At 44.7% G+C, this 72089-nt stretch overlaps 1 protein-coding gene across 1 annotated transcript; it reads right to left on the bottom strand.

The window, feature by feature from the left end:
- Window positions 1–18858: 18858 nt before the first annotated feature.
- LOC123167404 (myosin-binding protein 7-like) lies at window positions 18859–24045 on the bottom strand. The gene is made up of 3 exons (XM_044585244.1): window positions 22701–24045; window positions 19209–19255; window positions 18859–19088 (listed from the first exon to the last, which is right to left on the bottom strand). The coding sequence occupies exons 1-3, from the start codon at window positions 23985–23987 to the stop codon at window positions 18983–18985; spliced, it is 1440 nt and encodes a 479-aa protein (XP_044441179.1). The 5' UTR covers window positions 23988–24045; the 3' UTR covers window positions 18859–18982.
- Between the last annotated feature and the right edge of the window lie 48044 nt (window positions 24046–72089).

Genomic DNA, 72089 nt, shown 5'->3' with positions numbered 1-72089 from the left:
TTTGCTCAGGAGGTGTAGGTGTTCTCGTGTTACTCTTACGAACCACAGTTGAAGCTTTAGCATGATCCTTTATTCTAACAGGGAAAGGTGGTTTCTCAATATAAGCGGTAGGAACAATAGGATCAACATTACAAGTAATAGTCTTTTCTTCAACTTTGATAGGTGCAACTACTTTTACTTCAATGGGAGGATTATATTTAAACCACTTCTCCTTAGGGAGATCAACATGAGTAGCAAAGGATTCACAGAAAGAAGCTACTATCTCAGAGTCAAGTCCATACTTAGTGCTAAATTCACGGAAAACATCGGTATCCATAAAAGATTTAACACAATAAAACTTAGGTGTTATACCTGACTCCTTACCTTCGTCGAGATCCCAATCTTCAGAGTTGCGTTTAATTATTTCTAATATATCCCATTTGAATTCAATAGTCTTCATCATAAAAGAGCCAGTACAAGAAGTATCGAGCATGGAACGATTATTGAGAGAAAGCCGAGCATAAATTTTTTGAATAATAATTTCTCTTGAGAGCTCATGATTGGGGCATGAATATAATTGACTGAAGCCTCCCCCAAGCTTGAGCGATGCTTTCTCCTTCGCGAGGCCAAAAATTATATATATAATTACGATCACGATGAACAAGATGCATAGGATAAAACTTCTGATGAAATGCCAATTTCAATCGGTTGTAGTTCCATGATCCCATATCATCACATAGCCTAAACCATGTCAATACCTTTCCCTTGAAAGATAAAGGGAAGACCTTATTCTTGATAACATCCCCGGGCATACCCGCAAGCTTAAATAATCCACAAACTTCATCCACATAGATTAGGTGCAAATCGGGATGTAATGTTCCATCTCCTGTAAAAGGATTAGCTAGCAGTTTCTCTATCATACCCAAAGGAATTCTAAAGTAAATATTTTCAGTAGGTTCAGTAGGTTGAGGAGCAACTCTTTGCTCTACTGGTCGGGGTGAAGATACCCCGAACAAGCCCCTCAAAGGATTATGTTCCATAGTAACAAGTGACAGTAAATTTCAGCACACTATATAAAATTTTCCTTACCAAATTCCACCTACCAAAGGCGCTTCACTCCCCGGCAATGGCACCAGAAAAGAGTCTTGATGACCCACAAGTATACGGGATCTATCATAGTCCTTTCGATAAGTAAGACTATCGAACCCAACGAGGAGCAGAAGGAAATGACAAGCGGTTTTCGGTAAGATATTCTCTGCAAGCACTGAAATTATCGGTAACAGATAGTTTTGTGATAAGGTAATTTGTAACGAGTAACAAGTAATGATAGTAAATAAGGTGCAGCAAGACGGCCCAATCCTTTTTGGAGCAAAGGATAAGCCTGGACAAACTCTTATATGAAGGAAAACGCTCCCGAGGACACATGGGAATTATCGTCAAGCTAGTTTTCATCACGCTCATATGATTCGCGTTCGTTACATTGATAATTTGATATGTGGGTGGACCGGTGCTTGGGTACTTCCCTTTCTTGGACAAGAATCCCACTTATAATTAACCCCTATTGCAAGCATCCGCAACTACAAAAGAAGTATTAAGGTAAACCTAACCATAGCATGAAACATATGGATCCAAATCAGCCCCTTACAAAGCAACTCATAAACTAGGGTTTAAGCTTCTGTCACTCTAGCAACCCATCATCTACTTATTACTTCCCAATGCCTTCCTCTAGGCCCAAACAATGGTGAAGTGTCATGTAGTTGACGTTCACATAACACCACTAGAGGAAAGACAACATACATCTCATCAAAATATCGAACGAATACCAAATTCACATGACTACTTATAACAAGACTTCTCCCATGTCCTCAGGAACAAACGTAACTACTCACAAATCATATTCATGTTCATAATCAGAGGGATATTAATATGCATAAAGGATCTGAACATATGATCTTCCACCAAATAAACCAACTAGCATCAATACAAGGAGTAATCAACACTACTAGCAACCCACAGGTACCAATCTGAGATTTTGAGACAAAGATTGGATACAAGAGATGAACTAGGGTTTTAGAGGAGATGGTGCTGGTGAAGATGTTGATGGAGATTGACCCCCTCCTGCTGAGAGGATCGGTGGTGATGATGATGGCGATGATTTCCCCCTCCTGGAGGGATGTTTCCCCGGCAGAACAGCTCCGCCGGACCCCTAGATTGGTACCGCCAAGGTTCTGCCTCGTGGCGGTGGTGTTTCGTCCCGAAGGCTTCCTCCTGATTTTTTCCATGGTAAAAGGCTTCATATAGCAGAAGATGGGAACCGGAGGCCTGCCAGGGGGCCCACGAGGCAGGGGGCGCGCCCAGGGGGGTAGGGCGCGCCCCCACCCTCGTGGATGGTGGGTGGCCCCCCTCTGGTTAATTCTTTTGCCAATATTTTTTATTAATTCCAAAAACTGCCTCCGTGAAGTTTCAGGACTTTTGGAGCTGTGTAGAATAGGTCTCTAATATTTGCTCCTTTTCTAGCCTAGAATTCCAGCTGCCGGCATTCTCCCTCTTCATGTAAACCTTGTAAAATAAGAGAGAATAGGCATAAGCATTGTGACATGACGTATAATAACAGCCCGTAATGCAATAAATATTGATATAAAAGCATGATGCAAAATGGACGTATCACATACTCAGGGAGAACACTTATACCTTGAAATTTAGTGAGGGATCAACTTATAATGCTACCGCCGTACTAAGAAAAATAAGATGCATAGAAGATAAACATCACATGCAATCAAAATATGTGACATGATATGGCCATCATCATCTTGTGCCTTTGATCTTCATCTACAAAGCACTGTCATGATCTCCATCGTCACCGGCTTGACACCTTGATCTCCATCGTAGCGTCGTTGTCGTCTCGCCAACTATTGCTTCTACGACTATCGCTACCGCTTAGTGATAAAGTAAAGCAATTACATGGCGATTCCATTTCATACAATAAAGCGACAACCATAAGGCTCCTGCCAGTTACCGATAACTTTTACAAAACATGATCAACTCATACAACAATTTATATCTCATCACGTCTTGACCATATCACATCACAACATGCCCTGCAAAAACAAGTTAGATGTCCTCTACTTTGTTGTTACAAGTTTAACGTGGCTGCTACGGGCTTCTAGCAAGAACGATTCTTACCTACGCATCAAAACCACAATGATTTTTCGTCAAGTGTGCTGTTTTAACCTTCAACAAGGACCGGCCGTAGTCAAACTCGATTCAACTAAAGTTGGAGAAATAGACACCCACCAGCCACCTGTGTGCAAAGCACGTCGGTAGAACCGGTCTCATGAACGTGGTCATGTAATGTTGGTCCGGGCCGCTTCATCCAACAATACCGCTGAATCAAAGTAAGACGTTGGTGGTAAGCAGTATGACTATTATCGCCCACAACTCTTTGTGTTCTACTCGTGCATATCATCTACACATAGACCTGGCTCGGATGCCACTGTTGGGGAACGTAGTATTTCAAAAAAAAAATCCTACGTTCACGCAAGATCTATCTAGGAGAAGCATAGCAACGAGTGGGGAGAGTGTGTCCACGTACCCTCGTAGACCGAAATTGGAAGTGTTAAGTAACGCGGTTGATGTAGTCGAACGTTTGCCAGCAGACGGCATAGCATGCCACGTGGCAGCTACCTGGGCTGGCCTATTTGGGCACTTTGTCGTCAGCTGGCAGACGACAAAGATGAAAAGGTCTTTGCCGTCTGCTGGCGGACGACAAAGCACGCCGTTAACCCACTAACGGACGTAAGCTGCCACGTGTGCCATCTGCTGGCGGACGGCAAAGACCTTTGCATCTTTGCCGTCTGCCAGCAGACGGCAACGTGCCCTTTGTAGTAGCTTATTCAGCCGGACCTGTTGCCGTCTGCTGGCTGATGGCAAAGTGCCTGATTCCTGTAGTGACAGACAACTATTTGGTTCGAAGGGGCATAATATATGAAGAGAATATGCAATAGATGAGCTCTAAAAATGCTTAAAATATAGAGCCATCAAGATAGTACATGCCTTTCCCCCAGAGGACCCTGGGTATCGAACCTACGTGAGGGATAACTAATTGAGAGATGATTCTTGCAAGCTTCTGTTGTCGTAAAGAGTTCTAGTTTCCCAGACCGAATAGCGTACTTTGGTGACGAAACAATATTAGGAAAATAGAACAGGGCTTAAGGTCTTAACTTGCAGTCGTACACTTGCACTTGGGATTTCATCTAAATATTTAACATGGTCCTTGTAGACACCGCTACTTATGTGTTGCCGACGTGTATGCAAGGGGGACGCGTCCTAATAACCTCAAGGCCGGTCATCAACCTGCACCGCGAATCTATTGTCCAACCAACACCCTTACCGTCGCGTGGGGTTAGCTCGGTTATGACGGATTTCTCCGAACCAATGCATTAGACATTTAATAACTGCACCTCACGTCTCCTCGAGAAACTGATTTTCAGCTATTATACTCATCCTTACTATAATCGTCCTTCAGCATAGCCTTTCACTCATCCCTGTGAAGGAAATGTGCCCTAGAGGCAATAATAAAGTTGTTATTTATATTTCCTTACATCATGATAACTGTTTATTATTCATGCTAGAATTGTATTAACCGGAAACTTAGTACATGTGTGAATACATAGACAAAACAGAGTGTCCCTAGTATGCCTCTACTTGACTAGCTCGTTAATCAAAGATGGTTATGTTTCCTGACCATAGACATGTGTTGTCATTTGATGAACGAGATCACATCATTAGAGAATGATGTGATGGACAAGACCCATCCGTTAGCTTAGCATAATGATCATTTAGTTTTATTGCTATTGCTTTCATCATGACTTATACATGTTCCTCTGACTATGAGATTATGCAACTCCCGAATACCGGAGGAACACTTAGTGTGCTATCAAATGTAGCGACCTGACCTCAAACAGTTCGATCTCTGTGCATCAGTGTCATCCCTGGATCGGTAATTCTGACACGCATAGTACTTGAGGATTTATAACAGAGTAGCAATCACACACTTATTACATCGAATGTCTCAAAAGAGAACTTATTACAATAAATATGGCTTAAGGCCATCTAAAATCGATAACAGCGGAAGGCTTGGAAGATAAAATGAGTCCATCAACTCCAACGGCATCACTGAGTGAAAGACTACGACCTATGGCTCCTTAGTCGTCGTCTGAAAAGTCTACAACATGAACGTTGCATCCCGAAATGGGTCAGCACATGGAATATGCTGGCAATGTAACACATAAAGTAATGAACAGAATAAATGCTAGCACTACATGCATATTTGGCTAGTGGTAAGCTCTATGGTTGCAGTTTTGCGAAAAGCCAATTTTTCCCTACACCAAAGGAACAAATTTTATTTAACTATCATGGTGGTTGAAACATCATTCAGAAGGTTCCTCCAACTCAATCCCAATTAAAGTAATCATTAACAACCCAACAAGTTAATTTAGAGTGATGAGATCAAATCAATAATTCAAGTACCAGATACTCAAGTTGTCCATAACCGGGACACGGCTAACCATGAATAGTTTATACACTCTGCAGAGGTTTGCGCACTTTTCCCCACAAGACTCGATCTCCTCCGTTGGATTTCTCGCACTGCATGGTGTTTGAGAAACGTATGACCGAGACACAGTCTTTCAAAAGCATTAACTCTAAACCCGGGTAGACAGTACCAACCTACATCCCCTACATCTGCTAGCCTACCACTGGAAGAGGTCATGCAACATTCTCAACTATGCCAGAGCCCATAATGGCTTGTGGCTGCACACGTAAGTTTCTAGCATGAATAATCTTATGATCCCTTTGAGCCTGGGTGGCGGACCGTAGGATGATCACACGGGTACTCCGGGATATCCTAGGACAACACTGGATTCTCCAGGTGCCCACAAGCAATCCACCCTGATGTGTATTAAAGTAGCCACCTTAAGTTGAACCAGTAATTAACAAACTCACATCGGTCATGGATACACTCAAACCCAATCCACGTCTACGAGCATAGCATGGCAATAAGCATAACGTAGAAGTAACTCCTAAGGGTTTGATGATAAAATGGGTAATAGGTTCTACCTCATCATCTACTTCCCAAAACCCACAAGTTAATCAGATCCTAATCATGCGATTGTTTGAGGATTGATCTAATGCAATAAAACTGGGTAGTAAAGAGATATGATCAAAGTGTTACTTGCCATGCTGATGATCCGCGAAACCTAGAGACTCGTAGTAGCACGCTTCGCACTCCGGGTACTCTATCGCAAACAAACAAGCATACAATAAGCACTCAACTAGAAGAACGGGTAAAACTCAAATAAAAGATCTAACCAGAAAGTTCAACTTAAGAACTCCGATTTGCAAAAAGAATCAAATCAAACGAAGCAACAAAACTCAAACTGCGAAAGAAACAAGATCCGTTTACTAATCTGGACTTAAGACAAATTTTACAGTAGCAAAATCTTGTTCAAGTTGGTTAAACAGAGAGAGGGCTTCGAAATGAAGATCTAGGCGCTTGAATCGCCTGATTCCGATAAATGAGCGAAAAGATAAATTAAAACGAAAATCAGGGCAGAAATCGCGATCGAAAATAATCGCGGAAAACCCTGGAAAAAGAAAAACTGACGAACAGGCTAATGAACGAACGTTCGTTGTCTGCGGTTAATGGGTGAAAACCGTTTGTTAAAACGAACGTACGAACGGGCGTTCGCTAAATAACTAAATCGGGAAAAACCGATCTAAAAAAACGCATCTGGGTTTTCGTATAAAATCCGAACTGTTTTTTTTAAACCGGCGGCTACCTCGGCGTTCGTGACGACGACGGCGGCGGCGGGAACTCCGGTGGGCGGGGCGGCTCGGCGGTGGGGCGGCAAGGCGGCGGCGTGGCTTGGCGGGCTCCGGCGGCGGCGCTCGCGGGCGACGGCAGCGGCAGCAGCTGGCGGCGGCGCGGGTTAGGGTTAGGGTTTGGGCGCGGGTGGGCTGCGGCGGTGGGATGGGCTGCAGGGGGGTCGCGCGTGCGGCTTATAAGGCCGGTCGGGCGAGTCCTAGTCGGGCACGACCCGGTTAGGTCGGTTGACTTTTTTTTTATAAATAAATCCGCGCAGAAAAAATAGAAAAAAATACTAAACGGATTCCAGAAATCCTAAAATAAATTTTCTCCGTCCTCTAAAAATATAGCGGAGAAGGTGAACATTTATTTGGGCCTCTAATGCAATTTTGAAAAACGCATATTTTTCCTAATTCAAATAAAATAGCGATAAAAACTCCGAATAAAATTCTTATTTGATTTTAATATTAAATCTCCAATATTTCTTTATTTTGGGGAAGTCATTTTATCCCCTCTCTTTTATTTTCATAAAAGAAATATTCGAAGAGAAAAATAATTAAAATCAAACAATCCTCTTTTTCAAAATTTGAGAAAACTCAAATATGAAAATAACGAAATCCCCAACTCTCTCCGTGGGTCCTTGAGTTGCGTAGAATTTCTAGGATCAAGCCAAAATGCAATAAAATATGATATGCAATGATGATCTAATGTATAACATTCCAAATTGAAAATTTGGGATGTTACGAACCTACGCCCCTTAAGATGAATCTCGCCCTCGAGATTCAGGTTGGCTAGAAAATAGGTGTGGGTGATCCTTCCGTAGGTCTTCCTCTCGTTCCCAGGTGGCTTCATCCTCGGTATGGTGGCTCCACTGAACTTTGCAGAACTTGATAACCTTACTGCGTGTGACTCGGCTGGCAAACTCAAGAATCTTGACTGGTTTCTCCTCGTAGGTCAAATCGGTATCCAACTGAATCGCTTCCAGTGGCACTGTATCTCTCAGAGGAATATCAGCCATCTCTGCGTGGCACTTCTTCAACTGAGAAACGTGGAACGCATCGTGAACTCCTGACAATCCTTCGGGCAATTCCAACTTGTAAGCAACTTCTCCCATACGTTCCAAAACCTTGTATGGTCCCACAAAACGTGGTGCTAACTTTCCTTTAACTCCAAAACGCTTCACTCCTCGAAGTGGTGATACACGAAGATACACTCTGTCTCCGACTTCGTAAACTGTCTCCTTGCGTTTAGAATCCGCATAGCTCTTCTGCCTGGACTGGGCTACCTTGAGTCTATCGCGTATCAGCTTAACCTTCTCTTCAGACTCTTTAATCAAATCTGGTCCAAACAACTGACGGTCTCCAACTTCATCCCACAACAATGGTGTCCTGCACCTCCTTCCGTACAATACTTCGAAAGGGGCCATCTTCAAACTGGCTTGATAGCTGTTGTTGTAAGAGAACTCTGCATAAGGCAAATTGTCGTCCCAACTAGATCCATAGTCTAGCACATAAGCTCTCAACATGTCCTCCAGAATCTGATTGACTCTCTCAGTCTGTCCATCTGTCTGCGGGTGAAAGGCTGTACTGAACTCTAGCCTGGTTCCCAAAGTCTCATGCAACTGATTCCAAAACTTTGAGGTAAACTGGGTTCCTCTATCTGATACAATGGTCCTCGGAACTCCATGTAGACATACGATCCTAGTCATGTATATCTTTGCCAACTTAGCACTGGTGTAAGTGGTCTTCACTGGGATGAAATGAGTTACCTTCGTCAAACGATCGACTACAACCCATATCGGGTCATAGCCTGAACAAGTCCTGGGCAATCCCGTGATAAAGTCCATGCCTAGTTTATCCCACTTCCATTCGGGTATCGGCAATGGCTGTAACAATCCCGCTGGCTTCTGATGTTCTGCCTTCACTCTCTGACATACATCACAAACTGCTACATACTCCGCAATATCCTTCTTCATTCCGGTCCACCAGAAGCTATCCTTCAAATCCAGATACATCTTGGTATTTCCTGGGTGGATCTAATACGGCGAATCATGGGACCTTGCAGAATCAACTTCCTGATCTCCGGATCATTTGGCACATATACGCGGTCCTCAAACCATAGGGTGTCGTGCTCATCCTCACGAAATCCCTTAGCTTTTCCTTTGCTCATCCTCTCTTTTATCTCGACAATCTCCTTGTCCGTCTTCTGAGCTTCCCTGATCTTATCCATCAAAGTAGACTGAATCTCCAATGCTGCTACATAACCTCTCGGAACTATTTCCAAACATAGTTCACGAAGATCCTCTGCTAACTCCTTGGGTAACTCTCCGGTCATGAGTGTATTGACATGACTCTTGCGGCTCAACGCATCGGCTACTACGTTAGCCTTTCCGGGATGATAATGCAACTTCATATCATAATCCTTAATGAGCTCTAACCATCTCCTCTGCCTGAGATTCAACTCCTTCTGCGTGAAGATATACTTCAAACTCTTGTGATCCGTGTACACCTCACAATGGTTTCCGATGAGAAAATGTCTCCATGTCTTCAACGCATGCACTACGGCTGCTAACTCCAAATCATGGGTAGCATAATTCAACTCATGGGGTTTAAGCTATCGTGAGGCATATGAAACAACTCTTCCCTCCTGCATAAGCACTGCTCCAAGTCCTCGACGAGAAGCGTCGCAATACACCTGGTAATCCTTGCATTGGTCTGGAAGAATCAACACTGGAGCTGTAACCAAGCGTTTCTTCAACTCCTGAAAACTGGCCTCACATTCCTCAGTCCATTTGAACTTGGTGTCCTTCTTCAACAACTCCGTCATGGGCTTTGCAATCTTCGAGAAATTCTCAATGAACCTCCGGTAGTATCCTGCGAGTCCAAGAAAACTTCGGATCTCTCCAACTGACGTGGGTGCTTCGCAATTTGTCACAGTGACAACCTGGGTAGGGTCTACTACTATTCCTTCTCCGGATATAACATGTCCGAGGAATCCAACTTCCTTCAACCAAAACTCACACTTGCTGAACTTGGCATATAACTGGTGTTCTCTGAGCTTACCAAGTACCAGACGCAAGTTCTCTTTATGCTCCTCTTCATTCTTCGAGTAGACTAGAATATCATCAATGAACACCACGACGAACTTATCCAAAAACTCCATAAACACCTTGTTCATCATGTTCATAAAATAGGCAGGTGCGTTAGTCAGACCAAATGACATAACGGTATACTCATATAGCCCGTACCTTCTGGTAAAAGCTGTCTTAGGTATATCCTGCTCTCGAATCTTCAGCTGGTGGTACCCTGATCGCAGATCGATCTTGGAAAACACCTTAGCTCCTTGCAGCTGGTCAAACAAATCATTGATCATCGGCAGTGGGTACTTGTTCTTGATCGTCACCTCATTCAACCCTCGATAATCAACAACCATCCTCAACGATCCATCCTTCTTCTCCACTAGAAGCACTGGTGATCCCCAAGGTGACGAGCTTGGGCGAATATAGCCTTTATCCAGTAACTCCTTAATCTGCTTCTTAATTTCCTCTAAATCCGTAGCGGGCATCCTGTACGGTCTCTTAGATATTGGCCCTGTGCCTGGCAAAAGCTCGATCAAAAACTCAATGTCTGTATCCGGTGGCATGCCTGGCAACTCTTCTGGAAATAAATCCGAGAAATCCTTCACCACTGGTACTTCCTCCTGTACAACTCCTGATAAGGAATTCACTTGAGTCCTATTCGGCACATGCCGGGATACATACTTGATTCTTCTTCCTTCTGGGGTGGTAAGAAAAATTGACTTACTGGCGCAGTCAATGTTCCCTCAATACTTCGATAACCAATCCATGCCTAATATCACATCCAGTCCTTGTGACTCCAATACTATTAGGTCTGAGGGAAACAGGTAATTACCAATCCTTAATGGTAACCAATCACACCATAGGCTAGCCATATACTCTGCTCCTGGGGAGGTTACTAACATGGGTGATCTAAGGGCTTGGGTTGGCAGTTTAAACTTATCCACAAATCCCCTTGATATGTATGAATGCGATGCACCAGTATGAAAAAGAACGATTGCAGTAAATGACTTAATCAAAAACTTACCTATTACTGCATCGGGTTGCGCTTCAACCTCCTCCACGCTAACGTGGTTCACTTGTCCCCTGTTGAAAGGGTTGGGCTTCTTCCCAGAGCTTCCATTGCCATTCCCATTCTTTGCTTCAGAACACTCCGTGGCATAATGTCCATTCTTCCCGCACTTCAAAACAAGTAATGTGACTTAGATCCTTCTTGGCGGGGGTTGCTGGGTTGGTACGGTTCTGGCCGTTGCTTCCTCCATTACCATACCCGTTCTTGGGGCCACTATGGTTGTGCGACATCCCTCCATTGTGATTGTGACCTCCATGGTTATGTTGAAGGGGTCCTCCCGAGTTCGGGGTAAAACGGGGTATCTGTTGAGCTCCAGAATTATACTTCCCTTGTCCATACTTCCTCTTGTGGTTGTCAATCTGCTGTTGCTTCCCTTCAATCATGCGAGCTCTATCTACCAACTCCTGGTAGTTATTGAAAGTTGCCACCATCAACTGCATGCTCAGCTCATCATTCAGTCCTTCTAGAAACTTCTCATGTTTAGCTGCATCCGTAGCGGCATCATCTGGGGCATAACGTGCTAGCTTACTAAAGTCGTCCACATACTGGCCAACGGTGCGTCCTCCTTGGCGTAAGTTGCGAAACTCGCGCTTCTTCATGGCCATAGCTCCTGTTGATACATGGGAAGTGCGAAAAGGCTGCTGAAACTGGTCCCATGTGACAGTGTCGATGGTGCGTCCTCCTTGGCGTAAGTTGCGAAACTCGCGCTTCTTCATGGCCATAGCTCCTGCTGATACATGGGCAGTGCGAAAAGCCTGCTAAAACTGGTCCCATGTGACAGTGTCGATGGGGTAAGTGGCTGTTAAATTCTCCCACCACGATGCTGCGGGTCCATCAAGCTGATGTGCGGCAAAACGCACTCTCTCCGCATCTGTGCATCCTGCAGTGGTCAACTCCCTTCCAATCTTGTGGAGCCAATCATCTGCAACTATCGGCTCGGTGCTACTGGAGAACACCGGCGGATTCAGCCTTAGAAAACGGGCTAAGTGATCAATAGGTGGTGGTGGTGGTGGTTGGTTGTTGTTGTTGTTGTTGTTCCCCTGATTCTGATTCTGGACTAGTATCTGCATCAATGCATTCTGCTACTGGTTCAACTGAGTGAGCTCCGGCGGGAAAGCAAATCCATTGTCGCATCTCGGAGGCATCTGCTGGGTTTAGAAAAGGTGAGAAAACATAATAGAATGAGGTCTAGGGGAAAAAACACTACCCATATGCACATGAGACAAACACAATCATATCACTTCAATCAATTCAAACAAGGGCATACAATCGGTCTAACTATCGTTACAAAAGTGCTCGGACTATACTATATACATGGGGGAATTTCTACTACTGATATGGTGGTCGACTAGAAAAATTGATCGGTGGAAGACTCCATAATATCTGCTCCAGCTTCATCAACAAAGTCATCATCGCTATCGTCGGGGTCCGAGTCGGTGTCGTCGATGATGATGTAGTTCTCCAGGCAAGTGGAATCGTCGTCTTCTCCTCCTGGCGCGGGGTCTCCCATGAAAACTCTTAGCTTCCTTGTGAGGTCGTCTTTCTTCTCCACGAGTATCGTCATTTCCTCCTCGTATCCATCGAGTGTAGACTTGAGTTCTTCCTCCAGCTCCGTGATCCTAGTCATTGTCTTCTTCAGATCTATCATGCCTGCGCACATCTAGTTCTCCTGGCGACGAATGTGCTGATTTAACTCCTGGATGAAAGCTGCAATGGACCTGTCCTTCCTGGTGCTGATCACCTCCCATTGCTCATCTCGGCGCCCACAAATCTGGTAGATAGTATCCTTGAGATCCTTGTGGTAAACTTCTCAAATGCGTCCCATGGTGATGTGGGCTGCCATGCTCTTGCCTAGACTCCAGGTTGGTGCATCAAAGGAAAAACTCTATGGGTTCAGTGACTGGCGTGAAGGTCCTTCCTGGAACTTGAACTTGAATCATCCAGCGCTCCTCTTCTGGTAAAGTGGCATTGTAAGTCCCGGTGAAGCTTGGTATTCCGATGTTCAGGTATCTAGGAACTTCCTTCAAGTGTCGTCCAAAAGGTGTATCTTCATCCGGTTGAGTGAATTTGTTCCTTGCATCTGCCATCCTATAGAGTAGAAAATGGAGAGGAGTCAGAAATGAGAAGAGAGTAGTGATCTAGAGTTTTAGCTTAGTGGTCTTGTCCTACAGTCAGCGTGTGCTCTGATACCATCTTGTAGCGACCAGACCTCAAACAGTCTGATCTCTGTGCATCAGTGTCATCCCTGGATCGGTAATGCTGACACACACAGTACTTGAGGATTTATAACAGAGTAGCAATCACACACTTATTACATCGAATGTCTCATAAGAGAACTTATTACACTAAATATGGCTTAAGGCCATCTAAAATCGATAACAGCGGAAGGCTTCGAAGATAAAATGAGTCCATCAACTCCAACGACATCACTGAGTGAAAGACTACGACCTATGGCTCCTTACTCGTCGTCTGAAAAGTCTGCAACATGAACGTTGCAGCCCGAAACGGGTCAACACATGGAATATGCTGGCAATGTAACACATAGAGTAATGAACAGAATAAATGCTATCACTACATGCATATTTGGCTGGTGGTAAGCTTTATGGTTACAGTTTTGCGAAAAGCCAATTTTTCCCTACACCAAAGGAATAAATTTTATTTAACTGTCATGGTGGTTGAAACATCATTGAGAAGGTTCCTCCAACTCAATCCCAATTAAAGTAATCATTAACAACCCGACAAGTTAATTTAGAGTGATGAGATCAAATCAATAATTCAAGTACCAGATACTCAAGTTGTCCATAACCGGGGACACGGCTAACCATGATTAGTTTATACACTCTGCAGAGGTTTGCGCACTTTTCCCCACAAGACTCGATCTCCTCCGTTGGATTTCTCGCACTGCATGGTGTTTGAGAAACGGATGACCGAGACACAGTCTTTCAAAAGCATTAACTCTAAACCCGGGTAGACAGTACCAACCTACATCCCCTACATCTGCTAGCCTACCACTGGAAGAGGTCATGCAACATACTCAACTATGCCAGAGCCCATAATGGCTTGTGGCTGCACACGTAAGTTTCTAGCATGAATAATCTTATGATCCCTTTGAGCCTGGGTGGCGGACCGTAGGATGATCACACGGGTACTCCGGGATATCCTAGGACAACACTGGATTCTCCAAGTGCCCACAAGCAATCCACCCAGATGTGTATTAAAGTAGCCACCTTAAGTTGAACCAGTAATTAACAAACTCACATCGGTCATGGATACACTCAAACCCAATCCACGTCTACGAGCATAGCATGGCAATAAGCATAACGTAGAAGTAACTCCTAAGGGTTTGATAATAAAACGGGTAATAGGTTCTACCTCATCATCTACTTCCCAAAACCCACAAGTTAATCAGATCCTAATCATGCAATTGTTTGAGGATTGATCTAATGCAATAAAACTGGGTAGTAAAGAGATATGATCAAAGTGTTACTTGCCATGCTGATGGTCCGCGAAACCTAGAGACTCGTAGTAGCACGCTTCGCACTCCGGGTACTCTATCGCAAACAAACAAGCATACAATAAGCACTCAACTAGAAGAACGGGTAAAACTCAAATAAAAGATCTAACCAGAAAGTTCAACTTAAGAACTCCGATTTGCAAAAAGAATCAAATCAAACGAAGCAACAAAACTCAAACTGCAAAAGAAACAAGATCCGTTTACTAATCTGGACTTAAGACAAATTTTACAGTAGCAAAATCTTGTTCAAGTTGGTTAAACAGAAAGAGGGCTTCGAAATGAAGATCTAGGCGCTTAAATCGCCTGATTCCGATAAACGAGCGAAAAGATAAACTAAAGCGAAAATCAGGTCAGAAATTGCGATCGAAAATAATCGCGGAAAACCCTGGAAAAAGAAAAACTGACGAACAGGCTAACGAACGAACGTTTGCTGTCTGCGGTTAACGGGTGAAAACCATTCGTTAAAACGAACGTACGAACGGGCGTTCGCTAAATAACTAAACCGGAAAAAAACCGATCAAAAAAACGCATCTGGATTTTCGTATAAAAACCTAACGGTTTTTTTAAACCGGCGGCTACCTCGGCGTTCGTGACGATGGCGGCCGCGGCGGGAACTTTGGCGGCGGGGCGGCAACTCCGGCGGGCAGGGCGGCTCGGCAGGCTCCGGGGGCGGCGGCGGCGCGGGTTAGATTTAGGGTTTGGGCGTGGGTGGGCGGCGGCTGCGGGACGGGCTCCAGGGGGGTCGCGGGTGCGGCTTATAAGGCCGGTCTGGCGAGTCCTAGTCGGGCACGGCCCGGTTAGGTCGGTTGATTTTTTTATATAGATAAATCCGCACAGAAAAACAAAGAAAAGAAATACTAAACGGAGTCCAAAAATCCTAAAAGAAATTTGCCCCGTCCTCTAAAAATATAGCGGACAAGGTGAACTTTTATTTGGGCATCTAATGCAATTTTGAAAAACGCATATTTTTCCTAATTCAAATAAAATAGCGATAAAAACTCCGAATAAAATTCTTATTTGATTCTAGTATTAAATCTCTAATATTTCTTTATTTTGGGGAAGTCATTTTATCCCCTCTCTTTTATTTTCATAAAAGAAATATTCGAAAAGAAAAATAATTAAAATCAAACGATCCTCTTTTTCAAAATTTGAGAAAACTCAAATATGAAAATAACGAAATCCCAAATCTCTCCGTGGGTCCTTGAGTTGCGTAGAATTTCTAGGATCAAGCCAAAATGCAATAAAATATGATATGCAATGATGATCTTATGTATAACATTCCAAATTGAAAATTTGGGATGTTACATCAAACATCACAACGTAACTGGGTGATTATAAAGATGGTCTACAGGTGTCTCCGATGGCGTTGGTTGAGTTGGCATAGATCGAGATTAGGATTTGTCACTCCGATTGTCGGAGAGGTATCTCTGGGCCCTCTCGGTAATGCACATCACAATAAGCCTTGCAAGCAATGTGACTAATGAGTTAGTTGCGGGATGATGCATTACGGAACGAGTAAAGAGACTTGCCGGTAACGAGACTGAACTAGGTATGGTGATACTGACGATCGAATCTCGGGCAAGTAACATACCGATGACAAAGGGAACAACGTATGTTGTTATGCGGTTTGACCGATAAAGATCTTCGTAGAATTTGTAGGAACCAACATGAGCATCCAGGTTCCGCTATTGGATATTGACCGGAGATGTGTCTCGGTCATGTCTACATAGTTCTCGAACCCATAGGGTCCGCACGCTTAACGTTTGATGACGATTGGTATTATGAGTTTATGTGATTTGATGCACCGAAGGTTGTTCGGAGTCTCGGATGAGATCACGGACATGACGAGGAAAGATTCATATATTGGAAGGCTACATTCGGACACCGGAATGGTTCGGGTCGCTTCGGATATGTTTCAGAGTACCGGGGGTTACCGGAACCCCTCGGGAAGTTATTGGGCCTCATGGGCCTAGTGGTGGAAGAGAGGAGGCAGGCCAAGGTGTGGCGCGTGCCCCCCCTAGCCCAAATCGAATTGGACTAGGGCTAGGGGGGTCGGCCCCCCTTTCCTTCTCTTCTTCCTCTCCTTCCTTCTTCTCCTACTTGGACTAGGAAAGGGGGAAACCTACTCCTACTAGGAGTAGGAATCCCCCCCTTGGGCGCGCCCCTTGGGGCCGGCCCTCCTCCTCCTCCCCTCCTTTATATACGGGGGAGGGGGCACCCCATAGACACACAAGTTGATCTTTAGCCGTGTGCGGTGCCCCCCTCCACAGTTTTACACCTCGGTCATATCGTTGTAGTGCTTAGGCAAAGCCCTGCACCGGTAACTTCATCATCACCGTCACCACGCCGTCGTGCTAACAGAACTCTCCCTCGGCCTTAGCTGGATCTAGAGTTCGAGGGACGTCACCGAGCTGAACGTGTGCAGATCACGGAGGTGCCGTGCGTTCGGTACTTGATCGGTTGGATTGCGAAGATGTTTGACTACATCAACCACGTTACTTAAAGCTTCCGCTTTCGGTCTACGAGGGTACGTGGACGCACTCTCCCCGCTTGTTGATATGCTTCTCCTAGATAGATCTTGCGTGATCGTAGGAATTTTTTTGAAATACTACGTTCCCCAACACCCTGCACTTTACCTCCTCCTTGACCGATCCTTGGGATCTCGGGGTACCCGTGGGGGCTTAGAACAAGAAAGGGGCAAGATAAAAATCCACTACAACACATATACATATGTTTGGCCTTAAAGTCAATACCAACAATCCCGTGCACAAGTACATGGGGTTGCAAGGCTATGCCTCAGCCCATAGCCTGAGTGGACTACTCACACCTCGTAGATGAATCACAGAAGAAAGGCATTGTAGATTGAATTTGAAGATGAAAATGATTGATAATAGTCTTACAATGTCACCGTATATGATGTATCTCAATTACAAGTCATGGCTATGGCTGGGGAATGATTGCTATGAAGATGGGAATGGCAGCAGCTATGGATATGGATGATTGTTTATGGTTTCATGGCATTCTGTTGCGAATGGGCGGCTCTCTGTTGTGAATGGGGAATCAATCCTTTTATGAAGTTGGCTTGCGTTGATGTCACAAAGGAAGCACCAGGTGGTACGACCGGGCGCGCTCGTACCTGGCGCCCCCTTCTCTCTTGGTTGCGTCTATGTTTTCTCGGTTTTTTTACGCCTACCTTCATATTCCATATATGCTTCGATTCCATCTTAAATGGCCCATTCCCATGGGAAACAAAATTAAACAAAGGGATTCACAATCATTTTCTTTTATTAGTCACTAGTAATAGTGCCGGAGTGTTTATCTCAAAAACCAGGACTATTCGGTTTAAACAATGGTGGAAATGAGTGTAAAAATACACTCATCAAGTTTCACCGGCAGTGTCCTTTATCTCAAATCCTCGATGGTCAGGACTCATGATCGACACATCAAAGGTTCCACAACCAAATTCAAATATGAGCATGTTCTTCACGCCGGTGTTGGTCGCCTTCTTATCGAGTTCATATGCGCTGGTAAAATTGATTTGTTTGTCTGGAGAATTTGGGAGGACTATCGGATGTTGTAGAAATATTTTTTCAGAAAAGTACAAGTAATACGATTTGGTAGTCGACCTTCGTATTCTCCATGTTTTTGGTTAAGATCTCATTAATCTAAACTTTTTCTTTCTACATTTCAGATTGTAGAGGAGCGCGGGAAAAGATTTGCCAAAGATGAGCGAGGAGGGGTGTCGAATGGAACTAAACGAGGAACTTCTGGATTTAGTAAATGAGGTCCTTCGACCTTGACCCCTAAACCATAGGATGGAGTGAATGTAGATATGAAAGGCATCCGAAATGATTGATACGATATAAAGGAAATCTGAAAGCTTCTGGTTCTCGACATGAGCTACATTTTTCTCTCTCAAAACATCTTCTAGCTTATATCCACATACATGTGTTGGAGTAGGAAAATTAATTTGGTTGAGACATCCTTGTTAGAAACAACAATTAATCTTTTTGTACAATATGTGGTATTTGTTGCATTTTACGAATGATATGCATCTCTGCGGTGGTCCAGTTAAGTGCCTAAAAGAAAATAAAATGAACCAATAGTTGCACACATTGCTAACTTGGAAACTATGATTGTTCCTATATGGTGAAGCGCCTTAGCTCTTGTCCATTCTTAACAAACACCATGTACATTACTCAACTAGCGGCATACTGTGTACTACGCAATTTGTTTTGTACCGAAGGTATAAGGCCATAAAACATCAGTATAACATATGAAGAATCGTCACCGCAACAAAAACAACAACGCTTTAAAAAAATTGAAACAACGAGAAAAATTGATGGCTTCCATTTGTAAGCTACATTATCAGACAAGATCAGCGAAAGAGCACGCCAAGAATTGGGGGACAACAATGCGAAAGCCACCTTGTTTTTCACAAACAAATCAGTCGTATATACTCAAGATTAATGGCATCTAAATCCTTTTGGGAGGTTTATGATGCCCGTTGCCTGCAGCTTTTGAGGACTTGTCGAGCAGCAACATCAACCCGACATTGTTACCGCATTGGCCAATAGGGTACCTAAAATGACATTGATGAAAGCACGAAGGTAATTAATTTTCATTTTGCGGGGAACACCAAAGCTAAATCAAGATGCCAAATATGCAATGACCGTAACAAGGTAACAAGGGTTTCACCCACTTGATACGGGAAGATTTCCTTCGCCACGAGACGATAGATGCGACCCACTGCATGGAGATCAAAAGCAAGGTAATTATGAGAGCGGCTATTTTGCACCCAGACTCAATTACTCCCGATTGTGAACAATAAATTCAAAAAAAAGTAAAACAATAAAATAAATATGAAACGTTTATGCATCCAAGATGCTCATGCATGGAAGGTTCGTGCAAATTTTCATGGTGTGGTTGGACATCTGAGGGCTCGTGCGAAAAAATGGGTGTGTGTGAAACTTTGAAAAAGAACACTATTCGAGGCTGATTTTTTGTATGAGCTCGTCAAATGTCCAAACACAATGAAAATGCACGCACCTTGCGCACATGGGCATCTTGGATGCCTAAAAATTCTAGCTGTTTTATTTTTCTTTACTATTTTTTGAATTTACCATTCACCAAGTGCAGATGAACATGGGCACCATTTTGAATTATCGGGTAATTATGTTTTATTTGCAAAAAAAGCCTTTGACAAAAGGGCTGCTATACTTCTCAAAGCAGCCATGTTTAACCATAGGCTATGGTAGAATGGAGAGCCAATCTAGAACAAGTATCCTTCAAATGGGATACATTGATTCCAGCTTATAGCAAACCTTGTATTCTTAACTTCTTAGAACTATCGGGGGCATTTGGTGAGCATTGGAGCCTTAAGCGGGCAATCCAATGCTAAATTTTCTATTTACTACTACCCATGTTAAGACTAGTTCTCATTCGATACATTACTGGGAAAGATGGAGAGGTTGGTAATGTAATAGATCAAAGTCACAAAGAAAACATAGCTATAGCCAGAGCAATAATGGAACTAAACTTGTGAAATTACAAAAAATACGTAAGCTATGAATAAAAAAATCCATAGATAAAACAAGTGGCATCAATTTATGCAGATGTATTCCAATAGGAGTTAATTTAAATCACTGAGCCAATATAAATGCACGCCCTAATTCTAGTAATATTGAAGATGTACTTTTATCTCTGGGTCTAAAAAAGAGACAACAAAACAGACACGGATTTTTGGAAGATGGTTCCACACATATGAATAGTAAAATCAGAAAAATATACTGGAAAAATCAATAAACTATGAATATTTTTATCAGATACATGGTAGAGTGTTCTACTCGCGTATGAAGTTTCACGAAGAAATGCCATTCTTGGTATTCTTGGAAAAAAATTAAAAAAATGAGAGCAATAAAAAGACAATGTTTGAAGTAATTTCGAGATCCAATTATGTTTTCTTCCGTAAGAATACCATGGGTGTATTTCTTGGCAAAACCTAACATGTCAGTGGACTAGTCGACCTAGTTTGATACCCATTTTCTAAAAAAACTATTTGATTTTTTATGTTTTCTATAATGGGTGCCCATGCACCCTTGTTCACCTTTGTATTCTCCAGAACAAAATAGGTAAACGAACAAGCAACGTGGATGCAAGGTCAAAGTAGCAATGTCCTCACGTTGTAAAAAAATAATGACAGATTAATGCTGATCAAATATGGATACACATGTAAAACATAACTTAATTACTGCCATCAAGCTTCAACATGGTTCATAAACTATGAAACCGAACGTTGCCAATCCAACCTTAGCAATGGGCTATCAAAAAAATAAAGTAGCTTGGCAATTCTCAGGGAATACAAACCTTCAAATCTAGGGTGCAACTTGCATCGAATTCCAAATAATATAAAAATATTAATGGATGATCGTATTACTTGTCACGCACTTCATTCATAAAAACAACATAAAGTTGCAGATCCGCCATGATCTCCGCTGCCTCCTACAAGGATGATTAGGGTGGTGACATATTTCCCCTCCCTTCATTAGCGAGGCCGGGTATTCTTGGCCCCTTTGTCCACCTCTCCCCCAACAGGAGGGGGTGGGGACCCCTGACTTCAACTTTGACATGTAGGTAGGGTCACATCGAGGGCAGGGACAACACCACCTCAAATAAATTGTCTCTACTTCTCGTCCAATTTGCTAGTGCTCTAATCGACAACAAGAGGAGCCACATTCATCTCGTCCATCTCTATACCGTGGTGGCATATGACATACCATCCAGGTGGCGATGTTGTTCTTCTCCAACTGTGTTGCACGAAAACGATATGGTCGGGATTTAGCGACATGGGGAAGGTTCCGGGCCAACAAGCCAAAAATTCTCGGCTCCGTCATGTGCAGTGGGCTGGTTCATCGGCTGAAAAGCAGCATTCACTACAAAAGGTTCTCTTATAGATCTTGTTGTGGCAATGATTCTCCTACTTATCTGGTCGTGCCATGGCGGCACCATAGTCCTATGGTGGATGACGATTTGACAGTGTACAAGGTTCTCCAAGAGAGAAATTTATATTTTCTTCTTCTTCCAGAGTCCTTTATGCGAAATATTAATATATACACATGTCTCCCACTGTTGTGGTATCGCCGGGAGAGTGATCGTGTGTGTTTTGTGTAACCCTTGTTGTTTAATGAAACACATGGCTACTATTCTAAAAAGGTAAAATGGCATTAACTCCTAAAAGGCTAAAACATGATGAATCCATGGCACTTAACCATACTTCATTTACACAAATGATTGTTCCTCAGAAGTAATATTAGATCCTCACGGTATTGTATTATAAGGGTATCATGCAGCGCCACCTATGAAAAAAAAATGATGTGTACTATACTAGGCTATAATAGTATGCAATGACAAGATAGTATACTACTAAAATGGTATGATGCGCTATGAGTTTATGATACTACTCGCTCTGAAGGTTTTGCCCTTCTCGGGTATAGATGTGCGAGCATTAAGTATTTCACAACCAGCAAGCTGAGTAAATAATATGACTTATACACACCATTGGGTAACCCATGGGTAGATGATTGGGAGTTTACATGAGGGAGTTTGTGGGGAATTATGCTGCCAAATATATTTTTACTTCCATTCTATTTCCTTGTTTAGCACATCATGAGAATTAGGCAGGGATAAGTAATGACACAACAATTATTCAATCTTCAAGATACAAAAAATTACGAAAATAAAACAATAATAACTCTTGTGTTTATTACTTTATTATTATCTAGTACGGCAAACAATATTACAAACATTTCCTATCAGAAACACTTAAACATCTAACATCGGATTTTTAGATAGGACAAATCTGATCTTTTCATGGCAATTTATATTGGTGCGATGATGGCAAATTTGTTTGCAAGCCCAACAATTTTCTGATAAAAAAATGAACTGAGACAGATTTGCCGCGAACTAAATTTGTCATTCTCGGAGAACATAATTTGCCATGGTAAAAGAATTTGACATCAGATTTATAGTGGAGTCCTTTCCTATCTGATAAACTATTCACATTCACAAAGTAATTCATGTTTGAAATCTTTTCTGGATTGTTATTTTAGGATAAAATCCATGTTTGAATTGGCGGCGATGTATGCAGAGAAAGGCCCAACTGCTCTTAACATGAGATCATACGAGATTATATTACCTTGACTACAGTAGAAAAGAATGGCGTCCTCGTGGGCTGGCTCTTGAGCACCATCCTGTGCATGACCATCGGTCGCTGCGGCCGTGGTACGGTGACGGTCACGGCCGGTGGCGCTGCCCCCTTGTAGTAATGTTGCCCCACGGTCACCGCCGGCAAAGGTGGCGGGGCGTCCTTGCACAGCTGTTGCGCGATCTCCTTGAGAAGCACCACCTGCGCTTTCTCGGCGCCCATGGAGATGATGGCCTGGCGCATGGTCTCTCGGTCCGCCTCCAGCGCCTGGAGGCGCGCGCTGAGCCGACGCATATCCTCGTCTTCCCCCCACGGCCCGCCGGCGCAGCATTCGCTCCCGGCCGGAGTGCCGCCACAGATGGAGCCCTCTGGCACGACCAGGGGAACACCGCGGCCGTGGATGGCGTCCACGGTGTACACCCGATCGCTGGCGCCGCAGTCGTCGTCCGGGAAGTACTCGCCGTCGCAGAAGTCAAGGCTGTCAGTGTCGGAGAATGGACGCGGGTTGCGGGGGAAGGTGGAGCCCGGCGCGACGCGGATGATGGGCGTAGTGGTGGATGTGGGCGGTGCGCGGTGCTCGAGCATTTGGACGCGGTTGGAGAGGCGCGCGAGGTGGTCGCGCGGGGTCTGCATGTCGAGCACGTCCGCCTCCGACGCGGTCGGCGGGTGGTCATTAAAGCGGCTACTAAAGCACCGCAACGGTGGGTAATAGCCGCCGGCCCCAACCGTCGATGGCGTGGACGGGTTGCGCGGCGTGGAGGAGACTCGCGGGGTGGAATGCAACGATGCAGCGTTGGCGACGCTGAGGCGTGACAGAGACTGGAGGCCGCGCACCGAGGCCTCGCGCTTGGCGATGGTCTCCTCGAGGACGGCGAGCTCCGCGGCGTCGTGGGACATCTTCTCCTCTGCGTAGCGCCGGAACTGGCGCGCCTCCATCATGGCCTCTGCCTTCTCCCGCTGCAGGCGAAGGATCATCGTCATGGCCTCGCTCGCGGCGCCGGCCGCCGCGCCCCGCTCCGCATCCAGCTCGGCCTGCAAATCAGCCAGCGCCGCCTGCTGCCGCGCCAGAGCCTCCCGCAGTGCCGCCGCCTCGTCACCTATCTCCACCCGCACCACCGCGGGCGGCGCCTCTGGTGGTGAAATCCTCTTCAGCGTCGGCCTCGTAGCCGCCAATGGCGGAGACGATGGGCGAGAGGCAGAGATGGTGCTGGTGGTGGGGTGGCCGCAGAGAGGGCAGAGATTGAGCGGGGGCCCGCCGGCGTCGGCCATGGCGTGCATCCGGGGAGCCGGGAGGAGGCGGGCGCACGCGCGCGCGCGCGAGGAGACGGAAATTTGGTAGGAGGGGGAGAGGAAAAACGGGAGGGGTGCCTTTCCGGTTCCCGTCAGTCGTTGGGCGGTGTCTTCATTTTTTCCATTTTTAGGATGGTGTTTTCCTTTTGTGTTTCTTTGGGCTGAAGTTGAACTGGATGGCCAAAACGGAAAGCAAAGACAGATAAGGGCATCTTCAATGCCGCGCATCAAACAGCGTGTAAGCGTCTGGACATTATAGGTCCGGACATCCAAATTCCAACAAGCCAGAAGCAAATATGGGAAAGGTTTGTGAGCGTCCAACCATGTAGGCGCGTGACACCCCATACCCAGCTAGAACCAGACAGAACCCGCGCAAAGGGACATTTTCACCACTTTTTCGTGCGAAAGTCCGCCCTTTCCCACGCTCTCTGCCCTGACCGCCGTTGTGCTGCCCCCAGTTCCCACTCGTTTCCCCGTCCACCGCCACGATGGAACCGATGGAGACGATCGATGTCACGTCGGAGTTGGAGGATGACGGTGCAAATTTCCGTCAGTACCCCTAGTAGGGTGCCTTGCATAGTAGGAAGTCACAGATCAGAGGTCGCACGGGGAATTTGCCTAGGTTCAGGCCTCTGAAGAGTAATACCCTACATCATGCTCATCGTTGTTATTCATGGTGGGGATGCCTCGTGCGAGGGAATACAATGATGTATAGTGAGATGGCAACCGAGAGCTATTCTACGAGAGAGTAGATGTGTTTTAGTGCCCCTACCTCCCCCTTATATACATGGTGAGAGCTAGGGATTACATGAGAGAAATGCGATCTAGGTCGCTGTCACGATCAACTTGGGGATCAAGGTGATTAGGGAATGCCTATCCCTTTCCCAAGGCTCCCTCCTGTCGCCAGGTGTGTCGTGGGCCCATTGGGTCCTCTGGCAGGGTGATCAGGGAATGCCTTCAAGTTGATGGAGATGGCCACCATGAAGAATTTTTCCTCCGACAGAGTTCTGAAAATACCTCCAGATTGAATCGTCATGAAACAGAGATATGTGGCGGAAGAAAAATTGCGGTAAAAATATCCTCCGTCGGGACTTAATACGAAACAGAGATATGGCCACCGGGAAGATTGAAATACATATGGAGGCGCATGTCGGGAGCGTGTTGGGCCTATTGGTGGCTCCCCAACCTATCTCGGTTGCCATCAGAAGATTCTTGAAAGGATCGAGAAGAGGTGTCCAGAGGGGGGTGATTAGACCCTCAATAAAGAAAAGTAGCAGTTTTTAAGTTCTTTAAGTTAAGGTGGAGTTTTAGCACAAGTTTAAACATTCACAATACATTTCAAGCAAGTATGGCAAGAGTATATGAGCATCGGAAAGTAAAGCATGCAAGTTGCAAGAAAGTAAAGGGATGGGATTGGAGTGTGCAAACGCAATTGGAGACACAGAGATTTTTGGCGTGGTTCCGATAGGTGGTGCTATCGTACATCCACGTTGATGGAGACTTCAACCCACGAAGGATAACGGTTGTGCGAGTCCACGAAGGGTCCATGAAGAAAAAACATTGTTTATCCCACCATGGTCGTCGCCCATGAAGGACTTGCCTCACTAGGGTAGATCTTCACGAAGTATGCGATCTCCTTGCCCTTAAAAACTCCTTGGTTCAACTCCACAATCTTGACGGAGGCTCCCAAGTGACACCTAACCAATCTAGGAGACACCACTCTCCAAAAAGTAATAGATGGTGTGTTGATGATGAACTCATTGCTCTTGTGCTTTAAATGATAGTCTCCCCAACACTCAACTCTCTCTCACAGATTTCGATATGGTGGAAAGATGATTTGAGTGGAAAGCAACTTGGGGAAGGCTAGAGATCAAGATTTTTGTGGTTGGATTGGAATGTCTTGGTCTCAACACATGAGTAGGTGGTTCTCTCTCAGAAAATGAGTAGTGGAAGTGTAGGCACGTTCTGATGGCTCTCTCACAAAAGGAGAAGGGGGTGGAGGGGTATATATAGCCTCGACACAAAATCTAACTGTTACACACAATTTACAAAACTCGGTGGGACCAAATAGTAAAACTCGGTGAGACCGACCTGGTTCAAAATGTGAATGTTAAGCTTTTCGATGGGACCGATATGATCAACTCGGTGGGACCGATGTGCTACAGTTACGGTAAAACCTAAACTCAGTTTGACCGATTACACAAACTCGGTGAGACCGATTTTGGTAATAAGCAAACAAAGAGTTGGTTAAGCAAACTCGGTGGGACCGAAATAATTGCAACACGCAACAGAGAGTTTGCAAGCCCATCTCAATGAGACCGAGATCCCATCGGTGAGGCCGAACTGATTAGGGTTTCTGGCAGTGGCTATGTCAAGTGAACTCGGTGGCGCCGGATAGATCAAATCGGTGGGGCCGAGTTTGACTTTGGGTTTAGGACATATGTGGAAATGAGAAAGTGGTTGAGGGCTTTTGGAGCATATCACTAAGCACTTTGAGCAAGCAACCTATTAAGCAACACCTCATCCCCTTTTAATAGTATTGGCTTTTCCTATGGACTCAATGTGATCTTGGATCACTAAAATGAAAATGTAGAGTCTTGAGCTTTTGCCAATATGTGTCCTTAGCATCTTGAAGGGGTTCCACATCCTCTTGTCCATGCCACGCCTTTGTTGAACTTTCTTAAATATACTAGATGAAAATATTAGTCCAACAAGAGATATGTTGACATTAATTATCAAAATCACCCAGGGAGCACTTGTGCATTCAATCTCCCCCTTTTTGGTAATTGATGATAACTTTACATCAAAGCTTCAGATAAAGATATGAAGAATAACAAGTAAAGCTTTGGAAAGACATGTAACATGCATATGATCCCCCTACATGTATGCAATTATGTAAATATAGAATATAAGAGCATGTGAATGCATAAGCATGTCAGAGCAAGCAATGAGTTACATGTATCTTGGTTATATGCATCAGAGCAAATGATGTAACTATAGGAAATGTACCTCCATGTTCATGATTCCTTCTTGCAAACTATATGTACAACAGCAAGAAATCATCATGCACATGGATGTGATGCATATACTTACCTTGTGGTCTAGAGCTAGATTTGGAAGAGATGAACCTGAGTAAACAAGGTTAGATAACACACGAACACCTACTAAACAAAGCAAGTGAGTAACCACAAAAGTACCAAGATTGGGATGACATGTAGAGAGTGAGTACTTGGTACTCTATGGATATAGACATGTCCCCAAAGAGTAAAGATATGCAATGAATTTCGAAGATTTTCTCCCCTTAAGTGTCTTTCTCCCCCTGAATCTTATATTGGATAACGGGAGAAGATAGGGTAAAAGAAAATCAGAGCAAAACAAACATAGGAATCATAACACATACTAACATGTCATTCCCTTCTTGAAGACATGTGACTTCTCTCCTCTATGGATAATAAGCATCTAGAGAAACTTAAGGCATGCTTTCTATTTTATGTGATAAGCTTTGATGTGCTCTTTCTCCCCCTTTGACATCAATTTCCAAGAAGGCATCATCCGGAGCTTGAGTCAAGTAGGTTTGGTCCTTGAGTCACATTACAAAGCAACATGTAATATAAGATGCTGGTAGAGGACAAGAATCATCGAGTGGAGCTGGAACAGATATGCAGGATGCAAATGGCAAAATGTTTTCTCACTATTGAAATCGGTTAGGCCGATTCATTTTCATTGGTGACACCGAGTTGGCAGTGTCAGAGATGATGCATATCGGTCAGACCGGGTTTGTCCTTGTCGATTGGACCTATGAACAATCTTCAATGTAGCATTGCAGTTCGGTCTAGCCGAGAGGCAGAAATCGATCAGACCGAGTTCAATACAGAGGAAAAAAATTGTCATCTCAGCTCACTAGGAAAATAAGATCTCACAAAGATTTGCAAGGAATTAACTGAAGGATTTGCAATGAATTGGATGCAGGGAATGTAGAACATAACGGAGAAAAGAAAAAGAAGAAATCTAGATGAAGTGAAAGGAAAAAAACATGCTAGTCACAAATGCATGAGCACAAAGACACACTAGAGAACTTCATCTAGAATTGGTCGGCGACAAAGTCACCTATGTTAGAGTATATTGACTGAGGAGTCAAGTGAGAACACTTGATCGTAGGTCATACTCATTGTTTAGGCTCAGAACGGGGTTGCCATTTTTCGTTTAAGCATTTTGATGTATTCGCATCTTGTTGAGCTGCTTTGACCCAAGTCTTAGGGTAAAGCTTCTCTAAGATGGAATGAGATACCTTGGGTGGTGGTGTTGATCTTGATCATGTAGTTGAACTTGTGTTGGATGCTCAAGTTTGATGTAGCTCATCAAGAGTTGGGAGCATCGCTTGTAGTTTGAGTTCATCTACCTACATGGGTTAGTCTTGCAAGGAAGATCACTTGTTTATCCAAAATGACAAGCATGAAATTTGTTACCAAATGAAATTTGATATATAAAAATTGTCAAATGATATGTTGAAATGATTTATGCTTCCTTGTCTTCAACCACCAAATTGTAGAGACTTGCAGATGTAGAGATTGCTCAAGATGTGAGTGAGTTGCAATCTCATAGATTTAGATTCATCCAAGTACCTACAAGAGTTAGATAGCATGCAAGGGTACAAGTATAGATCCAAGACATATGATCATCATCATAAGAGAAATATCAAGGATTAGTCAAAGGCTCATGCCTTGCATGCATCCAAATGGAGTGTCTACTCCAAGTTTGAGGCATCAATGATGGTCAATTCACCTCTCAAACGGAAAAATACTTTCTCATCAAGCGGTTTGGTGAATATATCTGCCAATTGCTTATCGGTACGAACATGCTTAAGATCAATGTCTCCTTTAGCAACATGATGTTGAATGAAATGACGATGAACTTCAATATGCTTAGTTCAAGAATGTTGCACGGGATTGTGAGCAATCTTAATAGCACTTTCATTATAATAAAGCAACGGAACATGTTTCACATATATCCCATAATCTTTAAGAGTTTGGGTCATCTAAAGTAATTGAGCACAACATGAACCAGCGGCAATGTATTCTGCTTCGGTGGTGGATAAGGATACCGAGTTTTGTTTCTTGGAGGACCAAGACACAAGAGATCTACCAAGAAATTGAGATGTTCCCGAAGTGGACTTTCTATCAACCTTGTCACCGGCATAGTCCGAATCGGAGTAGCCAGCAAGATCAAAAGAAGACCTCTTAGGATACCAAATGCCAAAGTTTGGTGTATGAATTAAGTATCTCACTATCCTTTTCACATCCTTAAGATGACATTCTTTGGGGCCGCTTGATATCGTGCACACATGCACACACTTAGCATAATATCGGGACGGGAGGCACATAGATATAACAATGACCCAATCATAGAGCGATAAACCTTTTAGTCAACCGGTTTGCCATCCTTAGTCAAGTCAAGATGTCCACTAGTAGTCATGGGTTTTTTCGTACCTTTACTTTCTTGCATCTTGAACTTCTTGAATAAGTCCTTGGTATACTTTGTTTGGGAAACAAAGGTACCCTCCTTAGTTTGCTTGATTTGCAAACCAAGAAAGAACTTGAGTTCATTCATCATAGACATCTCAAACTTCTTCGACATTAGCCTTCCAAACTTTTCACTAAAATGAGGGTTAGTCGAACCAAATATGATATCATCCAAATAAATTTGGCACACAAATAATTCTCCATTAACCCTTTTAGTAAAGACTGTAGAATCAATCTTTCCAATCTCAAAGCCTTTTTCAATAAGGAACTTGGTCAAGCATTTATACCACGCTCTAGGAGCTTGTTTAAGACCATAAAGAGCTTTGTGAAGTTTGTAAACATGATCGGGTTTCTTAGGATTAACAAAGCCGGGAGGTTGTTTGACATAAACTTCCTCCTCAATTTTACCATTTAGAAAAGCACTTTTAATGTCCATCTGATATAATGTTATATCATGATGATTGGCATAAGGAAGTAAGAAGCGTATGGACTCAAGTCTAGCAACGGGGGCATATGTCTCACCATAGTCCATACCTTCGACTTGAGTGTATCCTAGGGCGACGAGACGGGCCTTGTTGCGTACAACTTGTCCATCTTCATCTTGCTTATTCCGAAACACCCATTTTGTACCAACGATATTTTGGTTGTTGTCCGGCTTCTCTATCAATGTCCACACTTGGTTCCTCTCAAAGTTGTGTAGCTCTTCGTGCATGGTGTTCACCCAATCCGGATCATCAAGCGCTTCTTCAACCTTCATAGGTTCAATACTAGAGATGAATGAATAATGTTCACAAAAATTAGCCAAATGAGTTTTAGAGCGAGTAACTCTCCCGGTTTGGATGTCATCGAAGATTTGTTCGACGGGATGATCTCTTGAAACTCTTGCTCTAACTCGTGAGAGCTTTTGTTTGGGTCGGGGTGGAACATCCTCTTCATCATATTGTTCTTCCTCTTGGCCTTCTTCGTTGTTGGTGTCGTTGTTCTCTCGTGGAGGTGGAGGAGGTTGATGAGGTTCATCTTGGTGTACTTCCTCGTTTTCTTCATCTTGGTGTGTCCCACTTGTGGATGCCTCCGAGTCAACTCGTGGTTCACCTTGTAATGAGGTAGAAGCTTCCACTTGGACGGATGAGGTACTCTCCTTCACCTCCGTTGGGTGAATCTTGCCAATAGACAAGTCTTAGATTGCTTTCGAAGGGTCTTTATCCCCTACATAAATTGGCAATTTCTCTACTTGCGAGCCATTACATTCATCAAAACTTCACATCTACTGTCTCTTCAACCTTTTGGGTGAAATTATTGTAGACACGGTAAGTGTGAGAGTTTGAGCCATAACCGAGTAGGAAACCCTCATGAGATTTAGGAGAAAAATTTAGAACGACGATGCTTATCAAGAATATAGCACTTTGAGCCGAATACTCGAAAGTATCCAACTTGGGGTTTGTTACCGGTGAGAAGCTCGTATGCCGTCTTGCCGAGTAGCTTGTGAAGATATAGACGATTTGTTGCATGACAAGCTGTCTCAACCGCTTCCGCCCAAAAGTGTTATGGCGTCTTGTACTCATCAAGCATCATTCTCCTCATCTCAATAAGAGTCCGGTTCTTCCTCTCAACAACTCCATTTTGTTGAGGCGTGTACGTAGCCGAGAACTCATGTGAAATCCCTTCTTCGTCAAGAAAGGTATCCACATTTGCGTTCTTGAACTATGTTCCATTGTCGCTGCGAACCTTCTTGATCTTCACTTCAAATTGATTTTGGGCCTTCCTAGCGAAGTTCTTGAAGATCTTTTGAACCTGAGATTTATCATCAAGAAAGAACACCCACGTAAATCTTGAAAAGTCATCGACAATGACTAAGCCGAATGAATTTCCACCGAGACTTTTATAGGCGTTTGGACCAAAGAGATCCATATGAAGTAGCTCGAGCGGTCTTCTCGTGGTCATGATGTTATTCACGCGGTGGCTTCCTCCAACCTATTTTCCTGCTTGACACGCACTGCACAACCTATATCCTTGTCAAATATAACATCTTTCACTCCAAGGATATGATCACCTTTAATAAGCTTATCAAGATTTTTCGCATGCCCACATGACCTAACCTTCTATGCCACAACCAACCTTTAGAAGATTTAACAATTAAGCAAGTTCTAGGTTGAGCCTTTTTAGTGAAATCAATAATGTATAGATCACCTCTACGTATATCGATAAAGACGATATTATGATTATCTCTTCGAAACACTTGGGAATCTACTTCAGTAAATAGGACATTGAATCCAAAGTCAGCTAATCTAGGCACGTAAAGTAAATTATAGCCAAGAGATTCAACGAGCATAACATTTTGGATGGAGCTGTCATGTGAGATGGCCACCTTACCAAGGCCAACCACCTTACCCTTTGAGTTATCACCAGAAGTGACATACTTTTGAGGGCCGTCATTTTCAGCAAGCTCACGAAACATATCCTTGTCTTCGGTCATGTGATCGGTACACCCACTATCAAGAACCCATTCCTTTCCTCCAGCCATGTAGCCGCGAAGGTTAGCCATAAGACCAAAGTGTCTCATAGACTCATCGAGATCGAAGTCACTATCATCATCCTCATCAAAGTATCCATGTTCAACATCGTCTTGTGATTGGTCATTACCTAGAGAGGGTGATTCATTAGATGTATGACCATGGCAATGTTCATCTTTATGAATTCTAATGACTTTTGAGATGATGTTACTAATGATTCCAACATCTCCTTTGGCACGCATAAGGTCATGAAGCTCAAATAGATGATCACCAAACTTAGGATCATTAGGATTCATTTTATTTAAAGCAATGGTCTTTTGAAGAATCACATCTAGATTTTTCAAGGAATAGTTTGGAAAACGTTCCTCAAGAAATCTCCATATGGTGTAAGCACAATCAAGAGTAGGCAAGCAACCAATCAAATTTCTAGGCAATCCTCTAATGATAAGGTTAATAGTCCTAAGATTGCGGATCATGTCAAGTGACTCATCGGGGGTAGGATGCAAGGGGTCAACTAGGGGCGCACAAGGGCTAGTAATGTACTTGTTCAAATGATATTCATTGAAAATCTCAAGCATCTCATTTTTCCAAGCATGAAAGAACTCTCCATCAAGTATAGGCACTCTACGTCTAAAACTCCCCATCATAGACTCATCCATCTTCCTCCAATGGTGATTAAACCAAAGCAATGGAGAGCAAAGCTCTGATACCAACTGAAAGGATCGAGAATAGGTGTATAGAGGGGGGGTGATTAGACCCTCAACAAGGAAAAATAGTAGTTTTTAAGTTCTTTAAGTTAAGGTGGAGTTTTAGCACAAGTTTAAACATTCACAATACATTTCAAGCAAGCATGGCAAGATTATATGAGCAGCGGAAAGTAAAGCATGCAAGTTGCAGGAAAGTAAAGGGATGTGATTGGAGTGTGCAAACGCAATTGGAGACATGGAGATTTTTGGCGTGGTTCCGATAGGTGGTGCTATCGTACATCCACGTTGATGGAGACTTCAACCCACGAAGGGTAATGGTTGCGCGAGTCCACGGAGGGCTCCACCCATGAAGGGTCCACGAAGAAGCAACCTTGTCTATCCCACCATGGCCATCGCCCACGAAGGACTTGCGTCACTTGGGTAGATCTTCACGAAATAGGCGATCTCCTTGCCCGTACAAACTCCTTGGTTCAACTCCACAATCTTGACGGAGGCTCCCAAGTGACACCTAACCAATCTAGGAGACACCACTCTCCAAAAGGTAATAGATGGTGTGCTGATGATGAACTCCTTGCTCTTGTGCTTCAAATGATAGTCTCCCCAACACTCAACTCTCTCTCACAGATTTGGATATGGTGGAAAGATGATTTGAGTGGAAAGCAACTTGGGGAAGGCTAGAGATCAAGATACTTGTGGTTGGATTGGAATGTCTTGGTCTCAACACATGAGTAGGTGGTTCTCTCTCATCCTCTTGGCCATGCCATACCTTTGTGAGACCGAACTGATTAGGGTTTCTGGCAGTGGCTATGTCAAGTGAACTCGGCGGCACCGGATAGATCAAATCGGTGGGGCCGAGTTTGACTTTGGGTTTAGGACATATGTGGAAATGAGAAAGTGGTTGAGGGCTTTTGGAGCATATCACTAAGCACTTTGAGCAAGCAAGCCATTAAGCAACACCTCATCCCCTTTTAATAGTATGGGCTTTTCCTATGGACTCAATATGATCTTGGATCACTAAAATGAAAATTTAGAGTCTTGAGCTTTTGCCAATATGTGTCCTTAGCATCTTGAAGGGGTTCCACATCCTCTTGGCTATGCCACACCTTTGTTGAACTTTCTGAAATATACTAGATGAAAATATTAGTCCAACAAGAGATATGTTGACATTAATTATCAAAATCACCCAGGGAGCTCTTGTGCTTTCACTTCTAGACCCAAAACTTTCATTGACTTTTTCCTATATTCTTGAGCTTAAAAATCCAAAAACAAGCAAAAAAAACAGCATGTGACACTAGGCACTAAATTAATAGCTTAGTCCAGAAAAATAACATAAATTGATGCCAAAACTATGCCAAAATGATATAAACATGACATGAAACAATCACAAATTATAGATATGTTTGAGATGTATGAGGGTCCGTGTCCTGGTCAGCCTGGTCAGCGGGGACTAGTCAAATAGGGGCATGGGGTCACACAACAGTGACCGGGTCAAACTGGGCCATGGGAGCTGCGTTGGAGATGTTCCCATGCATATTTGGCAAAAGTGAATAGGCGCAAATGAGGAAGCTCTTCGGGAGGCTGATAACCCACAAGTATAGGGGATCAATTGTAGCCTCTTTCGATAAGTAAGAGTGTCGAACCCAACGAGGAGCTAAAGGTAGAACAAATATTCCCTCAAGTTCTATGGACCACCGATACAACTCTACGCACGCTTGACGTTCGTTTTACTAGAACAAGTATGAAACTAGAAGTACTTTGTAGGTGTGATAGGATAGGTTTGCAAGATAATAAAGAGCATGTAAATAAAATCTAGGGGCTGTTTAGATAAAGACACAACTAAGTTAGTTTTAGTAGAGAGCTTTTGTCAACAAGAAAGTTATTTGTCCCTAGGCAATCGATAACAAGTACCGGTAATCATTCTTGTAATTTTATATGAGGGAGAGGCATGAGCTAACATACTTTCTCTACTTGGATCATATGCACTTACGATTGGAACGCTAGCAAGCATCCGCAACTACTAAAGATCATTAAGGTCGTGAAACCCAACCATAGCATTAAGTATCAAGTCCTCTTTACTCCCATACGTCATACCCTAGTTACTTGGGTTTAAGTTTCTGTCACTCTCGCAACCCACCGTAAGCGAACCATGAACATATTGCAACACCCTACAGAGAGGGCCCCTCACGTTTGCGCGAGATGGAGGGCACCGTAGGATAGAACCATAAATAATATATACAATCATACCAACCAAGATCACGATTAACCCACAGAACAAAACGGATCTACTCAAACATCATAGGATAACCATAGATCATTGGGAAATAATATATGGAGTTGAGCACCATGTTTAATTAGAGATTACAGTAGGGAGAAGAGGTGTTACACCGCTGCATAGAGGGGGAGAAAGTTGGTGTTGATGGTAGCAAGATTGTTGATGTAGATCGTCGTCCCGATCGTTGCCCCGGCGGCACTCCGGCGCCACCGGGAGAGAGGGGGAGAGAGCCCCCTCCTTCTTCTTCCTTGGCCTCCCCCCCTAGATGGGAGGAGATTTCCCCCTCTGGTCCATGGCCTCCATGGCCACGGAGGGGCGGGAGCCCTTCCGAGATTGGATCTCCATCTCTGTTCTCTATAGTTTCGCATTCCCTAGATCTGGCCAAAAACCGTTTCTTACATTCCGGGAGATCCGTAACTCCGATTGCGCTGAGATTTTCACACGATTTTTTTCCCGTATATAAGCTTCCGTGCGCCCGAAGTAGAGCTCCAACCGACGTTCGAGGAGGGCACAACCCACCACCGCGCGCTAGGGGCCTCTGGCGCGCCCTGGTGTCTTGTGGGCTGTGTGGGCTTCCGTTTGCGGTGATTCCAACTCCCAAAAATCACAAATATTCCAAAATAATTCTCCGTGAAATTTTATTGCATTTGGACTTCGTTTGATATGGATACTCTGCGATACAAGAAACATGCAGAAAACAGGAACTGGCACTGGGCACTGGGCACTGGATCAATAGGTTAGTCCAATAAATCATATAAAAAGTTGCGAAAAGTATGTAAAAGCGGTATAATATTGGCATGGCACAATAAAAAATTATAGATACGACGGAGACGTATCAGCATCCCCAAGCTTAATTCCTGCTCGTCCTCGAGCAGGTAAATGATTAAAAAGATAATTTTTGATGTGGAATGCTACCTAGCATAAACTTGATCATATATCTAGTCATGGCATGAATATTAAGACATAAGTGATTCAAAGCAATAGTCTATAAATTGACATAAAGACATCAATACTCAGGCATCCCAACGAACAATCATGTCTTTCAAAATATCAACGCTAAAGAAAGTTATCCCTACAAAATCATATATCTTGTCATGCTCTATCTTCTTAACACAAAGTATTTATCATGCACAACCCCGATGACAAGCCGAGCAATTGGTTCATACTTTTTAATCCGCTTCAGCTTTTTCAACCCTAACGCAATACATGAGCGCAAGCGATGGATATAGCACTACGGGTGGAATAGAGTATGATGATAGGGGTAAATATAAAGAAGACAAAAAGTAGAAAGTCTCACATCGATGCGGCTAACCAACGGGCTATGGAGATGCCCATCAATTGATATCAACGTGAGGAGTAGGGATTGCCATGCAACGAATGCACTAAGAGCTATAAGTGTATGAAAGCTCAATATGAAAACTAAGTGGGTGTGCATCTAATCCTATAATGAAAAATTCCCACTAGTTTATGAAAGTGACAACATAGGAGACTCTCCATATGAAAAACATGGTGCTACTTTGAAGCACAAGTGTGGTAAAGGATACTAACAATGCCCCTTCTCTCTTTGTTTATTTATTTATTTTTTCTTTTTTTTTCTTTTTCTTTTTCTTTCTTTCTTTTTTTCTTTTTATATTTTTTCTCTCTCATTGTCCGGAGTCTCATCCCGACTTGTGGGGAAATCATAGTCTCCATCATCCTTTCCTCACTGGGGCACTGCTCTAAAAATGAATAATGATGATCCTCACACTTCTATTTACTTATAACTCAAAAGAAATAAAAATTACAACTCGATACCTATGACAAAATATGAGACTATGAATGCCTCTGGCATGTACCAGGATGTGTAATGATCTAGCGTAACATGTATGAAAAATGATGAACGGTGGCTGAGCCACAACTACTATGTCAGCTATATGATCATGCAAAGCAATATGACAATGAATGCTCAAGTCATCAAACGGGAGCGGTGGAAGTTGCATGGCAATATATCTCGGAATGGCCATGGAAAAGCCATAATAGGTAGGTATGGTGGCTGTTTTGAGGAAGATATAATAAGGATTATGTGTGATAGAGAGTATCTATCACAGGGTTTGGATGCACCTGCGAAGTTTGCACCACGTCTCGAGGTGAGAAAGGGCAATGCACAGTACCGTAGAGGCTAGCAAATTGTGAAAAGGTAAGAGTGTGTATAATCCATGGACTCACATTTGTCATAAAGAACTCATATACTTATTGCAAAAGTTTATTAGCCCTCGAAGCAAAGTATTACTACGCATGCCCCTAGGGGGATAGATTGGTAGGAAAATACCATCGCTCGTCCCCGACCGCCACTCATAAGGAGGACAATCAATAATAAATCATGCTCCAACTTCATAGCATAACGAGAGACTATACGTGCATGCTTCGGGAATCACAAACCTTAACACCAATATTCTTACTAACCACAACCGTTTACTAGTACTTCCCACATATTCCATCTCTATATCGCAAAACTATTGCAAGGAATCAAACACATCATATTCAGTGATCCATAAGTTTTATGTAGGATTTTATGACTAACCATGCAATTGACCAGTTCCTTTTGACTCTCTAAATAGATATAAGTGAAGCATGAGAGTTTAATTCTTTCTATAAAAGATCATGCTCTAACAAATATAAGTGAAGCAACAAAGAATTCTATGAACATCGGTTTCCTATGTGAAGAGAAACAGGCAATCCAAACTTCAAATGATATAAGTGAAGTACATGAAGCATTCTATAAAGCCACACTCAAAAGATATAAGTGAAGTGCAATGAGCATTCTATAAATCAACCATGGACTATCTCATACCAGCATGGTGCATGAAATAAAAATGAAAACTAAAAGCAAAAGACGCTCCAAGATTTGCACATATCACATGAACGAAACGAAACCGAAAACATACCAATACTTGTTGAACAAAGATGGGATGCCTTCCGGGGCATCCCCAAGCTTGGACGCTTAAGTGTCCTTCAATATTTACTTGGGGTGCCTTGGGTGTCCCCAAGCTTGAGCTCTTGCCTCTCCTCCTTCTCCTCATATCGAGACCTCCTCGATCTTTGATCACTTCATCCACACAAAGCTCAACAGAAAGTTCGGTAAGATCCGTTAGTATAATAAAGCAAATCACTAATCTAAGTACTGTTGCAAACCAATTCATATTTTATTTTTGCATTGTAGCTACTATAATATAACTTTTTCATGGCTTAATCCACTGATAGAATCGACAGTTTCATCAAAACAAGCAAACAATGCATCAAAAACAGAATCTGTCTTAAACAGGATAGTCTGTAGTAATCTGAACATTCACCATACTTCTGGTACTCCACAAATTCTAAAAAATAGGAAACATAAACAATTTGTATAGAAAGACAGTGCAAAAAGTTTCAGAACGATTCAACGTTCCAGTAAGAAAGTAAAATCTTGCACTACAACTAAAGTTTTCGTTTTGCATCGCACAAACCAACAAGCAATCTTAACATCCTAAAGGCAAACCTTGGAACATTATTTTTATAATACAATAGATTTGTACAAGGGGATAATTATTTTTGTTGAAAAGTTTCTGTAATTCAAGATTCACAAAGTTTCCAAGGGCATGAACAAAGTTCAAGGCTAGCTCCTGCTTCCCCGGTGCTCGTCTATCTCACTTTCACTTTTCTTTTTGTGAAGTTTTAAGTTCCCCTCTATATTTTTTTGTTTTTAAAATTTATAAAAGCACTCAACATAAATAAATGACTCTCTAAAACTTCCGGGTTGTCTCCCTGGCAGCGCTTTCTTTAAAGCCATTAAGCTAGGCATAAAGTGCTCAAGTAATGGATCCACCCGGATCCCAAGGTATATCCAAGCCAATTCGAATCAACAATGAGTTAGCATTTAGTAGTGAGCACAAAGCTACATATATAAGGCAATTATGAAGTCTAACTCTCTTCCTATGCATCGGCATGTCATAAAAGAATAATTCATGCACATCAAGTAAAGGCCAATACATAGTATAGGAAGTTTCTTGCAATTCTTTCGGGTTGGAAACATAAAGAGGCGGAGATATAGTTCCTCTCTCATAATAATTTCAAGTAGGAGCAGCAAGCACATGCGTATTACATTCATCAAAATTATCATGTGCAACGGTAAAAGGCAACCCATCAACATAATCCTTAATAAGAGCAAACTTCTGCGATATAGTGTAGTTGGAAGAATTCAAAAAGATAATAGGACTATCATGTGTGGGTGCAATAGCAACAATGTCATTATTAATATAAGGAACTATAGCAAGTTCATCTCCATAAGCATAATTCATATTGGCATCTTGGCCACAAACATAGCAAGCATCATCAAAAAGGGATATTTCAAACGAATCAATGGGATCATAGCAATTATCATGGCAATCATCCTTCGGTAAGCATGAAGGGAAATCAAATAATGTATGAGTTGAAGAGTTACTCTCATTAGAAGGTGGGCACGGGTAGCTAATCCGATCTTCCTCCTTTTGTTCTTTGCTCTCCTCATCATCTTTTTCATCCAGTGAGCTCACAGTTTCATCAATTCCTTCTTCCATAGACTCCTGCAAAATATTAATCTCTTCTTGGACAGCGGCGACTTTTTCAATAAATTCATCAATATCATAATTGTATTTATAATTATCATAGCAATATTTAAGGATGGCAAAATTTTCAGGTCTATAAACATCATCATCAAAAGCTTCATATTCTTCAAACAAAGATTCAATTTCATAAGCACCCTTAAAAGCAACAAATTCTTCTATTCGTTCCACATCATAGTAATCATATCTACCATTAGCATAAGAAGCTAAGGTTTCATTATCATTAAATTCACATGAAAAGGGAAGATGTGGGGCGTTCATCCTAGAGCAACAAGTATAATCATATCTCAAGCATAGCTCCCAAGCATACCAATGCAACATATGAATTTGATCCCATAACAATTTCCCTTTATGAGTCAAAGATAATCCCTAAAGTATTCACGTTGATCCAACGTTACTCCCATTATATAGTTGAATGGGGTTTTCTCAGGATTATCAAAGTAGTGCATAATATCTTTTACATAATGAGCATCGAGGGTTTTAGGAGGTTCCCCATCTCCATGAGTAGCAAGTACCACTAATATTTTTGGTGTTTTGTGTTCCATATCCATAACTAAAGATAGATAACAACTTAGAACAGGAAATAAAAACTACTTAGTGATAAAGCAAACAAGCACACACGAGAATATTCACCTCACGCTATAACTCCCCGGCAACGGCGCCAGAAAAAGGTCTTGATAGCCCACAATTATAGGGGATCAATTGTAGCCTCTTTCGATAAGTAAGAGTGTCAAACCCAACGAGGAGCTTATGGTAGAACAAATATTCCCTCAAGTTCTATCGACCACCGATACAACTCTACGCACGCTTGACTTTCGCTTTACCTAGAACAAGTATGAAACTAGAAGTACTTTGTAGGTGTGATAGGATAGGCTTGCAAGATAATAAAGAGCATGTAAATAAAATCTAGGGGCTGTTTAGATAAAGACACAACTAAGTTAGTTTTAGTAGAGAGCTTTTGTAAACAAGAAAGTTATTTGTCCCTAGGCAATCGATAACAAGTACCGGTAATCATTCTTGTAATTTTATATGAGGGAGAGGCATGAGCTAACATACTTTCTCTACTTGGATCATATGCACTTACGATTGGAACTCTAGCAAGCATCTGCAAATACTAAAGATCATTAAGGTCGTGAAACCCAACCATAGCATTAAGTATCAAGTCCTCTTTACTCCCATACGTCATACCCTAGTTACTCGGGTTTAAGTTTCTGTCACTCTCGCAACCCACCGTAAGTGAACCATGAACATATTGCAACACCCTATAGCAAGAGCCCCTCACGTTTGCGCGAGACGGAGGGCACCGTAGGACAGCACCATAAATAAAATATACAATCATACCAACCAAGATCATGATTAACCCACAGGACAAACCGGATCTACTTAAACATCATAGGATAACCATAGATCATTGGGAAATAATATATGGAGTTGAGCACCATGTTTAAGTAGAGATTACAATGAAGAGAATAGGTGTTACACCGCTGCATAGAGGGGGAGAAAGTTGGTGTTGACGGTAGCAAGATTGTTGATGTAGATCGCCGTCCCGATCGTTGCCCCGGCGGCACTTCGGCGCCACCGGGAGAGAGGGGGAGAGAGCCCCCCTCCTTATTATTCTTCCTTGGCCTCCCCCTAGATGGGAGGAGAGTTCCCTCTCTGGTCCATGTCCTCCATGGCCGCGGAGGGGCGGGAGCCCCTCCGAGATTGGATCTCCCTCTGTGTTCTCTTCTGTTTTGCGTTCCCCAGATCTGGCTGAAAACCGTTTCTTATATTCCAGGAGATCCGTAACTCCGATTGCGCTGAGATTTTAACATGATTTTTTTCCGGATATAACCTTCCTTGCGCCCGAAGTAGATCTCCAACCGACGTTCAAGGAGGGCACAACCCACCACCGCATGCCAGGGGTCTCTAGCGCGCCCTGGTGTCTTGTGGGTTGTGTCACTACAAAAAAATACACTTCCGTGATGATACGTGTTTGTCACAATAGGTCACGTTTTCTGTCATGCATGTACATCCCTGACAAATTTATGACAGAATCAAGATAGTCATACCTGTGCTGTCGTAGAAGTGTTCCGTGACATTACCAAAATTATCATCACGGAAGTGTCCACTTCCATGACGATAAATCGTGCGTCACAGAAGTGCTTTCGTGAAGGGTGACCGGCACGTGGCATCCACCGTAACGGAACGCCGTTAAGCTATCGGGTCCAGTTTTGGATCCGATAACCCGTTAACAGCCCGGACCAATGGGGATTTTCCACGTGTAAAATTCTATTGGCTGACGGAAACACGTGTCAGCTCCGCGTTGGCACAAGTGCCACTCATCCAATGGGCGAGATGCGCCTATGACATGTTGACACGTGGACCGGCCCAAAAGTGGCCCATAAAGTTTAAATGGGCCGGCCCAACTAAAGGCCCACAAGATTTTGCGGTCCATAATGGGCCGGCCTAACAAAAGGCCCACGAGATTTTGCGTATCATAATGGGCCGGCCCAGCTAAAGGCCCATGAGATTTTGCGGGCCATAATGGGCCGGCCCAGCTAAAGGCCCACAAGATTTTGCAGACCATAATGGGCCGGCCCAGCTAAAGGCCCAACATTCTCAGTTAAGGCCCGTACGGCTAGTGTCAAATCGGCCCGTCAACGGCCTGTCCTAAACTTGTCATCATCGCGGCCCATGGTCACTTCTGGCCCGTTAACAGTCTGCTAAGTATATGGGCCGAATTACGGCCCGGTGTATTTCCGGCCTGTTAAAGGTCCTGCTTCATTTGGGCCCATTTACAGGCCATTGAAACTTTCGGCCCATAAACGACCGTGAAGGATTTGGGTCATATTCGGCCATGTCTGACATTCGGCCTGTTAGAGGCCCACTATAGATTTGGGCCACTTTCGGCCTGTTGTGATTTTCGGCCTGTTAACGTCGGACGAAATCCATGGGCCATATGTGGCCCAACGTCACATCGGGCCCATTAACGGCCCATATAAAAATGACGATAATCTAGCCCGACCGAACTTCCGGCCTGTTAAAGGCCCGTGTATTAGGTCGGCGCATTTACGGCCCGTCCGAATTTCGGCCTGTGAAAGATCCGCATCGTAAATGGGCCACCATTTCGGCCTGCTAAGACCAGTGGGTTATTTGGCACAATCAGGGCCCAATCTCACTTTCGGTCTTTTAAAGGCCCATGTTTTTATGGGCTCGAGATATTTACACCTGTAAACGGCCTATTGTTACTGAGGGCCCAAATTATGTTTAGGCCTGTTAAAGGCCCACTATGGGCACAGGCCTACCAGAAAAATATGAAATCTTATGCTGATTTAGGCCCAGATATTTTTAGTGGGCTACATGCAAATTTCGGCCCATAATCGTTTTTAGCCCAATTGGAATGGGCCCGACGAATGTTGGCATGTTGGGCTCCTACGAAGCTTTCGGCCGAATACATTACTAAGATAAACCTACACTATACAAAAATAGCGTCGTAATTATTGCAGCCTTTGGCAGCATCATAAATGTTGTATCACAACAAAATAAATTCCAACCATACAACAAAAGGCCTGTTGGCATAAAGTTTACAGTCCTTGCAGATAAAAGCACCATCAGATGTATAGAAGCACAGATCATTTGACCTGAGTGCTAATGTTTCAGGCTGTAGAATCTGATGGAGCAGCACGATCTTCACCTTTTTTCCGCCATTGCTCTTGAACAACGAAGCGAATGTCTGATAGTCTGGTTTCAAAACCATTCATATCTTGACGACATTTGTCAACCACTATTCTTGTTTCCAAAACGACGTCCATTAGGGATTGGACTTGTGTCTGGAGCACAGATATATCACTCTGTCTAGCAGGAAGATTTTGTTCAGTAGGCGATTTGGACGAGGTTACCTTGACAACCAACCCAGAATTACGCAGGAAGGTGCTTTTTGCACTGTTAGTGGAGAGATACTGACGCACTGCAGCAAGAGGTGACATTGTGCCTGTGGTAGCCTCGTCACCTTCAGGTGGTTGTGGCTGTTCAATCATTTTTTCCATAGCTTCCTGAAAGTTTGAACTTGTAGATTAGTGTACCAGATAAGTTACTAATGAGACAAAAACAAACAAAGTAGGTTACACGTTTATACATAACTTATTTTGGTGAACTACTGTAATACATTAGCATGTATTGTAGTGCCAACTACATAATAAAATCACTTTCGGAACATATGTCCATGTAGCATGCCTACTGTATTGTCTATTTCCTCACATTCGTTGACATCTAAGGATAAAGAGACATGGTTTAAAGTAGGATGAACATAGTATGACATCATTCATATCATGGGCAAACAGATATAAAACAAACAGGCTATTTTATCATTGTGTGCGCACGTGAACATAACAACTAGAATACAGATCAAGACCAAAAGAATATCCTTCATCTCTTTTAAACCATGTAAGGTGAAATGATACGTTAAGACAACTGTGTATAAAAGTGAACAGAGTAACTGACATTGGCTGCAAACCAAGTAGTTAAATGAACACATCACAGTACCAATCAGTTCAAAGGCAGGAGGAGTAAGGACTTACAACAGCGGCTTGAACTGGTGTGCTCATGCCCTTCATCTTGCTGGTGTGGCAATCCTTGAAGATTTGCACTGCATTCGGTTCAGGTTCTTTTTGGTCCGCACAGGCTTTCCTCTGTATTTGGAACAAGTCAATATAGATACGATAATATGGCACAGAAAAAAGAAGGAAGTAGCAGCTATTTACAAGAGCCTCGCAGTGTGCAATATAGCTACGAGATCCTGTTGTCTGTTGGAATTTCACTTTAGAACGGTTGGTCTTGTTCTTCAAACAGTTAGCCTAGAAGAAGATACACTTGTAAGGCACATACATAAATACAAGTTCAATATGTGGTCTGATCAAATACATATAGCCTACCTGATACTTTGGATCAGACCAGTGTTTAACGAGGGCTGTCCAGTCTTCATCTGTAATATATTCCACTGGAGATGTTTGGGCGATTTCATTGTTAGCCTTGCCTTCAAAGTGAGATTTTCTAAGGTGGTACCGATACTGTCGCAGAGCAGACTGAAAAACATGAGTGCATGCTTGTTTAGTTGCATCATCTTTCGGATCCAACTTGAACCTCATCTGTTGAAAAAAGAATGTGAGTCTTATTAGGAGGAAGCTAGAAAGTATGGGACAGAGCAAGACAATATTACTAATTGCGATGAATAACATTACTTACGGATAAATGGTCAAGGAAGGTGTTAAACTGGGTATTGTCTTTCTCATTCCTGTACTGGATCCACGTTGGGAGGATACGTGCATGACACCTAACGGCAACGGCTGCCTCTGATACTAACTTGGCTGACTCTGTAGCATCACGTGGCCTTTTTAAACCTGCCTCAAAATGGATCTCCATTCTTCCTCCTTTAGATTTTGTTAATCTGTCAAGCATTATCCCTGATGTCTGTTTCCGCTTGCGTCGTGGTGCTAGTTCAACAACGAATATGGAAAGTGTTAGTGTACATCAAACTGTGAGAGTACATATAAAGGAGCATGCAACTGCAACTTGACTCGGTCAGGTACCGTCTTGGTGTTGATGCTCATGAGGTTCATCTGATCTTGCCAAGTCCTGTTGTGTCAGCAGTGCTTCGGAAGTAGTGTTAGGTGTGAAGGCAGCTTGGGAACTGGCCAGTTCCGGAGCAAACGAACGAGTAACTCGTTGAGATGCTGGTACAGTTGAAGCGGATGCTGCAGCTGGTGGAGCAGGTGATACTGTGTTTGTAGATTTAGCCGGTGGACTTGGACCTTCTACTGCACTATAAGTACCAGCAGAATCTGGACGGCAGATCCTTTTCCGTTTCACCCGACGAGTAACACCACTCCCTACTATATTATTTTCCTTGCTCTTTTTTGACTTTGCCATGTCAAGCCGTACCCACAACACAAAAGAATAAAATCGCTCTTCAGAACTCATTGATGCATGATACAGACAAGCAATACTTTGATGTAAGACAACCGTATGAGGATGGAATATGTAAGAAAAACAGGACGGCATGACATATTCACAGCTACGATGTGTAAACTAAGCAGAAGGATTTTCAAGAAAATAGAAGTAATGCAAGCTAGACACCATATGAAAGATGCAACCAATATTACTCTGCCAAGTTAAAAGTGTCTTGTCATAAGTGGCAATTCGAAAAATTAGAAGCAGTACAACGTAGAAATCAATGCAAGATGCAACCACTATCAAACTGCCATGTTAAAAGTGTCCAATCATGAGTGACTGATGCGGGATACACAACAGCAGTACTTTGATGTAAGAACATGGTATGATAGATAGATGCAGTGTATTCTAGACACAGAACGCCATGTCATATGCACATGTATAACGTATGAACTCAGCAGGTGCAATTTAATCAAAATAGAAGAAATACAGGCTAGACAACATATGCAACATGAAACCAATTATCACACTGTCAACTTAGAGCAAGCACCTGCGATGGTGGAGTACGGGAGATGAACTCATCATGTAGACTTGGGACTTCAACTTCATTAGCAGTAGCAGTGGCAAATCTAGAGAGTCTCTGTTTGCGTCGGTGCGGAGGACCACCAACATCCCCTAACTTACTCTTTTCCTTCCTATTTTCTGATATTGCCTTATGAAGTCAAAACCACAAGAAGATGAATAAAATTAGCTCTGCATAACTGGTTGATGCATGATACAGACGAACACTACTTTGATGTAAGGCAAGCGCAGGATAGGAGGATGGAATATATACAAAAAAGACAGCGTTTCATATTCACACGTACGATAGGAGGATGGAATATGTATGAAAAAACAGTAAGCGGAAGGCATTTCAACAAAATTAGAAGAAATGAAAGCTAGGCACCATATGAACATGCAACCAATATCACTCTATCAGGTAAAAAGTGTCTCGTCGTAAGTGCCATTTCAAGAAATTAGAAGCAGTACAAGCTAGAAGACAATGCAAGATGCAACCTACATCACAGTCCCAAGTTAAATGTGTCTTATGGGTAAGTGATCGTTGCAGGTATAAGTTGTAAGCTACGCAGATGCAATTCAACATAATCAGAAGCAATACAAACTAGACATCATACGGAAAACGCAACCACATATAACAGTTCCAAGTTAGAGCAAGCACCTGTGATGGTGGAGTAGGGGAGATGTGCTCATCATGTACACGTATGTTCTAGAAACAGGAACACGTGTCATATTCACAGGCATTATGTGTAAAGTAAGCAGATGCAATTCAACAAAGTTAGAAGCAATACAAGCTAGACATCATACGCAACATGCAACCACATATAATAGTGCCAAGTTAGAGCAAGCACCTGTGATGGTGGAGTAGGGGAGATGTGCTCATCATGTACACGTATGTTCTAGAAACAGGAACACGTGTCATATTCACAGGCATTATGTGTAAAGTAAGCAGATGCAATTCAACAAAGTTAGAAGCAATACAAGCTAGACATCATACGCAACATGCAACCACATATAATAGTGCCAAGTTAGAGCAAGCACCTGTGATGGTGGAGTAGGGGAGATGTGCTCATCATCTACACAGCTACGTTGACTGTCTAGCCTTGCGTTGTCTTGCGAATCTTGTTGGGAGGATGGCGGAGTAGAATCTGTAGAGAACCTCCGTTTCAGTTGCTCGGAAGGACCACCATCATCCAATGCCTTGCCAATTTCCTTCAGCTTTATTGATTTTGCATTGTGAGGTCAAACCGACAAGAAAAAGGAATATAATTCGCTCTTCAGAACTCATTCATGCATGATACTGACGAACACTACTCTGATGAAAGGCAAAGTCATGATACGAGGATGGAATATGTACGAAAAAATGGACGGCTTGACATATTCACACCTATGATGTGGTAACTAAGCAGAAGGCACTTCAACAAATTAGAAGCACTGCAAACTAGACACCATATGAAAGGTGCAATCAATATCACTCTGCCAAGTTAAAACTGTCTCGTCATAGGTGGCGTTCATCAAACTAGAAGCAATACATGCTAGAAATCATATTCAAGACGCAAACCAATATCACACTGCCAACTTAAAGGTGTTCCATCATAAGTGACTGATGCAGGATACACAAGAAGAGTAGTTTCATGTAAGAACATGGTGTGATAGACAGATATAGTATGTACCAAAAACAGGAAAGCGTGTCATATTCACACGTATCATGTGTAAGCTAAGCAGATGCAGTTTACACTAATTAGGAGCAATACAAGCTAGACACCATATGCAACATGCAACCAGATATCACACTGCCAAGTTAGAGCAAGCACCTTGGATGGTGGAGTAGGGGAGCGGAGACTTGGACCTTGTAATGCACTATCAGTACAAGGAGAATCGGTACAGATGCTCCGTTTACGTTGCTGCAGAGGACCACCATCATCGCCTTCCTTACTCTTTTCCTTCCTCTTTCTTGATTTTGCCTTGTCAAGTCAAACCCACAAGAAAAAGGAATAAAATTTGCTCTTCAGAACTCATTGATGCATGATACTGACGAACACTACTTTCATGTAAGGCAGCCGCATGATAGGAGGATGGAATATGTATGAAAAACAGGACGGCGTGACATATTGACATGTATGATGTATAAAGTGTAAACTAAGCACAAGGTGCTTGAACTTGTTAGAATCAATGCAAGCTAGAAACCATATGAAAGATGAAACCAATATCACTCTGCCAAATTAAAAGGGTGCCCTAACAAATGTATTTGACCAAATTAGAAGCAATACATGGCAACAGGCTAGAAATAATATGCAATATGCAACGAATAAAGGTGACTCATCGTAAGTGATTGATGCAGGATACAGAAGAGAGGTAGTTTCATGTAAGAACAAGGTTAACACATAGATGTAGTGTGTACCAAAAATAGGAAGGCATGTCATATTCACAGGTATAATGTGTAAACTAAGCAGATGCAATTTACCCTAATTAGAAGCATTACAAGCTAGACACCGTATGCAACATGCAACCACATATCACACTGCGAAGTTAGAGCAAGCACCTGTGATGGTGGTGTGGGGGAATTGCGGTCATCAACTAGAGAGCTACGTTGACTATCTTCATTTAGCCTTGCTGTTTCTTGAGAATCATGTGGGGAGGATGACACTGCACTCTTTAAACGAGTATGGCGTCTCACAGTAACCCACTCGGGTGACTGTCTCATCATAAGTGATTGACGAGGGATACAAAAGAGCATTAGTTTGATGTACGAACATGGTTAATAGACATATGTAGTATGTATCAAAAACAGGAAGGCATGTCATTATCAAAGGTATAATGTGTAAAGTAAGCAGATGCAATTTAACCAAATTGGAAGCAATACAAGCTAGACACCATATGCAACATGCAACCACATTTGACAGCGCGAAGTTAAAGCAAGCACCTGGGATGGTTGTGTGTGGCAATTGAGATCATCAACTGCAGAGCTACGTTTACTGTCTCCAACTGCTGACACTGCATCCTTTAGAGCGCTGAAACGCTTAGTGCTTATCTTCGAATTACACTGGAGCGACTTCTGTCTTTTCTTTTCAGCATTCATCAACACTGCGTCAGAGTCTGAAATACCCATGCATAAAAAACAATAGTGTGAGTATGGGTGAAGTGTGTGCACAATTAGTACAGTGTAAAGGTAGCAGATAGCAGGTCGGTGAGAAATAAATGACGGGAGACATATGATAGCTCTACAACATGCATGGCACACTAAATTACTACAGGATTCTATGAAAATAACATTCGACTGAAAACAAATAGGTCAGTCCATTTTTTCTGCACCGTCCGATGTACAAAGAACGGGCAGATCGCCTTCATCTACCTCCAGCCAGTCAGTGTTGACGATCTTCCTCGAAACGGCAGCGACCACCGGCCCAGTCCCCTGCCTGCGCCCTCCCCTCGACCTCACCGCACCGCCGTGCTTGGCACCGCCCCCGGCCATCCATTCAAGCCCCGCCGACCTCCAGATCGGGCGCAAGCAGCTCCTGCGCCCCACACCCCTATGATAGACACCGATGCGCCGCTTCCCCGGCGAACAGGCGGACTAGGTGCTCCGCGCGCCTAAGCGGGTGCTGCTTCTTTTAATTGCGGTTCGACTGACCCTGAATTGAAATCCAGGCGGGCTACTGACCTCTAGCAAAGGTGAAATAGTAAAGGGAGGAAACCTTGTGCATTTAGTATCACGAAGAAGATGCAGTAAGAAGCGCTCAACTAGTTTCTTTCGTGGGATGAATACGGTGTGAGCAGAGACGTAAGGTTTGCACGAATAAGGGAAGAGGAGTACCTCTTTCTGCTGGCAGTGCTGTGTCCTCCTTCTGTTTTTCCAACGATCTTCTTGTGGTTCGCTGGAAACGAGAAGTTGTGGAGGACGGTGCAGCCTTGGACGAACCCATGGCCAAGTTGTTGAGTGTGGTGCGGTGGCCGTCTGTCGGCGGCGGGGAAGCAGATCCGAGGCGGCGAACGACGGCGTAGCGGGAACAGCTCCGGTGCGGTGGACGGTTGCGACAGTGGAGCGGCAGCAGTGAGGCGCAGGACGGCGTGGTCGGAGTAGTTCTGGTACGGCGCACGTCGGCGTCGGCGTCGTGGAGGCAGCTCTACCTCGGCTTCAGCTGCTAAGTCCTTGAGGGCGTTGCGGTTGCGGTTGCGTTGGACGACGACGTCGGGGTACCGGCTCCGGCGTGATGGAGGAGGGCGGCGGTGGATTGGGCGCTATGGGGTGGAGGACGGAGGAGGCTGGGGTTTCGCGGCTGGTGGAGAGGGCGTTTTGGCGCCCACGGAGTATGAATGGGGAAACGGAGGGAGGCGGGGAACTAAGGGGGAACAATGTTTCGGTTTGGGACGCGCTTGTTTGAAATTTGGGGAAAGTTACAAACTTTGCCCCCATCTAAAATTTCGGACATATTGCGGGTTGGGGGTAGGACAGTAATCTCAGGTGTCCCAAATGTGGGCGGGATAGATTTCGGCCGAGCGCATGGGTGTTTAGGCGCCCACGGCGTATGAATGCTTCTCGGAGGCGGTTGAGACTGGCGTCTTGGTGAAGTTACAAACCTACCCCGGTTTAGACCTTTGGACATCGGGCCGATAGGCTACACGGGCCAGAGTCAGGACAGTAATTTCCTACCACCAAACATTAGTCTCGCGCGGTTTCGGGTGACCAGAGGCCTATTTGGCGCTTCGTTCAATATTTGGGAGCAGAAGCATTAACGTTTTCGGTTCTCTTGAATTGAACATTCAGGATTTGTCAAACTTCACAAATCTTTACTCTTGAAAATCTTAAAGCTACGATTATTTTGGAATGGAGGTGGTACATTTGAATATACATTGTACACGAGTATATATTAAAAAATATGCAACTTACCTCAGTTCATGCATGGTTCCAATATAATCTCCTTGGTTGCAAAAAAAAGTTAGACATGCGTATGAATATATATAGCATGTTCAAACGCACAACAAAGATTGATGCCCCCTTTTACATCTGATTTACAAATGCCATTATCTCGGGTTCAAATAGATGAATGCACTTCCTATGAATTCGAATATTCGAAACCCCCTTTATGTTGAATTCGACATGTATTCTATTTCGTAGCTAGCAATTTGGAATGTATCCATGCAAGTGACAAATGTATAAAGTGCTTCACACTAACAACATGGAGTGCACTAATTAATGTTTATATATGAATTGCAAAAGCATCCATTGCCTGTATTTCAAACCGCTCTCACTCTATGGATCGATAATATGAAATAAACACATGCACATGCTAGAATTCAATAGAGTATGGGTGTCTGATAGACCGATTTTCGTCCATACGCAATTTGCAAAATTCATGATCTCATCCAAAAATAATAATGCCATTTATATTTTAATTTAATGCGTAGAACCGCCTTTTACACGTAGATGCACTATGCCTCGGCCCGTTCTCACAAACGCGCTATATCTCTCTCTATCTACCGCATAAGTGCACACACTTTATATGCATCGGCATTTCTCTTTCACACATGCTCACAATCTCTCTCGGGGTGTCGGGGAGTCTCACGCACATGCTCTCTCTGTATCTCTCTCTCTCTCTCTCTCTCTCTCTCTTTCTGACTACTATGTACCACTCTTTTCACTAATCTCAGTTGGAAAACACTATTTCTCTCACATGCATATATACACACGCACGGTCTCTACTAGCCCTCTATACGCACATATATGTGCCTACGTGTCTCCCGCACGCACATTATCTTTAGGCCTCTCTCGCACACATTGCCCCCCCAGACACACCTCTCTCTTAGTAGTTGGCAGATATGATTCCATCATATCATTCGGTAGGATATCCCTGACTGTTAGGCTGGATGGTAATACGAGGCAAAGTTTTACCCTAGTTCGGACCCTTGCAGTTGAGGAAAAAGCCTACTCCTGGTACTGTATATTAGTGATAGGGGTGTGTACAAAGTACACGTGAATACCAGGCATTGTGCGTGTGTGTATACTATCGACGAACTAGCCCCAAGCTTCTATAACATACTGGGGGCCTAGGGTTACAAATCATATATAGTCGGCTTATCACCAGTGGGGATAGAGTCCTCCGCGACTCTGGTAGCTAGCTTCGTGTTGTACGCCGAGTCCTCCACATGGGTCTTCGTATAACGCGTCTCGATCCAACCTATGTGGCGCAGGATGGAACCGACCCATGAGTCCTCATGTTGACCCACCACAACTAGAAATGATGTGCCCACCACACCACACACGCAATCGGCCACTAAGAAAATAAGCATATACAATAGTACAATGTTATACATGAAAGTTAATTGCATGGTGCATCCAAAAATATTTGTTCTGCATTGTGAATGTTTATATATTCTCCTAAAATATTAGTCACGGGAAAGAGAAACGAAGGGCATATCTCTCCTTGTCTCCACCGGACATCCCCTCTTTCTACACCACTTTCACGTACGCACACAAACTATCTCTCGGCCCTCTAAAAGTATGCATGCCCACGACACATTCTCGCATGACGGTCACTGGATTTCAAGCTAAAGCACTATACGGTGACTGGAGTTCAGAATATGCTCATTACGGTCACCGTATACATTCTCGTGGTGATCATACGGTATCTAGCTCACGATACGTCTCCGTATTTTCTTGATGACACTGACGGACTTTGCATTTGATGCGTGCTCCGTATTTTGTTGACGACACTTACGGTCATTGTATTTGAAGCGAAAGCACGATATGGTCACTGGACTTCAGAATAAGCTCATCACGGTCACCACATACATTTGTCGTGCTAACCAACATGTGGTTGGATGGTTAGGAGGACAGTGGTTTCTCGAGCCCACCAGGGTTAAAGTCCCGGTGCTCGCATTTATCCTGGGTTAATTTCAGTATTTTCCGGCAATGTGCGTTCAGTGGGAGGAGACGTTCCACTCGACTATGAGGCACCTATGGTGACTTCGTAAAATCTCAAGATCATATGCTGGCTCACTCTCTCGAAGGTGCTCATAGGGGTAGGGTGTGCGTGTGTGCGCTTATAGCGGTGAGTGCTTGCGCGTATATATGAGCCCTTGCGTCTATACCGTGTTAAAAAAATACATGTCATGATTATACGGTCACTGGCTCACCCGTACAACTCCGTATTTTGTTGATGACACAATCAATTGACCAGTCAAACGTTCCACGTGGCGCAACTAGTGTTGCTCCATCGGGGCGCGTAACCGTGGAGCCCACCTGTCAGCCCGTATATGAAAGAAATAAATGGTAGCTTGAGTCTGTACTGTGTTAATAAAATACATTTTAGGGTGATCATACGGTCACTGACTCACCATACAGCTCCGTAATTTGTTGATGACACGATCAATTGACCAGTCAAACGGTCCACATTCAGCAGCGCACATAACCATAGGGCCCACCCGTCAGCGCGTATATGAAGGACATAAATGGTAATAAATTAGTGGTCGGTGGGTACTCGAAGTCGTGAGACCTCTGGTTGGCAGTCGCCGGCGGTGGGGAGTGCGTTGATTGGGCGGTGGGGTGGAGATCGCCGGAGAAAAAGCTCAGCGCCGGGGGGCCTAGAGGGATGGCCGATGCGGCGGCGAACCGGTGGTGGGGAGTGGTTTCGGGGCGGGCTGTGACGCCCCTGATTCAATCGTACACTAATCATACACGCAAACGTGTACGATCAAGATCAGGGACTCACGGGAAGATATCACAACACAACTCTAAAAATAAATAAGTCATACAAGCATCATAATACAAGCCAGGGGCCTCGAGGGCTCGAATACAAGTGCTCGATCATAGACGAGTCAGCGGAAGCAACAATATCTGAGTACAGACATAAAGTTAAACAAGGTGCCATAAGATGGCTAGCACAAATTGGGATACAGATCGAAAGAGGCGCAGGCCTCCTGCCTAGGATCCTCCTAATCTACTCCTCGTCGTCGTTAGCGGCCTGCACGTAGTAGTAGGCACCTCCGGTGTAGTAGGAGTCGTCGTCGACGGGGCGTCTGGCTCCTGATCTCCGGCATCAGGTTGCGACAACCAGATAGAAGGGAAAGGGGGAAAAGAGGGAGAAAAGTGTTGGAAATATGCCCTAGAGGCAATAATAAATGATTATTATTATTATATTTCTTTGTTCATGATATATTGTTCATGCTATAATTGTATTGTCCGGAAATCGTAATACATGTGTGAATACATAGACCACAACGTGTCCCTAGTAAGCCTCTAGTTGACTAGCTCGTTGATCAACAGATAGTCATAGTTTCCTAACTATGGACATTGGATGTCATTGATAACGGGATCACATCATTAGGAGAATGATGTGATGGACAAGACCCAATCCTAAGCATAGCATAAAAGATCGTGTAGTTTCGTTTGCTAGAGTTTTTCCAATGTCAAGTATCTTTTCCTTAGACCATGAGATCGTGCAACTCCCGGACACCGTATGAGTGCTTTGGGTGTGCCAAACGTCACAACGTAACTGGGTGACTATAAAGGTGCACTACGGGTATCTCCGAAAGTGTCTGTTGGGTTGGCACGGATCGAGACTGGGATTTGTCACTCCGTGTGACGTAGAGGTATCTCTGGGCCCACTCGGTAATGCATCATCATAATGAGCTCAATGTGACTAAGGCGTTAGTCACGGGATCATGCATTGCGGTACGAGTAAAGAGACTTGCCGGTAACGAGATTGAACAAGGTATTGGGATATCGACGATCGAATCTCGGGCAAGTACCATACCGATTAACAAAGGGAATTGTATACGGGATTGATTGAATCCTCGACATCGTGGTTCATCCGATGAGATCATCGTGGAACATGTGGGAGCCAACATGGGTATCCAAATCCCGCTGTTGGTTATTGGCCGGAGAGGCATCTCGGTCATGTCTGCATGTCTCCCGAACCCGTAGGGTCTACACACTTAAGGTTCGGTGACGCTAGGGTTGTAGAGATATGTGTATGCAGAAACCCGAAAGTTGTTCGGAGTCCCGGATGAGATCCCCGACGTCACGAGGAGTTCCGGAATGGTCCGGAGGTGAAGAATTATATATAGGAAGTCAAGTTTAGGCCACCAGAAAAGTTGCGGGGGTTACCGGTATTGTACCGGGACCACCGGAAGGGTCCCGGGGGTCCACCGGGTGGGCCCACCTATCCCGGAGGGCCCCGTGGGCTGAAGTGGGAAGGGAACCAGCCCCAAGTGGGCTGGGCGCCCCCCCATGGGCCTTCCCCCTGCGCCTAGGGTTGGAAACCCTAGGGTGGGGGGCGCCCCACTTGCCTTGGGGTGCAAGGCACCCCCCTGGCCGCCGCCCCCCATCCAGATGGGATCCCTGGCCGGCGCCCCCCTCCCAGGGGGCCTATATAAAGGGGGGGGAGGGAGGGCAGAACAACACAGCCTTGGGCGCCTCCCTCCTCCCCTGCTACACCTCTCTCTCTCGTAGAAGCTCGGCGAAGCCCTGCCGGCATCCCGCTACATCCACCACCACGCCGTCGTGCTGCTGGATCTCCATCAACCTCTCCTTCCCCCTTGCTGGATCAAGAAGGAGGAGACGTCGCTGCACCGTACGTGTGTTGAACGCGGAGGTGTCGTCCGTTCGGCACTCGGTCATCGGTGATTTGGATCACGGCGAGTACGACTCCGTCATCCATGTTCATTGGAACGCTTCCGCTCGCGATCTACAAGGGTATGTAGATGCACTCCTTTCCCCTCGTTGCTAGTATACTCCATAGATGCATCTTGGTGAGCGTAGGAAAATTTTTAAAATTATGCTACGATTCCCAACAGTGGCATCATGAGCCAGGCCTATGCGTAGTTACTATGCACGAGTAGAACACAAAGCAGTTGTGGGCGTTGATGTTGCCAATTCTTCTTGCCGCTACTAGTCTTTTCTTGTTTCGGCGGTATTGTAGGATGAAGCGGCCCGGACCGACCTTACACGTACGCTTACGTGAGACAGGTTCCACCGATGACATGCACTAGTTGCATAAGGTGGCTAGCGGGTGTCTGTCTCTCCTACTTTAGTCGGAACGGATTCGATGAAAAGGGTCCTTATGAAGGGTAAATAGAAATTGGCAAATCACGTTGTGGTCATACGTAGGTAAGAAACGTTCTTGCTAGAAACCTACAAACCACGTAAAAACTTGCAACAACAATTAGAGGACGTCTAACTTGTTTTTGCAGCATGTGCTATGTGATGTGATATGGCCAGAAGATGTGATGAATGATATATGTGATGTATGAGATTGATCATATTCTTGTAATAGGAATCACGACTTGCATGTCGATGAGTATGACAACCGGCAGGAGCCATAGGAGTTGTCTTTATTATTTTGTATGACCTGCGTGTCATTGAATAACGCCATGTAAATTACTTTACTTTGTTGCTAAACGCGTTAGCCATAGAAGTAGAAGTAATCGTTGGCGTGACGACTTCATGAAGACACAATGATGGAGATCATGATGATGGAGATCATGGTGTCATGCCGGTGACGAAGATGATCATGGTGCCCCGAAGATGGAGATCAAAGGAGCATAATGATATTGGCCATATCATGTCACTATTTGATTGCATGTGATGTTTATCATGTTTTTGCATCTTATTTGCTTAGAACGACGGTAGTAAGTAAGATGATCCCTTATGATAATTTCAAGAAAGTGTTCACCCTAACTGTGCACCGTTGCGAAGGTTCGTTGTTTCGAAGCACCACGTGATGATCGGGTGTGATAGATTCTAACGTTCGAATACAACGGGTGTTGACGAGCCTAGCATGTACAGACATGGCCTCGGAACACACGCAATACACTTAGGTTGACTTGACGAGCCTAGCATGTACAGACATGGCCTCGGAACACGGAGGACCGAAAGGTCGAGCATGAGTCGTATAGAAGATACGATCAACATGGAGATGTTCACCGATCTTGACTAGTCCGTCTCACGTGATGATCGGACACGGCCTAGTTAACTCGGATCATGTTTCACTTAGATGACTAGAGGGATGTCTATCTGAGTGGGAGTTCATTAAATAATTTGATTAGATGAACTTAATTATCATGAACTTAGTCTAAAATCTTTACACTATGTCTTGTAGATCAAATGGCCAACGTTGTCCTCAATTTCAACGCGTTCCTAGAGAAAACCAAGCTGAAAGATGATGGCAGCAACTATACGGACTGGGTCCGGAACCTGAGGATCATCCTCATAGTAGCCAAGAAAGATTATGTCCTAGAAGCACCGCTAGGTGAAGCACCAATCCCAGAAAACCAAGACGTTATGAACGCTTGGCAGCAGCGTGCTGATGATTACTCCCTCGTTCAGTGCGGCATGCTTTACAGCTTAGAACCGGGTCTCCAAAAGCGTTTTGAGAAACATGGAGCATATGAGATGTTCGAGGAGCTGAAATTGGTTTTCCAAGCTCATGCCCGGGTCGAGAGATATGAAGTCTCCGACAAGTTCTTCAGCTGTAAAATGGAGGAAAATAGTTCTGTAAGTGAGCACATACTCAGAATGTCTGGGTTGCACAACCGCTTGACTCAGCTGGGAGTTAATCTCCCGGATGACGCGGTCATTGACAGAATCCTTCAGTCGCTTCCACCAAGCTACAAGAGCTTTGTGATGAACTTCAATATGCAGGGGATGGAAAAGACCATTCCTGAGGTATATTCAATGCTGAAATCAGCGGAGGTGGAGATCAGAAAAGAACATCAAGTGTTGATGGTGAATAAAACCACTAAGTTCAAGAAGGGCAAGGGTAAGAAGAACTTCAAGAAGGACGGCAAGGGAGTTGCCGCGCCCGGTAAACCAGTTACTGGGAAGAAGTCAAAGAATGGACCCAAGCCTGAGACTGAGTGCTTTTATTGCAAGGGAAGTGGTCACTGGAAGCGGAACTGCCCCAAATACTTAGCGGACAAGAAGGCCGGCAACACCAAAGGTATATGTGATATACATGTAATTGATGTGTACCTTACCAGTACTCGTAGTAGCTCCTGGGTATTTGATACCGGTGCGGTTGCTCATATTTGTAACTCAAAACAGGAACTACGGAATAAACGGAGACTGGCGAAGGACGAGGTGACGATGCGCGTCGGGAATGGTTCCAAGGTCGATGTGATCGCCGTCGGCACGCTACCTCTGCATCTACCCACGGGATTAGTTTTAAACCTCAATAATTGTTATTTAGTGCCAGCTTTGAGCATGAACATTGTATCTGGATCTCGTTTAATTCGAGATGGCTACTCATTTAAATCCGAGAATAATGGTTGTTCTATTTATTTGAGAGATATGTTTTATGGTCATGCCCCGCTGGTCAATGGTTTATTCTTGATGAATCTCGAACGTGATGTTACACATGTTCATAGTGTGAATACCAAAAGATGTAAAGTTGATAACGATAGTCCCACATACTTGTGGCACTGCCGCCTTGGTCACATTGGTGTCAAGCGCATGAAGAAGCTCCATGCAGATGGACTTTTGGAGTCTCTTGATTACGAATCATTTGACACGTGCGAACCATGCCTCATGGGTAAGATGACCAAGACTCCGTTCTCCGGAACAATGGAGCGAGCAACCAACTTATTGGAAATCATACATACCGATGTGTGCGGTCCAATGAGTGTTGAGGCTCGCGGAGGATATCGTTATGTTCTCACTCTCACTGATGACTTAAGTAGATATGGGTATGTCTACCTAATGAAACACAAGTCTGAAACCTTTGAAAAGTTCAAGGAATTTCAGAGTGAGGTTGAGAATCAACGTGACAGGAAAATAAAATTCTTACGATCAGATCGTGGTGGAGAATATTTAAGTCACGAATTTGGTGCACACTTAAGGAAATGTGGAATAGTTTCACAACTCACGCCGCCTGGAACACCTCAGAGAAACGGTGTGTCCGAACGTCGTAATCGCACTCTATTGGATATGGTGCGATCTATGATGTCTCTTACCGATTTACCGCTCTCATTTTGGGGCTATGCTTTAGAGACTGCCGCATTCACTTTAAATAGGGCTCCGTCGAAATCCGTTGAGACGACACCGTATGAATTATGGTTTGGGAAGAAACCTAAGCTGTCGTTTCTAAAAGTTTGGGGATGCGATGCTTATGTCAAGAAACTTCAACCTGAAAAGCTCGAACCCAAGTCGGAAAAATGCGTCTTCATAGGATACCCTAAGGAAACTATTGGGTATACCTTCTACCTCAGATCCGAAGGCAAGATCTTCGTTGCCAAGAACGGGTCCTTTCTGGAGAAGGAGTTTCTCTCGAAAGAATTGAGTGGGAGGAAAGTGGAACTTGATGAGGTGATAGTCACCCCTTCCGAACCGGAAAGTAGCGCAGCGCGGGAAGATGTTCCTGTGGTGCCTACACCGACTGGGGAGGAAGTTAATGATGATGATCATGAAGCTTCGGATCAAGTTACTACTGAACTTCGTAGGTCCACAAGGACACGTTCCGCACCAGAGTGGTACGGCAACCCTGTCCTGGAAATCATGTTGTTAGACAACGGTGAACCTTCGAACTATGAAGAAGCGATGGCGGGCCCGGATTCCGACAAATGGCTAGAAGCCATGAAATCCGAGATAGGATCCATGTATGAAAACGAAGTATGGACTTTGACTGACTTGCCCGATGATCGGCGAGCCATAGAAAATAAATGGATCTTTAAGAAGAAGACAGACGCGGATGGTAATGTGACCATCTATAAGGCTCGACTTGTCGCTAAGGGTTATCGACAAGTTCAAGGGGTTGACTACGATGAGACTTTCTCACCCGTAGCGAAGCTGAAGTCCGTCCGAATCATGTTAGCAATTGCCGCATACTATGATTATGAGATATGGCAGATGGACGTCAAAACGGCATTCCTTAACGGCTTCCTTAAGGAAGAGTTGTATATGATGCAGCCGGAAGGTTTTGTCGATCCTAAGAATGCTAACAAAGTATGCAAGCTCCAGCGCTCAATCTATGGGCTGGTGCAAGCATCTCGGAGTTGGAACATTCGCTTTGATGAGATGATCAAAGCGTTTGGGTTTACACAGACTTATGGAGAAGCCTGTGTTTACAAGAAAGTGAGTGGGAGCTCTGTAGCATTTCTCATATTATATGTGGATGACATACTATTGATGGGAAATGATATAGAATTCTTGGAAAGTATAAAGGCCTATTTGAATAAGTGTTTTTCAATGAAGGACCTTGGAGAAGCTGCTTATATATTAGGCATCAAGATCTATAGAGATAGATCAAGACGCCTCATTGGTCTTTCACAGAGTACATACCTTGACAAGATATTGAAGAAGTTCAATATGGATCAGTCCAAGAAGGGGTTCTTGCCTGTATTGCAAGGTGTGCAATTGAGCACGGCTCAATGCCCGACCACGGCAGAAGATAGAGAAAAGATGAGTGTCATCCCCTATGCCTCGGCCATAGGGTCTATTATGTATGCCATGCTGTGTACCAGACCTGATGTAAACCTTGCCGTAAGTTTGGTAGGAAGGTACCAAAGTAATCCCGGCATGGAACACTGGACAGCGGTCAAGAATATCCTGAAGTACCTGAAGAGGACTAAGGATATGTTTCTCGTTTATGGAGGTGACGAAGAGCTCGTCGTAAAGGGTTACGTCGACGCTAGCTTCGACACGGATCTGGATGACTCAAAGTCACAAACCGGATACGTGTATATTTTGAATGGAGGAGCAGTAAGCTGGTGCAGTTGCAAGCAAAGCGTCGTGGCGGGATCTACATGTGAAGCGGAGTACATGGCAGCCTCGGAGGCAGCACAGGAAGCAGTCTGGATGAAGGAGTTCATTACCGACCTAGGGGTGATTCCCAATGCGTCGGGCCCGATGACTCTCTTCTGTGACAACACTGGAGCTATTTCCCTTGCGAAGGAGCCCAGGTTTCACAGGAAGACCAGGCATATCAAGCGTCACTTCAACTCCATTCGTGAAAGTGTTCAAAATGAAGACATAGATATTTCTAAAGTACATACGGACCTGAATGTAGCAGATCCATTGACTAAACCTCTCCCTAGAGCAAAACATGATCAACACCAGGACGCAATGGGTGTTCGATTCATCACAATGTAACTAGATTATTGACTCTAGTGCAAGTGGGAGACTATTGGAAATATGCCCTAGAGGCAATAATAAATGATTATTATTATATTTCTTTGTTCATGATAATCGTCTATTGTTCATGCTATAATTGTATTGTCCGGAAATCGCAATACATGTGTGAATACATAGACCACAACGTGTCCCTAGTAAGCCTCTAGTTGACTAGCTCGTTGATCAACAGATAGTCATGGTTTCCTGACTATGGACATTGGATGTCATTGATAACGGGATCACATCATTAGGAGAATGATGTGATGGACAAGACCCAATCCTAAGCATAGCATAAAAGATCGTGTAGTTTCGTTTGCTAGAGCTTTTCCAATGTCAAGTATCTTTTCCTTAGACCATGAGATCATGCAACTCCCGGACACCGTATGAGTGCTTTGGGTGTGCCAAACGTCACAACGTAACTGGGTGACTATAAAGGTGCACTACGGGTATCTCCGAAAGTGTCTGTTGGGTTGGCACGGATCGAGACTGGGATTTGTCACTCCGTGTGACGGAGAGGTATCTCTGGGCCCACTCGGTAATGCATCATCATAATGAGCTCAATGTGACTAAGGCGTTAGTCACGGGATCATGCATTGCGGTACGAGTAAAGAGACTTGCCGGTAACGAGATTGAACAAGGTATTGGGATACCGACGATCGAATCTCGGGCAAGTACCATACCGATTAACAAAGGGAATTGTATACGGGATTGATTGAATCCTCGACATCGTGGTTCATCCGATGAGATCATCGTGGAACATGTGGGAGCCAACATGGGTATCCAGATCCCGCTGTTGGTTATTGGCTGGAGAGGCATCTCGGTCATGTCTGCATGTCTCCCGAACCCGTAGGGTCTACACACTTAAGGTTCGGTGACGCTAGGGTTGTAGAGATATGTGTATGCGGAAACCCGAAAGTTGTTCGGAGTCCCGGATGAGATCCCGGACGTCACGAGGAGTTCCGGAATTGTCCGGAGGTGAAGAATTGTATATAGGAAGTCAAGTTTCGGCCATCGGGAAAGTTTCGGGGGTTACCGGTATTGTACCGGGACCACCGGAAGGGTGCCGGGGGTCCATCGGGTGGGGCCACCTATCCCGGAGGGCCCCGTGGGCTGAAGTGGGAAGGGAACCAGCCCCAAGTGGGCTGGGCGCCCCCCCATGGGCCTTCCCGCTGCGCCTAGGGTTGGAAACCCTAGGGTGGGGGGCCGCCCCACTTGCCTTGGGGTGCAAGGCACCCCCCTGGCCGCCGCCCCCCATCCAGATGGGATCCCTGGCCGGCGCCCCCCCTCCCAGGGGGCCTATATAAAGGGGGGGAGGGAGGGCAGAACAACACAGCCTTGGGCGCCTCCCTCCTCCCCTGCTACACCTCTCTCTCTCGTAGAAGCTCGGCGAAGCCCTGCCGGCATCCCGCTACATCCACCACCACGCCGTCGTGCTGCTGGATCTCCATCAACCTCTCCTTCCCCCTTGATGGATCAAGAAGGAGGAGATGTCGCTGCATCGTACGTGTGTTGAACGCGGAGGTGCCGTCCGTTCGGCACTCGATCATCGGTGATTTGGATCACGGCGAGTACGACTCCGTCATCCACGTTCATTGGAACGCTTCCGCTCGCGATCTACAAGGGTATGTAGATGCACTCCTTTCCCCTCGTTGCTAGTATACTCCATAGATGCATCTTGGTGAGCGTAGGAAAATTTTAAAATTATGCTACGATTCCCAACAAAAAGCAACCGTGAGTACTCATCCAAAGTACTCCCAAGCAAGGAGCTACACTACATATTCATGGGTATATGTGTAAAGGGCCATATCGGTGGACTGAACTGCAGAATGCCAGAATAAGAGGGGGATAGCTAATCCTGTCAAAGACTACGCTTCAGGCCACCTCCATCTTGAAGCATGTAGAAGAGAGTAGATGGTAAGTTCACCAAGTAGCATTGCATAGCATAAACCTACCCGGCGATCCCCTCCTCGTCGCCCGGTTAGAGAGCGATCACCGGGTTATATCTGGCACTTGAAAGGGTGTGTTTTATTAAGTTTTCGGTTCTAGTTGTCATAAGGTCAAGGTACAACTCCAAGTCGTCCTGTTACCGAAGATCACGGCTATTCGAATAGATAAACCTCCCTGCAGGGGTGCACCACATAACCCAACACGCTCGATCCCCTTTGGCCGAACACACTTTCCTGGGTCATGCCCGGCCTCGGAAGATCAACACGTCGCAGCCCTACCTAGGCACAATAGAGAGGTCAGCACGCCGATCTAAATCTTATGGCGCAGGGGTCTGGGCCCATCGCCCATTGCACACCTGCATGTTCCGAGGGCGGCCGGAAGCAGACCTAGCCTAGCAGGCGTTCCAGTCCAATCCGGCATGCGCCGCTCAGTCGCTGACGTCACGAAGGCTTCGGCTGATACCACGATGTCGAGTGCCCATAACTGTTCCCGCGTAATTGGTTAGTGCGTATAGGCCAGTGGCCAGACTCAGATCAAATACCAAGATCTCGTTAAGCGTGTTATTATGAAGTAACCACGAACGCCGACCAGGGCCAGGCCCACCTCTCGCCTGGTGGTCTCAACCTGCCCTGTCACCCCACCACAAAGTAACAGTCGGGGGCCGTCGGGAACCCAGGCCCACCTCTACCGGGATGGAGCCACCTGCCCCTTCAACCCCCATCTCCGAACAGTATCATAAGTAATGTAACAGTATAAAGTATATAGCATATGCCCGTGATCACCTCCCGAAGTGATCACGGCCCAGAAGTATAGCATGGCAGACGGACAAGAGTGTAGGGCCATTGATGGAATACTAGCACCCTATACTAAGCATTTAGGATTGCAGGTAAGGGTAACAATTGTAGCAACAATGACAGGCTATGCAGCAGAATAGGATTAACCGAAAGTAGTAACATGCTACACTACTCTAATGCAAGCAGTAGAGAGAAGGAATAGGCGATATCTGGTGATCAAGGGGGGGCTTGCCTGGTTGCTCTGGCAAGTAGGGGTCGTCAACAATGTAGTCGGTCGGGGTACCAGCAGCGGCGTCGGTCTCGTAGTTTACCAGAGAGAAGAGGGGGAAGAAACAATGAATACAATGCAAACAGATGCATAATGATGCATGACAAAGAAAACAGCGGTGTTAGGTGTGCCCTAACGCGGTAAGAGGTGATACCGGCGAAGGGGGGAAACATCCCGGAAAGTATCCCCGGTGTTTCGCGTTTTCGGACAGATGAACCGGAGAGGGAACGTTGAGTGTTTGATACAATAGGGGTGTGTGGCGGACGAACGGGCTGTGTATTCGGATCCGTCTTGTCGTTCTGAGCAACTTTCATGTAGAAAGTATTTCGATCCGAGTTACGGTTGAATTCCTATGAATTTCCGAAGTTTTCTGAAAATCTCCGAAATTCTGCCAAGTCTGAGAAGCCCTCAGTTTTAAACACCACTTAGTCGTTTTCTGGAGGCATTTGCTATTGATCTGTACATCCTATGATTTTGTGCCTTATATCAATTGTGAGCATTTTTCTGCGATCTACACGTTAGTATCATGTTTATCTATATTAGTGCTCATTAGCTTGATCATCAACGGCTCTAAAGTAGTCATGAAAATAAAGCTGCTTTCAGTCTTTCACTTAATAGAACTTAGACTTTTGTCATTTTCATAGCATTTAAACCTCACACCTTTTGAAATTGGTCCAATGAAATGTTTTGAACCTTGTCAAGTGTACTACATATCCATATAATTTTTACTCACATTGGGAAAAGTTTTGTTGTTGTTTTGCTGCTGTACAAATTGGCATCTAGTGTAGATTTGCAAAAGCTAGCACGCGCTACAGTGACACACACTCACGCACACACACCACGCTGCTCAACACCATGGCCATGGCTAGAGGCCGCAGCAGTGCAGAGCATCCGTAGGGGTTAGGCAGCAACAGCAGAACAAACGGCACCAAGGGGAGGCAGCCGCAGCACGCAACAGCAAGCATCAGGTGGTGGCGAGGCCGCGCGTGCACATGCATGAGGGCGCGGGTAGGGGCGCTAGCAGCAGCAGAGCATGTCGCGGCAAGGAACAACAAGCAGCAGACTAGCAGCGTGGCCGCGCCGTTCGGCCAGAACGGCACATGAGCTCGGAAACGAGCAGGGCAATGGGTTAGGCGGCATATACTGGGTGTCTCATGCACGCGGGCAGGAGAGGCCAGGGGGAGCGGGCTCGGCTACGCCGAGGCGAGCAGAGGCGGGGCGGCGCGTGAGCGCGGGGGGAGCAGAGCTCCGGTGCAGCCGCGGGAGGTTGATGGCGACGACCGCGGCGAGCAGCAGGGCAGCAGCGACAACGCACGCGGGCGGGAGCGACAACAGGCTAGCGTGCGCGCACTGGAGGCAAAGGGCGCGACGAGGTGCGGGTGAGCACGAGCGGGAGCAGAGCTCCGGTTCAGGGCGACCGAGGCGAACAGGCGCGACTACGGCGATGCATGCGTAAGGGAAATAGGGGGAAAGGACCGACAGCTCACTGGGAAGGCACACGATGGCCCGGCGAAAGGTTAGTAACGCAGGGGTGGCCGGATTTGAGGAAGAACGCTGGCGACCGAAGGATGAAGACGCGCTCGATCTGCTTGGTGAAGTCCTTCCCGGCTCGAGCTCATCGTTGTAGTCGAACGGGGGCAAGCGAGGCGCGAAGGAGTCCGGCGAGGGGGAAGACGGGGACGATGGCGGAGACGGGCGAAGGTGGCGGTGAGGCGACTCCGGCGAGGACGAATGGCGTCGGCGTCGGGCACCCGGGGCGCGGGCGGGCGTCGGGCTCGAGGAGAGAAGGGGGATCGGGGGAAAAGGTTAGGGTTTGGGGGTGGCCGTGGTTAAGTAGGCCGAGAGCGTCGGCGGATGGCCGCCACGGCGCCGGCCGGTGCCGTGGCGGGCATCGGCCACAGCCACGGCAACAAGGAACAGGGGAGCGGGGGTGTGTTCGGCCTGGTAGCGTAGCTGGGCCAAGACCCAGTTGGGCCAGAGGGTTTCCCCCCTTTTCTGTTTTTTTGTTATATCTTCCTTTTTCTTATCTTTTCTTTTACTGTTTTGTTTTATTTTAGTTTCATAAAACATAAAAATTGTACCTATAATAGTATCACTAATTATACCTCTGCTACAAAAAGTTTTAACCCCCAAATAATATAGCTTAGTATTTTATAAAACACAAGCAACATTTACTTAATTGTTTTACCTCTGTTTTAATTATTTTAGAGTAGTTAAACATTTCATAAAAATGTGGTTTCTCCACCATAATCACTTAAGATTTATTTGTCACCGTTTGTACTTTTGAGTTTTGACTTTTGAAAACTTTTCTAGTTCGACTTTATTTTAAATTTGAATTCTGAATCGGTTTTGAACTACGCGAGAATATCAACAGTAACCGACGTGACCTGGCATCATTAGAAGAGGTTCACTATAGCTTAATTACCCGGGCGTCACACGGGCGGGGCGGCGTCGCGGCGCTGGCCAGCCGCGTGCGGCGGGGTCCAGCGGTTCGGCCGGTGGTGGCTGGCGGCTCAGGGGGGTGGAGTTTGATGATAAACTGCAGGCCCTTGATTTCGTATCCAACGGCTGGAAAATCTAATGACCAGAGATGAAAAAGTCAGTCGACTGACGTGTAGCCTCACCCCGCACGTACACATGCACGCATGCAAGACACGCACGCATGCAGGCGTGCAACACTGACACATACACATAACGAACACACGCACGCATGCAGGCGTGTAACACTGACACGTACACATGCACTCACGAACACACGCACGTACACACACACATGCATGCAACACTGAAACGTACCCTTGCACGCACACAACACTCGCATGCCTGCATGCACACAGCACACGACGCAAGACACACGCTCAACCTATACGTGCATGTACCATTTGTTAAGGACCTGGATTGTTACGGGTATGAATCAATCTTATCTGTGATAAGCAGGACATTGATGTTTGCAGCGGTCTTTATGAATCACAACGTATCGAACGGGCTATCAACATAGTAGGCTTATCTACATGAAAAGGATGACGTCACACTCAATGAACAATCATCGGTTTATGAAATGCCCGCTTCTGACCGCCCTGGCCCACCAAAGGTTCCTCTGCTGTGCGCTGCCTGCGTTGGGTCACTGACATGCAGGCCATGTACCCAAAGAGCCCACACATTAGTGGAATAACGGCGTGGTGTCCTACGTCAGAGTCGAGGGCGCCACTTGCTGCACGCCCGACTGAACACGCCTCCTTGCCGCATTCAAACGCCTCCATGAAACCCGCCCGTGTGGAAGCCGAGAAACCCACTCTGGACACACGGCCGTTCATGACCGGGCCGACATTAAACGCAACGCCGGCCGAGCTCCTCCCGTCCGTCGTCTATTTAATCTCCTATTTCAACTAGGCCAAACGCCAGCCAAGAATCGCACACCTCCGCCGCTCCCCTATCTCCTCCTTCACCATTTTGTCCACTCTTACAATGGCTTACGAAGAGTAGTTATTCCGCACAAGCCATTTTTCTAGGTTTGTATCTCTCACACACACCCACGTAGGTGGGGGACGTGCACGAAGAGAAGAGGTGCACGCACGGCGCACGTACTCCCGTCTCTTTCCCAACCACACCCGCGCGGGTACACGGTGGGGCTCATTTCTGTACGAAAAGGCAGCCCACGTGGTAATTTGACTGTGTACTGGTTGTCCACTTGGTGGAGGGAGGATCGTCTACTACGGGTGAACAAACAAATTGCGACCTGACGCGTTATGTTAAAAAAGAGGCAAACCATGTGGGGCCTACCTTAGAGGCAAGGCTCTATACTCTGGAGTACTTTTGATGTGTCCCGTCAACTCGCAGAACGAGGAGAAGCTTGCTTAGTACGCCGTCTCCCCCGCCCACGGGCACGGTGGCTCGCAGGATGAGGTGAAGCTTGCTTACTAGTAGTAGTACTGTACGCCTTACACCCGCTCCCTCGCCCACGCGCGCGGTGGCTCGCAGGACGAGGAGAAAATTTTACTACTCCCTCCGTTTACTCCTCGTCCCTACTACCTTGGTTAGAGAGATTATCATATTGTTTGGAATATATATGTCCTTTAGTACTCCCTCCATTTACTTATACAAGGCCACTAAAAAAATACATTTTGCATCATACAAGGCCACAAATAGTAATCGAGACAAAAGTTACTACTCCCTCCTTTCCAGTTTATGGCTCAATTTCAAAATCTCTCCAACCAAGGTAGACGGTGAGTGGTCGAATTAATTTCGTACTCCTAGTTTGCACAAGTAATTAGTACGCTCGTTTTTCTCAAGAAGTTATGTTTATCGAGGAATTAATTAGAACGAATGCATGAATGACCACTAAATTTCCATGAACTTCTACATGCATTGGTGAGTTTTCTCTTGACACTGCTTGCATCGGGTGATCTAACGCACCTCGAAATCCAACATGTGATGGTACTACTACTAGTAGTAGAATTGAGACTTGTAAAACGGAAAAACGAATGTTTTTTAGATGAGCCCTATAAACCCTAGTGGGTACTTACTCCATAAAATCAGATTTTTTCAAAACTAAGCCGCTCTACCCTTATTTGCTTGTTTCCCTTCCTGCCTCCTTGCCTCGAACAGACTATGCCAAACTCCCCTGCCTGCCGCGCGGGAAAAGACCCGCCCTCGCCTTTTTTAGTCCGGGTTTGTATCGATGGATCGCGCGAAGCAGCAAAAACCCAAGCCATGTCTTGTACTCCTCCGTCGGCGCTCACTTTCATGAATTATGTACTTCCTGTCGCCGACATGTGGGACATATAGCAAACGGGTCGATGTGTCAAGCACCAAATAACAATGCAGAACAGCAGGGGGGACGCACCCCAGTCATACTGCCCCAGTAGTAGTAGGAATGAGCAATGAGACGTCAAATCACAATGCCGCACCTTCCCAGACGCACGAAGCAACCATTATTTCACACTTCGGTTCACCATCATCTCAAACCACGTAGTATTGCTTCTGCCTCAAGAGGGACACACGCATCGCCTTGGTACATCATGACACGTGGGACCGCATGACAGGCCATGCTCCCCCGCCGATCGCTCGGTAAAATCACCTCATTTTTACTACTATACTTCCTCTGTATCAGTTTACATGGCATGCACATCGTTCTAGGTTGAGAATTTAACTGGCTATATATGTGATGAATAGTATATGTTTAGAAACTACATCTGCTTAATAATCCAATGATACACTAACTCAGATTTAGTTAGTCAAATGGATGACCTAGAACTATGTGCACGCCCTATAAACCGAGACGTCTAAAAAAACGAGACGGAGAGGGTAGTTCAGTATGTATCTTTTTAGATCAATATAGTCGGGATTCACCAAGGAGAAAAACCAAGTGGTAGGCTGCACCTGTCGTGTTGGCATAGCGACTCAAGCAGGGTCAGTCTGCACACGAAATGGTGACACACTTAACAGGACCCCTTTGGCCGACATGTGGCTCATCCACCGTCTTGTTCCACGTGCGATGCACCAAATTACAATTCGGGGCAGCGGTTGGAATTGGAGGCACCCCGGTCGTAGCGCTGCAGTAGTAGAAAATGTGCGATGAGGGGTCAAATCACAAAGCCCCACCTTTCCCGCATTAAGCTGGACGGACGAAGCAACCATCATTTCTCTCTAGAGCGCAAGAGCATAAAGAAAATAGAAAACTAATGATGCGTGCGGGGGTAGTGTTTGTAGGAGCGCAAGATCATTTTTTTAAGTGCCTCCGCTACAAATCGGCTTCTCCCTCGTCCTCTTGAAGAAAACCGATGAGGCGTGCGGCGGTAGTGTTTGTAGGAGTACTACTAGGGCATGCGGGGCCACGTCATAATAAACGGGAGAGGGATTGAGTTCGAGTCGACGCCTTAAATATGTGTGGGCCACTTGGTTTTAGGGGAACGAGGCAGCATTTTGGGTTCGGGGACCAGTGGAGATATAGTACGTACAAAAAATTGTGGACGTAGGTTCGACCGAAAGGCAATGATGCATGGGCCCTGCATTTTGATATACCCGGGGCCGCATGAAATTTGCTATTCTACTCAAAACTAGTAAGGTACACATGCATTGAACGCATGAGATTTCGAAACCAAATTATGAATAAATACACACTACAGCATGTAAATCTTTGATTCATATATGCATGATGTAGATGTTCGTTTAGTTCTTATAGTTCATCTCATTCAAAATCAATTAGTTTTATAAAAATGTTAAGATTCATGGGGTTGTGCATTGTAAAGCATAAAGTAAAAAACAAATAATGGCAATTCATTTAAAAAAATCAATTATGATACGGAAGATTCTAGAACAGAGGAGAAGTGCTTGTGTTTTGAGGTTTGCGCATTATGCTTAAGTTCAACCATGGAGTCTTCTAAATTGTACACGTGGCAGATCTGGTGGAATGTTGATGATATCCAACGGCCAGTAGTGCTCGAATTTGCCATCTCTGCACTGTCGGATTAGCTTCATCCAGCGACCATCTTTCAAGTTATTCGCACACTATATAGTTCTTGTGCCATAGTTGCATGTCTTGGAAAAAAGCTACTAGTGGGTTGTACTAGCTATTTAGGAATAGAAGATGTATACATGGAAGTTGTAGGGAAAGAGATGACATGGAGTATCTCAATTCCTATGAGTAGGGATTGGAAAAGAGATGTCATTTGGTTGACATCATAGGAACTTTTCTATTGAATCTAGAGATGCCATGTATCTCAATTCCTATGAGGAGGGATTAGAAAAGATATGTAATTTGGTTCATGTCATAGGAACTTTTCTATTGAATATACGCTAATGTTTATTTTCCTTTGAAATTATGGGAGTATAGGAATCCATTCATATGAACCAAGTGGCTCTAAAGCTATAGAAATGATATCATGTTTATTTCCTTTGAAATGTTGAGTATATGGATCTATTCCTATGAACCAATTGGCTCTAAAGGAAAAAATCCTATAAAAATCATATCATATAGAGTTCCTATGATATTCCTCCATACCAAAGGATGGTTGAAATTGCTGCAGGTGATACGATGGTCTTTCTTTGTACTCCTCCCCCATCTTTATAGTTACCTCTCGAAGATGAATGAAATGATATATACAGGGTATTCTACACGTGCAATTTGGTACACGAAAACTCGGTAAAAGTTTGCGAGGTTCGAATTTTTAATAAAGCTATATGCACTGCATTTTGGAACGGAGGGAGCATACGGTAGTTGCTAACACTCACGTGGAAGATTTGTGTGTAGGAGGAGTGGCTATTCTGTTAAATGACATGGCAAAACTGACACTGTCGGATGCCGATCTAATGGTTCTTACGGCGTTCATCAGGAAAAGGCTTGTGACGAACGTTTGTCGGATAATGATTTACGGACACATGCATTGCATTGATACGTGCCCCCCTCTCTCTCACGCACACGCACCCTCCCGAGTCCTCTCGCACTCACCGTCTATCTGCTGGTAGACGTCACACACATATGTGCTCTTCACACCCTACCCTCAGAACTTCTAAAAAACAGAAGACGTCGCGCACATTTTATTTTAGTTCACACGTCACACACTTATACTATTACTCTTGTGGCGAACGTTCTTTGGGCATAGTATATTGTACTCTCATGAAGAGAAGTGGTGCACGCACGCACTAGTTCTCTCACACCCACTCGCGGGTACACATAGGAGCACATTTTTTGAAGCTGGTACAACAAAATCACTCCACTATATATATATAAGCAGGAGCCTTAGCGCTTGCTTTACTAGGGTTCCTCTCGTTCACTCTCTCATGCTCTCCAGATCTAAGCAAGACATAGGTGGCCACACTCTCTCTCAGCTCACGGCTGGTCACAAATCCGAACGGACAACCTCGAC

Source organism: Triticum aestivum, chromosome 1D (assembly GCF_018294505.1).
Source record: "Triticum aestivum cultivar Chinese Spring chromosome 1D, IWGSC CS RefSeq v2.1, whole genome shotgun sequence".
Taxonomy (NCBI): Eukaryota; Viridiplantae; Streptophyta; class Magnoliopsida; order Poales; family Poaceae; genus Triticum; species Triticum aestivum.
The sequence above is the reverse complement of the archived record's forward strand: the minus strand, read 5'-3'. Positions and strand labels throughout refer to the sequence as shown.

What these genes read in the sequence shown, in the direction of transcription:
- LOC123167404 (XM_044585244.1), bottom strand. Translation starts at nt 23,987, where the DNA reads ATGCACGCCATGGCCGACGCCGGCGGGCCCCCGCTCAATCTCTGCCCT. An exon ending in TCTTTTCTACTGTAGTCAAG is followed by an intron (nt 19,256 to 22,700) that starts GTAATATAATCT and finishes ATCTCCATGCAG; the next exon opens with TGGGTCGCATCTATCGTCTC. An exon ending in AGGAAATCTTCCCGTATCAA is followed by an intron (nt 19,089 to 19,208) that starts GTGGGTGAAACC and finishes ATGTCATTTTAG; the next exon opens with GTACCCTATTGGCCAATGCG.